Source organism: Homo sapiens, chromosome X, assembly GCF_000001405.40.
Source record: "Homo sapiens chromosome X, GRCh38.p14 Primary Assembly".
NCBI lineage: Eukaryota > Metazoa > Chordata > Mammalia > Primates > Hominidae > Homo > Homo sapiens.
The window spans coordinates 137,902,055-137,974,143 of record NC_000023.11 but is presented as its reverse complement, the minus strand read 5'-3'; the positions used below and the strand labels follow the sequence as shown (position 1 = coordinate 137,974,143).

At 39.7% G+C, this 72,089-nt stretch overlaps 2 annotated features.

Moving 5' to 3' along the window:
* Positions 28,166-28,822: an enhancer, noted in NCBI's record as "OCT4-NANOG hESC enhancer chrX:137027481-137028137 (GRCh37/hg19 assembly coordinates)". NCBI's record gives its function as "activates a minimal SCP1, AML or CMV promoter by ChIP-STARR-seq in naive H9 embryonic stem cells {active_cell/tissue: H9 hESC(naive)}" and the evidence as "EXISTENCE:reporter gene assay evidence [ECO:0000049][PMID:30033119]".
* Positions 43,111-43,707: an enhancer, noted in NCBI's record as "OCT4-NANOG hESC enhancer chrX:137012596-137013192 (GRCh37/hg19 assembly coordinates)". NCBI's record gives its function as "activates a minimal SCP1, AML or CMV promoter by ChIP-STARR-seq in primed H9 embryonic stem cells {active_cell/tissue: H9 hESC(primed)}" and the evidence as "EXISTENCE:reporter gene assay evidence [ECO:0000049][PMID:30033119]".

The following is a 72,089-nucleotide window of genomic DNA, read 5'->3' as shown; positions in this document are numbered from 1 at the left end:
TGTCTCTATCTCCTTCAGTTCTGCTCTGATATTGAGTTATTTCTTGTCTTCTGCTAGTTTTTGAATGTGTTTGCTCTTGCTTCTCTAGTTCTTTTAATTGTGATGTTATGGTTTTGATTTTAGATCTCTCCTGCTTTCTCTTGTGGGCATTTAGTGCTATAGATTTCCCTCTACAAACTGCTCTAAATGTCTCCCAGACATTCTGCTATGTTGTGTCTTTGTTCTTGTTGGTTTCAAAGAACATCTTTATTTCTGCCTTCATTTCTTTATATACCCAGTAGTCATTCAGGAGCAGGTTGTTCAGTTTCCATGTAGCTGTGCAGTTTTGAGAGAGTTTCTTAATCCTGAGTTCTAATTTGATTGCACTGTAAACTGAGAGACAGTTTGTTGTTATTTCTGTCCTTTTACATTTGCTGAAGAGTGCTTTACTTCCAATTATGTGGTCAATTTTAGAATAAGTGTGATGTAGTGCTGAGAAGAATGTATATTCTGTTGATTTGGGTTGGAGAGTTCTGTAGATGTCTATTAGGTCTGCTTGGTGCAGAGCTGAGTTCAAGTCCTGGATATCCTTGTTAATTTTCTGTCTCATTAATCTGTCTAATATGGACAGTGGGGTGTTAAAATATCCCATTATTATTGTGTGGGAAGCTGAGTCTCTTTGTAGGTCTCTAAGAACTTGCTTTATGAATCTGGGTGCTCCTGTATTGGGTGCATATATATTTAGGATAGTTAGCTCTTCTTGTTGAATTGATCCCTTTACCATTATGTAATAGCCTTCTTTGTCTCTTTTGATCTTTGTTGGTTTAAAGTCTGTTTTATCAGTGACCACGATTGCAACCCCTGCCTTTTTTTGTTTTCCATTTGCTTGGTAGATCTTCCTCCATCCCTTTATTTTGACCCTATGTGTGTCTTTGCACATGAGATGGGTTTCCTGAATACAGCACACTGATGGGTCATGATTCTTTATCCAATTTGCCAGTCTGTGTCCTTTAATTGGGGCATTTAGCCCATTTACATTTAAGGTTAATATTGTTGTGTGTGAATTTGATCCTGTCATTATGATGTTAGCTGGTTATTTCACCCGATAATTGATGCACTTTCTTCATAACGTCAATGGTCTTTACAATTTGGCATGTTTTTGCAGTGGCTGGTACTGGTTGTTCCTTTCCGTGTTTAGTGCTTCCTTCAGGAGCTCTTATAAGGCAGCCCTGGTGGTGACAAAATCTCTCAGCATATGCTTGTCTGTAAAGGATTTTATTTCTCCTTCACTTACAAAGCTTAGTTTGGCTGGATATGAAATTCTGGGTTGAAAATTCTTTTCTTTAAGAATGTTGAATATTGGCCCCCACTCTCTTCTGGCTTGTAAGGTTTCTGCTGAGAGATCTGCTGTTAGTCTGATGGGCTTCCCTTGGTGGGTAACCTGACCTTTCTCTCTGGCTGCCCTTAACACTTTTTCCCTCATTTCAACCTTGGTGAATCTGGCAATTATGTGTCTTGGGGTTGCTCTTCTCAAGGAGTATATTTGTGGTGTTATCTGTATTTTCTGAATTTGAATGTTGGCCTGCCTTGCTAGGTTGGGGAAGTTCTCCTGGATAATATCCTGAAGAGTATTTTCTAACTTGGTTCCATTCTCCCCGTCACTTTCAGATACACCAATCAGACGTAGATATGGTCTTTTCACATAGTCCCATATTTCTTGCATGCTTTGTTCATTTCTTTTCACTTTTTTTCTCTAATCTTGTCATCTCACTTTATTAATTTGATCTTCAATCACTGATACCCTTTCTTCCACTTGATCAAATTGGCTGTTGAAGCTTGTGTGTGCTTCATGAAGTTCTGGTACTGTGGTTTTCAGCTCCATCAGGTCATTTAAGGTCTTCTCTAAGCTGTTTATTCTAGTTAGCCTTTTGTCTAACCTTTTTTCAAGTTTTTAGCTTCCTTGCAATGGGTTAGAACACACTCCTTTAGTTTGGAGAAGTTTGTTATTACCGACCTTCTGGAGCCTACTTCTGTCAACTGTTCAAACTCATTCTCCATCCGGTTTTTTTCCCTTGCTGGCAAGGAGTTGTGTTCCTTTGGAGGAGAATAGGCATTCCAGTTTTTGGAATTTTCAGTCTTTCTGCTCTGGTTTCTCCCCATCTTTGTTGTTTTACTTACCTTTGGTCTTTGATGTTGGTGAACTATGGATGGAGTTTTGGTGTGGATTTTTTTTTTTGTTGATGTTGATGTTATTCCTTTCTTAGTTTTTCTTTCAACAGACAGGCCCCTCAGCTGCAGGTCTGTTGGAGTTTGCTGGAGGTCCACTCCAGACCCTGTTTGCCTGGGTATCGCCAGTGGAGGCTGCAGAACAGCAAATATTGCTGCCTGATCCTTCCTTTGGAAGCTTCATCCCAGAGGGGCACCTGCCTGTATGAGGTGTCTGTTGGCCCCTACTGCGAGGTGTCTCCCAGTCAGGCTACACAGGGGTCAGGTACTCAGTTGACGAGGCAGTCTGTCCATTATTGGAGCTCAAATGCCATGCTGGGAGAACGACTGCTCTCTTCAGAGCTGTCAGGCAGGGTCGTTTAAGTCTGCAGAAGCTGTCTGCTGCCTTTTGTTCAGCTATGCCCTGCCCCAGAGGTGGAATCTAGAGAGGCAGTAGGCCTTGGTGAACTGTGGTGGGCTCCGCCCAGTTCAAGCTTCCCTGCCACTTTGTTTACACTGTGAGCATAGAACCACCTACTCAAGCCTCAGCAATGGTGGATGCCCATCTGCCTGCCAAGCTTCAGCATCCCAGGTGGATCTCAGACTGCTGTGCTAGCAGCGAGCAAGGCTCCGTGGGAGTGGGACCTGCTGATCTAGGCATAGGAGGGAATCTCCTGGTCTGCCAGTTGTGAAGACTGTGGGAAAAGTGCAGTATTTGGGCAGAACCGTTCCTCCAGGTACAGTCACTCATGGCTTCCCTTGGCTAGGAAAGGGAAATCCCCTGACCCCTTGTGCTTCCCAGGTGAGGCAACACACCACCCTGCTTTGGCTTGCCCTCCATAAGCTGTACCCACTGTCCAAACCGTCCCAGTGAGATGGACCAGGTACCTCAGTTGGAAATGCAGAAATCACCCATCTTCTGCGTTGATTTCAGTGGGAGCTGTAGACCAGAGCTGTTCCTGTTCGGCCATCTTGGAATCAACTCCAGGAGTTTCTAAGTTCTTAGAAAATGTGCCTCTGTGGTCATATTGGTTTAATAAGCTAATAAATATGTCCAAATCTCTGTGACATTTTCTGGCTACAACATGAAGATGGGGAGGCTAGCTGAATGAAAAACCACAAGAAAAATCCGTGGGTGTGGAAGTTAGTATTTGAAAGAAAAAAAAAATTCTGGATTTTTGGCTATTAACCTACACTTGAAATGGAAAAATAAATATATAGTCCCCGGGCTTACTAATACATTTCCATTGTTTCAGAGAGGAACTTTACTATGACTCTCTCCCAACCAAACACCGGTTGTGTTTGTCTAGTTTTCCAAAGAGACTCGACTATCAACATTACTAAGAGGCATCTGAGGATATCATTTTTTCACAGTGTACAGCCAATTTATACTGGTATTGGGAGGAGTTAGAATAATCATGACGCCAATGCTTAGAGCACACCACCCCACCAATATTTCACTTTGGATGTCAGAAGGTTAGTTCCACAATAAATTCATACTTCTCTTCCCTCCTCAAACTCAGCTCACTCCATCATAAAAGTCTGAAAGATGTCTTCCTGTATATATTGTTGTTAACCCCTTTGAGGGCAGTTGTCTCATTCATTCCAGTGTCCTCTGCCTGTGTAGTGCCAGCTAGTGTGGTGCTTTTCATGTGATAACTGCTCATCATGATCATTGCTTCTGATGGTGCTACTGATTCCCATCAGTGCATGAACTTTGGGTCATGTTTTCTAATGTAGGTTGTTGGTTTCCTCCAAAACATATGTGTTCTCTTATGAGGAACTCTCCATTTGGCAAATGGCAAGCTGATGGGTTTGAGTTAGTTGTTTAATCTGCTGCCAGGAGAAATAACTTGTCTTCAGCCTTCAGTTCAAAAGATTACTCTCACATTCCAAAATACTTCAAGTCTAGAACCCACACTGGGTTCCCATTTATAAATGAAAAGAGAGAGTACAAATGGACAAAATACCTCTTTCCAGAACACTGATGATAGGGAGAAGGAAGAGGGAGGACAATTTAAAACTAAAGCATCCAGATACTAGACAAACTGATATTCACTGTCTTTCTAAACCTTATCAGGACTCCCTGAAACTAATGACTCTTCTTTTTAATCCATGTTTTCACCTTCTGTCTTCAAATGAGACCTCTGACAAGTTTTTAAGTGATACTTCTCTATCAGCATAATCTTAATAATTCTAACAGCACAGGATTGATCTGAATATGTAGAACTTTCAAATCAGTATATATACCCTCATCAACACTGAATGTGCTCTTAATGTAATATGTATACCATGGATTTCTTCTATACTCTATTCTGTATTACTATCACTCACACTGTCCCACATTTGAAATAAAGAATGATATTTTATATAATTGGTGCAATTTGACAGTAAAAATTACTAAGGATAGGAGATAATTAAATTGAATAATCTGATGTCTGAGTTCTATGCAAATCCATTTTTATTAAGCTACATATCTATTCCCACTTCTCTGCATTAAGTTCTTTACCTAAATCTCTCTTCTTTTTTTGTTAACTTCCAATTCTCTTTTGTCTAAGCATACAATGTCCCATATAGCCTTGAAATCAATTTAGCAGGCAGTCCTTTTGTACAATTTTATAATCTGCAACATTTGCATTTCTATACCTCCCTTTAATTCACAGAGAACAGCACATCTACTCCAGAGAAGACTGAAAATTGAAGCTGCAAAAATATTAAAATCTTCTCCAACTTGGAAAAATGATTTAAAACATCAGTTCATAAAAATATAAATGATCCATTTTTGTTGCTAGCTTCTAATGATTTCATTTTAAAAATATGTAGAAGGTCCTCATTATACCACAAAAGAATCAAGGGAGACAATTTTCCTTGCCAGCCCATGAATTTATGCACTTTGCCAGAGTTGGAAATTGCTGCTAATATAATCTTTCTCTGAGATTCCATCCCTGTATACTTTATTTGAGGTCTGCTGTCACCAACTCAAATCTAGATTGTTGTAGGAACCAATATAAGCACACACAAATCATCAAAAAGGGGGACTCTGATTGTTTTCCTGCCACAAGTCAAAGTTACTTTTCCTATTTAATATTTAGAACCAATACAACAATAAACATTTCAAAAACATCCTTTTAACAGGCTATCTTTTAAAAATCTTTAATAAGTTATTAGAGCAAAGAATATCTACAGAATAAATGCAAATTATCAGTAATAAATTTTAGAAAAGGATAGGAGGCACAAATAGTGGAAAAGAGTAAACGGTAGAAGTTTAGGATCAATATTAGTACTTTAATATTTTTGTAAGTGAGTATTGATGATATGAATCATTTATTAATTTGTTCCTGAAATTAATTACAGGGCCTACTATGTATCTTCTATAGATGTATAGAAATGAAAGACCCCAACCTCAAGGAGGTCAAGTGTGGAAAGCAGCTACATAAATAACCCAGTGCAATGAGTGCCATAATAAAGGGATGTGGGGATGGGTAGGATGGGAGCACAAAGATGGGGCACCAGATCCTGCCTTGGGAGTAGGGAGGACTCGGTCAAAGAAAGGGTGTCAGATATGAGGAAAGTACTTATGCAAATACTCAGAGATAATGAGAGCATACCATATATACAGACTTCCAAGGCATTCTTGAGTTAAATTCTGTCCCGAACTTTATAGTGTATCTAAGAATCACCAGGGAAACTGCTTTAAAAAAAAAAAAAAAAAAAAAGAGATCGTGATGCAGGTGGCCAGGACCACACTTTGAGAAAGTCAGCTGGAATAGGTTCATTCATGAACACACAGGATGACCAACTGTCCTGCTTTGCCTAGGATTGAGGAGCTTCCCAGGAGGCAGTATTTTCAGTTCTAAATCTGCGACAGTGCAGAGGAACCCTGGATGAGTGGTCACCCTAAGAATCTAAGAATAGCACAGCAGAATTCCATTTCAAAATGTCTCTTTTGAGAACTTAAAAAATAACTACCACTCAATGCAGCAATCCTATTACTGGGTATAATAATGGGTGCAGCACACCAGCATGGCACATGTATACATATGTAACTACCCTGCACATTGTGCACATGTACCCTAAAACTTAAAGTATAATAATAAAATAAAATAAAGAAAATAAATCATTCCATTGAAAGACTGATTGCAAAATGTGCAAAAAGAGAGACATGCACTTGTATGCTCACTGCAGCACTATTCACAATAGCAAAAATGTGGAATCAACCCAGGTGCCCATCAATGATAGACTGCATAAAGAAAATATAGTACATATACACCAAGGAATACTACAAAGCCATTGAAAAAGAATGAGATCAGCTGGGCACGGTGGCTCATGCCTGTGATCCCAGCACTTTGGGAGGCCAAGACGAAGAAATCATGAGGTCAGGAGTTCGAGACCAGCCTGGCCAACACGGTGAAACCCTGTCTCTACTAAAAATACAAAAATTAGCCTGGCATGGTGGTCCATGCCTGTAATCCCAGCTAGTCGGGAGGCTGAGGCAGGAGAATTGCTTGAACCCGAGAGGCAGAGGTTGCAGTGAGCCAAGATCATACCACTGCACTCCAGCCTAGATGACAGAGCAAGACTCTGTCAAAAAAAAAAAAAAAAAAGAGAGAGGATGAGATCATGTCCTTTGCAGCAACATGGATGCTGCTAGAGGCCATCATCCTAAGCGAATTAACACAGGAACAGAAAACCAAATACCGCATATTCTCACTTACAAGTGAAGGCTAAATATTAGGTATTTGCAGACATAAAGATCGTAACAACAGACACTAGGGACTACTTGAAGGGGTGGCAGTCAGGGAGTCAAGGGTTGAAAAACTAACTGTTGGGTACTATGATCACTACCTCGGTGATGGGATCATTCATAGCTCAAACTTCAGCATCACACACTATACCCATGTAACAAACCTATACATGTGCTCCCTGAATGTAAAATACAAGTTGAAATGATCAAAAATAAAAAAGTTTCTTTTCGAGAAGGTACACTGTGATTTCTTTTGATGAAGTTTTTAAATGTCATACTCATTCTGCTCAGAACTCTCCAGGGATAGTGATCAATTGCAAATATTTGAAAATGCAGGGTATCTGAAGATTTTGTTCTTGTATCAGAATGAAGAAGTGACGTATCGAAAACAGAAATCCCCTCTTCTGATTTCTCATCTGGAGCTTTATTGGCAGAGCATAATTCCACCACTGATCAAGGAACTTTCCTTTTTCTGGAAATAAACTGAGCCAAATTTCACCCAGCCTCCCAGATCTGGGAGGATGTGGTGGTAGAGGAAATGAATCTTTCTTACTGATTGGCCATTTACATCTGCAATCATCTGCTCATACTTATTTGCATGCACAATTAAACAACTTCACACAATTGTCAACAAAACTATGGGACTCAATCTACTTGAAATTTACATTACTAAACATACAGTCTTTTTAAAAATTTCAACTAAAAATATCACTTACTGATTTACATTGTTGTCATCAATAGAAAGCCTTACCTTGAATGAGTACTGTTATCACAGCCACCCAAGATAGTTATAAAAATATCAGGAAGTTCTTTAGTTAAAGATTACTACTATATGCAAAAGTTCTAGTATCTTCTAATATTAGAAATGTGAAGAAGGTATTGACTTCCATTGTTTGAGAAAGATTAATGATGAGGTTCCCTGAAGTTGGCTCAGGGAATCTTAGTCTCAATAGATTTTCAAGTTGAACAGTTCTCAAGGGTTAAATTGATATAATTTGGATCTGTGTCCCTGCCCAAATCTCCTGTTGTACTGTAATCCCCAATGTTGGAGGTGGGGCCTGGTGGGAGGTGACTGGATCATGGAGTTAAATTTCTTGTGAATGGTGTAGCACCATCCCCTTGGTGCTGCCCTCACAATAGTGAGTGAGTTCTCCTGAGATTTGGCTGTTTCAAAGTGTGTGGCACCTCTCCCCTCACTCTCCTCGCTCTGGTCATCTTTATGTGCCTGCTCCCCCTTTGCTTTCTGCCATAATTGTAAGCTTCCTGAGGACTCCCCAGAAAGAGATGCCACTATGCTAACTGTACACCCTGCAGAACCATGAGCCAATTAAACCTCTTTTTTAAAATACATTACCCAGTCTCAGCTATTTCTTTATTATTATTATTATTATTACTATTATACTTTAAGTTCTAGGGTACATGTGCACAACATGCAGGTTTGTTACACATGTATACATGGGCCATGTTGGTGTGCTGCACCCATTAACTAGTCATTTACATTAGGTATTTCTCTTAATGCTATCCCTCCCCACTCCCCTCACCCCACGACAGGCCCTGGTGTGTGATGTTCCCTGCTCTGTGTCCAAGTGTTCTCATTGTTCAATTCCCACCTATGAGTGAGAACATGTGGTGTTTGGTTTTCTGTCCTTGTGATGGTTTGCTCAGAATGAAGGTTTCCAGCTGCATCCATGTCCCTATAAAGCACATGAACTCATCCTTTTTTATGGCTGCATAGTATTCCATGGTGTATATGTGCCACATTTTCTTAATCCAGTCTATCATTGATGGACATTTGGGTTGGTTCTAAGTCTTTGCTATTGTGAATAGTGCCGCAATAAACATATGTGTGCATGTGTCTTTATAGTAGCATGATTTATAATCCTTTGGGCATATACCCAGTAATGGGATCTCTGGGTCAAATGGTATTTCTAGTTCTAGATCCTTGAGGAATTGCCACACTGTCTTCCACAATGGTTGAACTAGTTTACACTCCCATCAACAGTGTAAAAGCATTCCTATTTCTCCAAATCCTCTCCAGCACCTGTTTTTTCTTAACTTTTTAATGATCGCCATTCTAACTGGTGTGAGATAGTATCTCATTGTGGTTTGGATTTGCATTTCTCTGATGACCAGTGATGATGAGCATTTTTACATGTGTCTGTTGGCTGCATAAATGTCTTCTTTTGAAAAGCGTCTGTTCATATCCTTTGCCCACTTTTTGATGGAGTTGTTTGGTTTTTTTCTTGTAAATTTGTTTAAGTTCTTTGTAGATTCTGGATATTAGCCCTTTGTCAGATGGGTAGATTGCAAAAATTTTCACCCATTCTGTAGGTTGCCTGTTCACTCTGATGGTACTTTCTTTTGCTGCGCAGAAGCTCTTTAGTTTAATTAGATCCCATTTGTCTATTTTGGATTTTGTTGCCATTGCTTTTGGTGTTTTAGTCATAAAGTCCTTTCCCATGCCTGTGTCCTGAATGGTATTGCCTCGGTTTTCTTCTAGGGTTTTTATGGTTTTACATCTAAGATTTAAGTCTTTAATCTATCTTGAATTAATTTTTGTATAAGGTGGAAGGAAGGGATGCAGTTTCAGCTTTCTACATATAGCTAGCCAGTTTTCCCAGCACCATTTATTAAATAGGGAATCCTTTCCCCATTGCTTGTTTTTGTCAGGCTTGTCAAACATCAGATGGTTGTAGATATGTGGTATTATTTCTGAGGGCTCTGTTCTGTTCCATTGGTCTCTACCTCTGTTTTGTTACCAGTACTGTGCTGTTTTCTTTACTGTAGCCTTGTAGTATAGTTTGAAGTCAGGTAGCATGATGTCTCCAGCTTTGTTCTTTTGGCTTAGGATTGTCTTGGCCATGCGGGCTCTTTTTTGGTTCCATATGAACTTTAAAGTAGTTTTTTCCAATTCTGTGAAGAAAGTCATTGGTAGCTTGATGGGCATGGCATTGAATCTATAAATTACCTTGGGCAGTGTGGCCATTTTCACAATATTGATTCTTCCTATCCATGAGCATGGAATGTAATTCTATTTGTTTATATCCTCATTTATTTCTTTGAGCAGGGGTTTGTAGTTCTCCTTGAAGAGGTCCTTCACATCCCTTGTAAGTTGGATTCCTAGGTATTTTACTCTCTTTGAAACAATTATGAATAGGAGTTCACTCATGATTTGGCTCTCTGTTTGTCTGTCCTTGCTCTATAGGAATGCTTGTGATTTTTGCACATTGATTTTGTATCCTGAGACTTTGCTGAGGTTGCTTATCAGCTTAAGGAGATTTGGGGATGAGATGATGGGGTTTTCTAAATATACAGTCACGTCATCTGCAAACAAGGACAATTTGACTTCCTTTTTTCCTAATTGAACACCCTTTATTTCTTTCTCCTGCCTGATTGCCCTGGCCAGAACTTCCAATACTATGTTGAATAGAAGTGGTGAGAGAGGGCATCCTTGTCTTGTGCCAGTTTTCAAAGGGAATGTTTCCAGTTTTTGTCCATTCAGCATGATATTGGCTGTGGGTTTGTCATAAATAGCTCTTATTATTTTGAAATACGTCCCATTGATACCTAGTTTATTGAGAGTTTTTAGCATGAAGGGCTGTTGAATTTTGTCAAAGGCCTTTCCTGCATCTATTGAGATAATCATGTGGTTTTTGCCTTTGGTTCCGTTTATGTGATGGATTACGTTTATTGATTTGCGTATGTTGAACCAGCCTTGCATCCCAGGGATGAAGCCAACTTGATCGTGGTGGATAAGCTTTTTGATGTGCTGCTGGATTCAGTTTGCCAGTATTTTACTGAGGATTTTTGCATCGATGTTCATCAGGGATATTGGTCTAAAATTCTCCTTTTTTGTTGTGTCTCTGCCAGGCTTTGGTATCAGGATGACGCTGGCCTCATAAAATGAATTAGGGAGGATTCCCTCTTGTTCTATTGATTGGAATAGTTTCAGAAGGAATGGTACCAGCTCCTCTTTGTACATCTGGTAGAATTCAGTTGTGAATCTGTCTGATCCTCAACTTTTTTTTGTTGGTAGGCTATTAGTTATTGCCTCCATTTCAGAGTCTGTTATTGGTCTATTAAGAGATTCAACTTCTTCCTGGTTTAGTTTTGGGAGGGTGTGTGTGTCCAGGAATTTATCCATTTCTTCTAGATTTTCTAGTTTATTTGCATAAAGGTGTTTATAGTATTCTCTGATGGTAGCTTGCATTTCTGTGGGACTGGTGGTGATATCCCCTTTGTCATTTTTTATTGCGACTATTTGATTCTTCTCTCTTTTCTTCTTTATTAGTCTTGCTAGTGGTCTATCACTTTTGTTGATCTTTTCAAAAAACCAGCTCCTGGATTCATTGATTTTTTGAAGGGTTTTTTGTGTCTCTATCTCCTTCAGTTCTGCTCTTATCTTAGTTATTTCTTGCCTCCTGCTAGCTTTTGAATGTGTTTGCTCTTGCTTCTCTAGTTCTTTTAATTGTGATGTTAGGGTTTCGATTTTAGATCTTTCTTCCTTTCTCTTGTGGGCATTTAGTGCTATAAATTCCCCCTACACACTGCTTTAAATGTGTCCCAGAGATTCTGATATGTTCAATCTTTGTTCTCATTGGTTTCAAAGAACATCTTTATTTCTGCCTTCATTTCGTTATTTACCCAGTAGTCACTGAGGAGCAGGTTGCTCAGTTTCCATGTAGTTGTGTGTTTTTGAGTGAGTTTTTTAATCCTGAGTTCTAATTTGATTGCACTGTGGTCTAAGAGACAGTTTGTTGTGATTTCTGTTCTTTTACATTTGCTGAGGAGTGCTTTACTTCCAACTACGTGGTCAATTTTGGAAGAAGTGTGATGTGGTGCTGAGAAGAATGTATATTCTTTTGATTTGGGGTGGAGAGTTCTGTAGATGTCTATTAGGTCTGCTTGGTGCAGAGCTGAGTTCAAGTCCTAGATGTCCTTGTTAAACTTCTGTCTCATTGATCTAATATTGACAGTGGGTTGTTAAAGTCTCCCATTATTATTGTATGGGAGTCTAAATCTCTTTGTAGGTCTCTAAGGACTTGCCTTATGAATCTGGGTGCCCTGTATTGGGTACATATATATTTAGGATAGTTAGCTCTTCTTGTTGAATTGATGCCTTTACCATTATGTAATGGCCTTCTTTGTCTCTTTTGATATTTGTTAGTTTAAAGTCTGTTTTATCAGAGACTGGGATTGCAACCCCTGCATTTTTTTTTTTTTGTTTTCCATTTGCTTGGTAGATCTTCTTCCATCCCTTTATTTTGAGTCTATGTGTGTCTCTGCATGTGAGATGGGTCTCCTGAATACAGCACACTGATGTGTCTTGACTCTTTATCCAGTTGGCCAGTCTGTGTCTTTTAATTGGTGCATTTAGCCCATTTACATTTAAGATTAATATTGTTATGTGTGAATTTGATCCTGTCATTATGATTTTAGCTGGTTATTTTGTTCATTAGTTGATGCACTTTCTTCCTGACATTGATGGTCTTTACAATTTGGCATGTTTTCACACTGGCTGGTACCTGTTTTTCCTTTCCATGTTTAGTGCTTCCTTCAAGAGCTCTTGTAAGGCAGGCCTAGTGGTGACAAAATCTCTCAGCATTTGTTTGTCTGTAAAGGATTTTATTTCTCCTTTACTTACAAAGCTTAGTTTGGCTGGATATGAACTTCTGGGTTGAACATTCTTTCCTTTAAGAATGTTGAATATTGGCCCCCACTCTCTTCTGGCTTGTAGGGTTTCTGCCGAGAGATCTGCTGTTAGTCTGATGAGCTTCCCTTTGTGGGTAACCCAACCTTTCTCTCTGGCTGCCCTTAACATTTTTTCCTTCATTTCAACTTGGTGAATATGACAATTATGTGTCTTGGGGTTACTCTTCTCGAGGAGTATCTTTGTAGTGTTTTCTGTATTTCCTGAATTTGAATGTTGGTCTGCCTTGCTAGGTTGGGGAAGTTCTCCTGGATAATATCCTGAAGAGTGTTTTCCAACTTGGTTCCATTCTCCCTGTCACTTTCAAGTACACCAATCAGACGTAGATTTGGTCTTTTCACATAGTCCCATATTTCTTGTTGGCTTTGTTCATTTCTTTTTACTCTTTTTTCTCTAAACTTCTCTTCTCACTTCATTTCATTCATTCGATCTTCAATAACTGATACCCTTTCTTCCACTTGATCAAATCAGCTACTGAAACCTGTGCATGCATCATGTAGTTCTCGTGCCATGGTTTTCAGCTCCATCAGGTCATTTAAGGTCTTCTCTATGCTTTTTATTCTAGTTAGCCATTCGTCTACTCTTTTTTCAAGGTTTTTAGCTTCCTTGTGATGAGTTCGAAAATTCTCCTTTAGCTCAGAGAAGTTTGTTATTACCGACCTTCTGAAGCCTACTTTTGTCAACTCGTCAAAGTCATTCTCCATCTAGCTTTGTTCTGTTGCTGGCAAGGATCTGGGATTTTTTGGAGGAGAAGAGGCGCTCTGGTTTTTAGAATTTTCAGCTTTTCTGCTCTGGTTTCTCCCCATCTTTGTGGTTTTATCTACATTTGGTCTTTGATGATGGTGACCTACAGATGGGGTTTTGGTGTGGATGTCCTTTTTGTTGATGTTGATGCTATTCCTTTCTGTTTGATAGTTTTCCTTCTAACAGCCAGAACCCTCAGCTGCAGGTCTGTTGGAGTTTGCTGGAGGTCCACTCCAGACCCCGTTTGCCTGGGTATCACCAGGGGAGGTTGCAGAACAGCAAATATTGCCACCTGATCCTTCCACTGGAAGCTTCATCCCAGAGGGGCACCCGGCTGTATGAGATGTCAGTTGGCCCCTACTGGGAGGTGTCTCCCAGTTAGGCTACACAGGGGTCAGGGACCCACTTGAGGAGGCAGTCTGTCCGTTCTCAGAGCTCAAACTCCATGCTGGGAGAACCACTGCTCCTTCAGAGCTGTCAGACAGGGACGTTAAAATCTGCAGAAGTTTCTGCTGCCTTTTGTTCAGCTATGCCCTGCCCCAAGAGGTGAAGCCTACAGAGGCAGGCTGGCCTCATTGAGCTGTGGTGGGGTCCCTGCAGTTCGAGCTTCCCGGCCACTTTGTTTACCTACTCAAACCTTAGCAATGACAGATGCCCCTCCCCCAGCCCAGGCTGCTGCTTAGCAGTTCAGTATCAGACTGCTGCGTTAGCAATGAGCAAGGCTCTGTGGGCATGGGACCCACTGAGCCAGGCATGGGATATAATCTCCTGGTGTGCCATTTGCTAAGACCATTGGAAAAGTGCAGTATTAGGGCAGGAGTGTCCCAATTTTCCAGGAACCATCTTTCACAGCTTCTCTTGGCTAGGAAAAGGAAATCCCCTGACCCCTTGTGCTTCCCGGGTTAGGCAATGCCCCGCCCTGCTTCAGCTCACCCTCTGTGGGCTGCACCCACTCTCCAACCAGTCCCAGTGAGATGAACCAGGTACCTCAGTTGGAAATGCAGAGATCACCCGTCTTCTGCGTTGATCCCGCTGGGAGCTACAGACCAGAGCTGTTCCTATTTGGCCATCTTGGAATGATCCCTCAGCTATTTCTTTATAGCAGTGCAAGAATGGCTTAACTGGATAGTCATTAAATTCTTCTCTTTGGAGAAGAGTTGAGTAAGCTCTTACAGTATGTTTTCAGAGAGTTAAAAGCACAGCATGAAATGCCAGTGCTAAGTCAGGGAAATCAATACAGGTATAATTGGCTTAAATTAAGAAATATTCAAAAATTCACAGAATGATAACTAGTATGTATCTGGCGTCTAGTGTGTACCAGGTACCATGCAAGATGCTTTAGACACATTTAGACAGGTTAACTAAAGAGAGTTATTACAAAAACAAATAACCATTTTACATCATATTAGCATGTCACTGCTTAGAGACACCAATAATGCTGCCATTGACTTACATTTCCCTTACTTCATTCTAAGTGCCCTTCCAGAGATTCCTCCCAATGTCTTGGGCAACTTTTGGCTCATAATTAATTGTACACTTCCTCACAACATTCTTATATTAACTTCACTTTGACAGAAAGAAGTCCAGATTAAAAAAAAATAATAACCAATTAGGTAAATCCCTTCTCCCATTCCTTCATACAACATATAGTGATAAGGTACCTCATGTATGTATGTATGCCAGGATAGATTAGTTATCAATGTGATGATTGCTATGATAGCGTTATGGCCAAAGCATGTCACTTAGCACTAAATGTTTGCTGCCAATCTGGCTTATCTACATGGCATGTGACCAAACTTAAGAAGCAGTTTAAGCCAAATATGGAATATCTTGATGAACAGGACTGGACAACAACAGCTTTAGATAGAACTTCACAAGCAATGTGGAAAAGATTTATTATAATTAGGCGGATGTGGAGAAATCAGATGAAAGGAAGGCAAGTAAGGAGTCCACACTGAATCTTCTAATGAATGTAGTCATTTCAGCTTTTTTCACATATTCTCCAGGAAGACTGCTTTTTACTCCTTTTACCTTGATAATTTCTCCAGTTTTTCTACTTCCATATTTTATATGCAGACCAACATGCTGAATGCCTGAGTAATAAAGTCTACATTGATGCAGAATATAGAGGAGAAGAATTATGTCCTGGCTTTTGTACATTAATAGCGCCCTGTTCACAAAACCCAGGCCTATGCCAGCCTTTTAAACAATGGTTCTGTATTGTTTCCATTTACTCAAGGTGTGACTCAGAGTGATGGTTTCACCAGCCATTCCTCAGCAGGTATTCATGTGGTTTGGATTTGGGGAGCATATGGATTGCCCAGCACTGTCCCTGTTGAACATCAAATGTCAGCTTTTTTTGACAGATCATTTTTCTAATTGGTCAGGGTCACCTTGGATTCTGCTCTTGTCTCACAAGAAATTTTCAGCTTTTAATTTCCCCACCCTCCAGCTCCATTTCCCAATGTGGTGTCATCCACAAATTTAGTAGGAATGTATACATTTTTCTCATTCTAGACCTTGTAGGAAAAAAAATGAAAAGCTCTGGGACAAAACTATGTGATCTCTGGAACATGTTGTCCCAGGTTTCTCCCAAAGCATTGTTTAGTGCCCTTGGAGTACAACTCATGTAATGGTACAGTCCAGGCCTGATCTCCTTGGATCACCAATGGAAATGCCTTGCAGATCCACAAAACTGTAGTGAAGTCCAGATGTATCCTACATTGATTGCTCTCCTCTTTATTCAAGACCTGCAGTTCTGTCACAAAAGGAAATTAAATTGGTTTAACACGAGTTGCTCATCATAAAGACAGTGCCTTGGAATCTTATGTTAGCAAATGGCTTACTTGATTGTTTTTCTATCATTTTCATGTGCATTAATGTGAAAATGACTCAATATAAGGAAGAATTCCCTGTTACAGCTATCCAGAAATGGAGTGGGCTACTTTGAGGAGGTGGTAAAGGTGCCATCACTGAAAGTACACAAACGGAATGCTAAGAGAAGATTCCTGCGTGGGCTAAGACATTGAGTTGGGTGACTTCTAGGTTTACTTTCAATGCTAAGTTACTGAAATTCTGCAATTTTTTTGTATTTTCCAGTAATATTTTTTCCTTCATTGTTAAAAGATTGCTTTTTCAATTTGTTTTCAAAAGCATTCTCAGACTTCTACAAAACATCAACTAATTTTTCTTTTTTTCAACATTCCACACTGAAACAAGTACACTGTAGAATTAGAAATAAGTAGAAGTTACTGATTAACTAAAAAAATTTGATTGATCATTTATCTTCAGCTTTGAAGTAAAGTGAAGAAAAGGGAGCAATGGTTTTCCTTTCTTTAATCCTTCCAGACTGGGTAAATTAAAGGAGTGGGAGTTGACTCATAAATGCAGAGTTCTAGATGCTCACAAAACCTATATAAATAACTAGTGAAATCTCTGAGTTTCCACATACTGTCTTCTCAGAAGGACATGAGGCACTTTCTCATCCAAAGCCCTTCCCAGCACTGAGAATTCCTGACTTTAATCAATGAAATCTACTGGAACATACCAGGGAATATGAAAGGTAGCAAGTCACAAGCCTAATAAAAAGAAAGCCAAATTTGGTCAAGTTATTTTCTTCTCAGACCTATGAGCCCAAGATAAAATAGATCTGTACTCCCTTTCTTCCATATGACCGCCTTAGGAGAAACATAACACCCCTTGATACACTGACACAGCTGAACCCCCTGACTCTATTAATATAGGGTAAATTGCTACAGCTTCTAAACAGCTGAAAACTTCACAAGATTAGTGAAGCTGCACAATGGAATCATTGTTAATCCCCCTTTCTTCATGCACTGGAATACATTTAGAATTGATTCTTTGAAAATGAATGGAACAAAAGTGAAAAATATGAATGTTATGCTGTGTTTTCAATGTCTATGTCTTATGACAGAAAAAATATCTTGCCAAGGGAGCCCAAGATTTAAGGACTGTGCTTCTATCATGTGAGCTGGGAAGAGCAAGACTGTGTGTATTTGGATTACATATGTAAATAATTACTAATGCCTACATCATTACAAAATGCTTCATTTTATTACCTAAATAACCTAGTATCGAAAATAACCCTCACTTAACTTGTGGGTCAATTTGAAGAAGCAATAAATCTTATGAAATTTAGGCCAAATTCCAAGGTGAGTTTTGTGCCAGAATCAGCTAAGTGTTTGAGGGAAAACTGTAAGTGTAATGGTGACAAAGTACCTGCTCACCAAAATATATCTGGATCTCAGTGTTCTTGTCTAGGAGAGCCTCAAATGCACTTAAGCATAAAGGTGGGCTTGTGCATAATAATATTTGACCCAAGTGACATAATGAACTTTTCTGCATCTTCCACAAGGAAAATGGAAGTAGACATGAAAAACTAGAAGCCTGTCACCCAGAAAATGGAAGTAGACATGAAAAACTAGAAGGCTGTCACCCAGGAAACTCTGCTTAGCTGCCTGGAATCTTGCAAGTCTTGCCTTATTTGCTATTGAGGAATGAGAGAGCAAGAAACAGGGGAAAAGAACAATGAAAAAAACAATACGTAGAGAGAGCTCTGCTCCAGTTGTATTTTACAGGAAGATAAAGAGTTTGGAGAGAGAAATGGATATTTTATTTTCATATATCAGTTAAATAGTTTCTAAGCATTTTCCAGCACAAGTTATTCTTTTATCTTGATATGAGTTCTGCTCACCAAAGCAGACCCTGAAATGAGAATTCCAGGGCAATTAGTTTTGTGGAAAGTGATCCCAGTAAGCATTCATGGGAAAGTGGGCATCTGAGACAGCAAAGGGAAGAAAGTCAATAAAGTTTGAAGTATCAAACAAGTTACCACTGTGTGCAATTGCAGCTCGCTCCATCTGGAAAACTTTGGGAAACAGTGTAGAATACTCTTCAGAGTTATGCCAACCGAGGGACAAGAAGGTGCAGTATATATCCACTGACTCCCAATTTGTCATTGTTTGGGGGCAGTTTCCAAGGGTTTTCACTCTGTACCCCTTCTGGCTTGCCCTGCCAGCAGGCTGAGTCTCCTTCCTTGACAATAAAGAAAATAATCATACTTCCAACTTATAGAGATGAATCCTGAGTAGACATGGGCAGAGCACTGGCACTGATCCTGGCATAAGAATTGTCTTGGACACAGGCACATTAAAATAAAAGAAAACTACAGGCCAATATCTCTGGTGAATATTGATGCAAAAACCCTCAACAAAACAGTAGTAAACTGAATTCAACAATACATTAAAAAGATTATTCATCATAACCAAGTGGAATTTATCCCAGGGATGCAAGGGTGGTTTAACACATGCAAATCAATCAATGTGATAAATCATATAAAGAGAATGAAGGGTAGCAACCATATGTTCATTTCAATCAATGCTGAAAAAGCATTTGATAAAATTCAACATCCCTTCATGATAAAGACCCTCACAAAACTTTCTTTTAGGTATATACGCAGTGGTGGAATTGCTGGATTATATGGTAGCTCTATTTTATTTTTTTGAGGAACCTCCAAACTCTTCTCCATAGTGGTTGGACTAATTTACATTCCAAACAACAGTGCACAAGGATGTTGAGGGACATATCTCAACATAATAAAAGCCATATACTAAAGACCGACAGTTGGTATCATACTGAATGGGGAAAAACTGAAAGCCTTTCCTCTAATATCTGGAATGCAAAAAGAATGCCCATTTTTACCACTGTTATTCAACATAGCAATAGAAGTCCTAGCTAAAGCAATAAAACAAGAGAAAGAAATAAAGGGCTTCCAAATTGGAAAGGAAGAAGCCAAATCATGCTTGTTTGCAGATGATATGATTTTATATTTGGAGAACCTAAAGACTCTACCGAAAAAAACATTTAGAACGGATAAACAAATTCAGTAAAGCTGCAGGATACAAGATCAACATACAAAAATCAGTAGCATTTCTATATGCCAACAGTTAGCAATATGAAAAAGAAATTTTTTAAGTAAAGTAAATTTTTTAAGATAAGTAAAATTTATCCCTTTTATAATAGCCACAAATAAAATTAAATACCTAGGAATTAACTTAATCAAAGAAACGAAAGATCTCTACAATGAAAGCTATAAAACACTGATGAAAGAAATTGAAGAACACACAAAAATTTGAAAGATATTCCATGTTCATGGATTGCAAGATTTAATATTGTTAAAATATCCATACCACCCAAAGCAATCTATAGATGCAATGCAATCCCTATGAAAATGCCAATTTCACAGAAATAGAAAAAACAATCCTGAAATTTACATGAAACCACAAAAGTCCCAGAATAGCCAAGGCTATCATACACAAGAAGAATAAAACTGGAGGAATTACATTACTTGATTTCAAATTATACTACAGAGTGATTGTAACCAAAAAAGCATGTTACTGGCATAAAAACAGAGACTTAGACCAATGGAACGGAATAGAGAACACAGAAACAAATCCGCTCACCTACAGTGAACTCATTTTCGACAAAGGCGCCAATAAATGGTACTGGAAATACTTAATATCCATATGCAGCAGAATAAAACTAGACTCCTGTCTCTTGTCATATACAAAAATCAAATCAAAATAAAGAATTAAATCTAAGATCTCAAAATATAAAACTACTACAAAAAACACTGGGGAAGCTCTCCAGGACATCAGTCTGGGCAAAAATTTCTTGAGTAATACCCCACAAACACAGGCAACCAACGCAAAAATGGACAAATGGGATCATATCAAGTTAAAAAGTTTTAGCACAACAAAGGAAGCAATCAACAAAGTGAAGAGGCAATCCACAGAACAGAAGAAAATATTTGCAAACTACTCATCTGACAAAGGCTTAATAACCAGAATATATAAAGATCTCAAACAACTCTATAGGAAAGAAAACTAATAATCTGATTAAAAAGTAGGCAAAAGATTTGAATAGACATTTCTCAAAAGAAGACATACAAATTGCAAACAGGCATATGAATAGGTGTTCAACATCACTGATCATCAGAAAAATACAAATCAAAACTACAATGAGATATCATCTTACCCCAGTTAAAATGGCTTTTATCCAAATGTCAGGCAATAACAAATGCTGGAGAGGATGTGGAGGAAAGGGAACCCTCATACATTGTTGGTTGGAATGTAAATTAGTCCAACCATTATGGAGAAGAGTTTGGAGGTTCCTCAAAAAACTAAAAATAGAGCTACCACACAATCCAGCAATTCCACCAGTGGGTATACACCTAAAATGAAGAAATTCAGTATATTGAAGAGATATCTGCATTCTTATGCTTGTTGCAGCACTGTTCACAATAGCTAAGATTTGGAAGCAACCTAAATGTGCATCAACATATGAATGGATAAAGAAAACGTGGTACTTATACACAATGGAGTACTATTCAGCCAGAAAAAAGAATGAGATTCTATCACTTGCAACAACATGGATGGAACTAGGTGTCATTACGTTAAGTGAAATAAGCCAGGCACAGAAAGACAAACATCACATGTTCTGACGTATTTGGGGGATCTAAAAATCAAAAAAATTGAAACCATCAAGAAAGAGAATAGAAGGATGTCTACAAAGGCTGGGAAAGGTATTGCAGGGGAGATGAGGGGGAGGTGAAGATTATTAGTAGGTACAAAAAATAGTTAGAATAAATGAACAAGGCCTAGTATTTGATAGCACAACAGAGTGACTATAGTCAATAATAATTTAATTGCACATTTTAAAATAATTAAAGGAGTAGAATTCAATTGATTGTAACACAGAGAATAAATGATTGAGGGGATGAATACCCCATCTTTCATGATGTAATTTTTATGCATTGCATGCCTGTATCAAAACATCTCATGTACCTCATAAATATATACACCTACTATGTATCCAATAAAAGTAAAAACTAAAAATTTAAAAAGATTTTAAGACAGAATAACTTCATTAGTCAAAAAAAATGACGTTTTTCACAGAAATAGAAAAACAATCCTGAAATGTATACAGAACCACAAAAGACCCAGGATAGCCAAAGCTTTATTGAGCAAAAAGAATGAAACTGGAGAAATCACATTACCTCATTTTAAATTATACCATACAGCTATAGTAACAAAAACAACATGAGGCTGGCATAAAAACAGACATATAGGCCAACGGAACAGAATAGAGAACCCAGAACCAAATCCACACATCTACAGTGAACTCATTTTTTACAAAAGTGCCAAGAACATACATTGGAAAAAGTATAGTCTCTTCAATGAATTGTGCTGGGAAAACTGGATATCCATATGCATAAGAATGAACCCTGCCCCCATCTCTTGCCATATAAAAAACTCAAATCAAAATGGATTACAGAATTAAATTTAAGACCTCAAACTATGAAACTATTACAAGAAAACATTGGGGAAACTCTCCAGGACATTGGTCTGGGCAAAAATTTATTGGGTAATAGCCCACAAGCACAGGCAACCATAGCAAAAATTGACAAAACAGATCACATCAAGGTAAAAAGCATCTGCACAGCAAAGGATACAATCAACAAAGTGAAGAGACAACTGACAGAATGGAAGAAGATATTTGCAAACTACCCATCAGACAGGGGATTAATAACCAGAATATATTAGGAGCTCAAACAGCTCTATAGGAAATAAATCTAATAATCCAATTAAAAATGGATAAAAGAACTGAATAGGCATTTTTCAAAAGAAGACATACAAATGGCAAGCAGGGATACAAAAAAATGCTCCATCAAAAAGCTAATCTACCAAAATCAAGTAGGCTTTTTCTTTGGAATACAAGGTTGGTTCAACATATGCAAATTAATAAGTGGGATTCATCACATAAATAGAACTAAAGACTAAACCCACATGACTATCTCAGTAGATGGAGAAAAAGCTTTCAATAAAATTCAATATCCATTCATATTAAAAACCCTCAATAAACTAGGCGTTGAAGGAACATACCTCAAAATAACAAGAGCCATACATGACAAACCCACAGCAAACATCATACTGAATGGGCAAAAGCTGGAAGCATTCCCCTTGAAAACCAGCACAAGATAAGGATGCCCTCTCTTACCCCTCTTATTCAACATAGTGTTGGAAGTTCTGGCTAGGGCAATCAGGCCAGAGAAATAAATAAAGGGCATCCAAATAGGAAGAGAGGAAGTCAAAGTATTCTTGTTTGCAGATGACATAATCCTATATTTAGAAAACCCCATAGTCTCAGCCCAAAATCTTCTTCAAATGATAAAACACTTCAGCAAAGTCTCAGAATACAAAACCAATGTGCAAAAATCACTAGCATTCCTATACACCAACAATAGTTAAGCTGAGGGCAAAATCAGGAATGAACTCCCATTCACAATTACCACAAAAAGAGTAAAATACCTAGAAATACAACTAACTAGGGACATGAAAGATCTCTACAAGAACTACAAACCACTGTTCAAAGAAATCAGAGATATCATAAGCAAATGGAAAAACATTCCACGCTTATGGATACAAGTATCAATATCGTTAAAAGGGCCATACTGCCCAAAGCAATTTATAGATTCAACGCTATTGCTATCAAAATATCAATGACATTCTTCAAAAAACTATAATAAAACTACTTTAAAATTTCATATGGAACCAAGAAATATCCTGAATAGCCAAGGCAATCATAAGCAAACAGAACAAAGCTGGAGGCATCATGCTACTTAACTTCAAGCTATAGTACAGGGCTACTGTAACCAAAACAGCATGGTACTGGTACAAAAACAGTCACATAGACCAGTGAAACAGAATAGAGAACCCAGAAATAAGACTAAACACCTACAACTATCCGAACTTCAACAAACCTGACAAAATCAAGCAATGGGTAAAAGATTTCCTATTCAATAAATGGTGCTGGGATAACTGGCTAGCCATCTGCAGATTAAAACTGAACCCCTTCTTTATACCATAAACAAAAATTAACTCGAGATGGGTTAAAAACTTAAATGTAAAACCCAAAACTATGAAAACCCTGGAAGACAACCTACACAATACCATTCAGGACATAGGCACAGGAAAAGATTTCATGATGAAGATGCCAAAAGCAATTGCTACAAAAGCAAAAATTGATAAATGAAACCTAACTAAGCTAATAAGTTTCTGCACAGCAAAAGTTATCAACAGAGTAAACAGACAACCTACAGAATATGAGAAAATTTCTGCAAGCTCTGTATCCAACAAAGGTCTAATATCCAGCATCAATAAGGAACTTAAACAAATTTACAAGAAAAAAAAAACATAAAAAAGGGGGCAAAAAACATGAACAGACACTTTTCAAAAGAAGACATAAATGTGGCCAACAATCATATGAAAAAAAGCTCAACATCGCTGATTATTAGAGAAATGCAAATCAAAACCACAATGAGATACCATCTCACACCAGTCAGAATGGCTATTATGAAAAAGTCAAAAATTAACAGATGCTGACATGGTTGTAGAGAAAGAGGAATGCTTATACGTTGTTTGTGAGAGTGAAATTAGTTCAACCATTGTGGAAGACAATGTCGTGATTACTCAAAGACCTAAAGACAGAAATACCATTCGAAGGAATATGAATCATTCTATAATAAAGAGACATGTATACGTATGTTCATAGCAACACTATTCACAATAGCAAAGACACGAAATCAACCTAAATGCCCATGAATGATAGACTGGATAAAGAAAATGTGGCACATATACACCATGTAATACTATGCAGCCATAAAAAAGAATGAGCTCGTGTCCTTTGCAGCAACATGGATGGAGCTGGAGGCCATTATTATCCTTAGCAAACTAACACAGGAACAGAAAACCAAATACCACATGTTCTCACTTATAAGGAGAGCTAAATGATCAGAATACATGGACACATAGAGGGGAACAACACACACTGGGGCCTTTCAAAGGGTGGAGGTTGGGAGGAGGGAGAGGATCAGGAAAAACAACTAATGGGTACTAGGCTTAATGCCTGGGTGATTAAATAATCTGTACGACAAACCCTCATGACACAAGTTTACCTATGTAACAAACCTGCACATGCACCCCTGAACTTGAAATAAAATTTAAACAACGGTGCTCAACATAATTAATCATCAGAGAAATGCAAATCAATGCTACAATGAGATATAATCTCACCCTAGTTAAAATGGCTTATATCCAAAAGACTGGCAATAACAAATGCTAGCAATGATGTGAAGAAAAGGGAACCCTTGAACACTGTTGGTGGGAATGTAAATTAGTACAAACACTATGGAGAAGAGTTTGGAGCTTCCTCAAAACACTAATAATAGAGCTACCATACAATCTAGCAATCCTATTTCTGGGTATATACCCAAAATAAAGGATATCAGTATATTGAACTGATATCTGCACTCCTATATTTTTTGCAGCACTGTTTACAATAGCTAATATTTGGAAACAATCTAAGTGTCCATCCATCAATGGATGAATAAAGAAAATATGGTACACATACACAATGGTGTACTATTCAGCCATAAAAAAGAATGAGATTCTGTCATTTACAACATGGATGGGATTAGAGGTCATTATGTTAAGTGAAGCAGCCAGGCACAGAAAGACAGACATCGAATGTTTGCACTTATTTGTGGGATCTAAAAATCAAGACAATTGAAAACATGCAGACAGAGAGTAGAAGGATGGTTACCAGAGGCTGGGAAGGGTAGTTGGAGTTTGGGGTTGGGGGAATTGGGGATGGCTAATGAGTAAAAAATAAATAAATAAATAATACTTAGTACTTGATAGCACAGTAGGGTTACCAGAGTCAAAAATAATTTAATTGTGCATTTTAAAATAACAAAATAAGTAGAATTGATTGTAACACAAAGGATAAATTCTTGAGGGCATAGATACCCCCATTTTCCATGATGTGATTATTATGCCTTGCATGCCTGTATCAAAATATCTCCTGTACTCCACAAGTACACACACCTAGTGTGTACCCACAAAAATTAAAAATTAAAAAATTTTAAAAATTCATCTTGGGATTTGGCCTAAATTCTATAAGCCTGTCATTTTCTCAATTAGATAGATGGTACGTTAGATGGAGATTGAATATTTTTCATGATGTTGACATTAGTAAAAAATAAAATATGTACTCTGATTTATTAACTGATGTGTTTAAATAAACTGTAGGTATAATGCAATCACTCATTCATGATGTAATGTGCAGTTAGTCTGTGTCAGAATCTATGCTAGATCTCAGGTCTCATAATTCTTTGGTCAACAGCAAAGTCAATAACCCTGATGCAACTATTCTAGAACATAGCATTCTTCCTAGACAGTGACTGGCACCTTAAGGCCATTCTCCCATCTAAGAGTCATAACAGATCAACTTTTTATCTCAACCTAGCCAAGCCTCATCTTAACCCATCTACCCCTCTTCATTGTCTTCAACCTACCCTCACCTGTCCTCCAACAAAGGAAAACATAATTGATCCAGTACTTTAGGACCTCTCAAATTATTCTTTTCTGTGGCCTCTACCAATAAAATAATAGGTAACACATATTGAGCATCGAAGCACTGTTTACAGCACTCTATATGCACTCATTCAGTACTTATAATGACACTATAAGGCCAGTATGTCATTATTCTCATTTTATAGATGGGTAGCTGAGGCACAGAAAGGTTAGGTAACCAGCCCAATGTCATCCAGCTAATGGCAGAGCTGGGATTTCAAGCTGGAAAATCTGGCTCTAGGACATATGTCTTAACTTTAAACTGTTGGAAACACTGCTATTGTATTTCCAGCTTTCATGTTGATGGTGCTTTAATTTTAAACCTAAACTTTAGTATACATTATACACAAAACAAAGCAAAATACAGAAAAATCTTACTAATTATGCAGGGATTTGACTGAATCAATCAAAAGATTGAATTTGAAAGTATTGTTTTGTTCTGCTATGTAGAGAATAAGCTTAATTTCTTTAATTACACAAAATAAAATAAAACTAACTAATAAGTAGAAATCCTCAGACCTGCTTTAAGGACCAGATAAGAGTAATGTATGCCCACTTTCGCTTATATATCTATATTTATAGATTTTATTATACCCATGGGTGAAAAAGATTTCTCAGATGCCATGAGGACCCAAAGGTGGGTACAAGGTGAGCTGTCATGTGTCAGTAGGAGGGTTATGCTGAAGTAGTAGCCCCTGCTTTTTTTCTAAGCCTTACATTATGGAAAAAAATCCAAGCCTCTGCTTTTCAAGTCTTCCCTTAAAGCCTCGGAATCAGCTAGGCAAATAGCCAGCAGCATCCCTGACCAATCTAAACAGGGAGTACATTCCTATGTGATGTGCAAAGCTCAGCTTTCTCCATTTCCCCTATATTGGAAAGAGCTTTGATAACAAAGAGAAGTGGGTTCAAATCCTGGCTTCAACACTTAGTGGGTATGAGTCAGTTTTCTTTCTTTGGAATGGGGATAATTATAAGACCAGCCTCATAGGGTTGTCCTGAGAATTAAGTGACCCATTGTAGAGAAAGCATTCAAGGCAGTGCCTGGCACGTGGTATGTGCCCATTAAGTGGTAATGTTTAATGGTTGTCATTATGTAACTTTGATAGAGTGGTTCAGTGTTCAAGCTCTGATATCGGACTGTTTGGGATGCAATTATGGAACTACAGGTTGTGTTAGGCAACTTAACCTCACTGAGCCTATTTCCTCACCTGAAAAATAGGTTTTATAATAGTTTGGTTTAAATGAAAGAAGAAAACATTAGTGAATTGACTAATATAGTACCTGGTACCATAGAGGTGCCATTTTAAATGGGTTTTGTTTTTCTTTTTGTAATTTTAGTTTCTTCTCTTCTTTCACTTCGGCATAGCAATTACCTAGCCATCTAGCCTCACACTTTCCACTCCCAGTTCAATAAAGGGAATGCACAGCTCTGGGGCATTAGCAGGATTGATTTGGAAAAGATCTGGGAGTGTGAATGTCTTGTACCCATGGATGGATTTCTGAATTCTGCCATAGACAGATGATTTTGTATAGTGCTGAAAGCATAGATTCGGACCACACTAGGGAGTTCCACTACGAACAAATTACTTAACCTCTCTCTGCCTCAGATTCCTCAATTGTGAAATGTGGATACAAAACAATACCTACCTTGTAGGGTTGTTGTAAGGTAAAGCTTTAAATGAGTTAATAAATGTGAAGTGCTTAGTGCAACACTCAGCACACAGTATTAGCCATTGTTACTACTTTAGAACGGACTATAGAACTTGACTATTAGGGAATACAAGGCAGACATTGTGATTGGCCAATTCACCAGAAGCCAATGTAAACCTGGGTATGTTTCACACGTGGGTATCTCCTACCCAAAGGTGTTCTGTGGCTAAAGCAGACATAAATTAGATCCTGCAGAACTGCGAGAGTGGATACAGTTAAGGTAAATTACTGCTGTAAAAAAGAGATTGGATTTTGTGTCAAAAGATCCAAATATGAGTGCCAGTTATGTTGCCTACTAGTTGTGCAGCCTTGCAAAACTCACTTACCTTCACTGGATCTTAATTTATCCATCTAAAAAATGAACACAATAAACCCTCTGTTACAAGCTTTTGTGAAGACCAGAATAAGAATTTCAAGAAAAGTGCTTGGCAAATTGCTAAGTGCTATACAAATAAAATGCCTCTTTCTCATCACAGTTGTTGCTATTGTACTTGCTATTTTACAAATATGCATGTCTTCATTCTGTTCAATTGTAAAATGGGCTTTTACCTTGGGGCTTTGTAGGACCATCTGCTTGGGTCTGGAAGGTGAAGGACTTGGACATGAAGTGGTCAGAACTGATTGAAATTCCAAGGCCCCCGATTGAACTTGGTGCCAGTGTCTTAACAATCATACTCACACTTAAACTTCGGTGGTTGTAAATATAGGTAGGGTCACTAATCAACCAGGTGGCTACCCGCTGCCCAGAACGTGGGCAATTAAGTACAAGGGCCATTTTCATCCAGAGGGTTTGCTATTTCATAGCCAATTACCCGGGCAGCTTCACCCCACTTTGAACTTTGTGGGAAGTAAGGGCAGCATATGCATCTGCAGCCTCAATAGCTTCCCTGTAGCTCCTGCCATCAACCCTATTCATCTCTTTCTAAAGAAGCGTCAGCATCCACCTGCCTTTCAGTATTTAACTCCTTCATTTAGAAAGAAGCAGCAGGAAATTTGAGCCAAGAGCTATTTTTATCTTTATAATGGCAAAAGCAATTTTAACACTATATCCACATCGTAATCTGCATTTCTGCAATCTGCTATATTTTAAAATATCAAAATCAGGAATGAATGTGCTCTTCTCAGATAGTCACATGGCTCCCTAATGCAATTTCTCCCTAATTAGAATGGTGCTCAGTTAAGAGAAAGATATTTAATGTTCTTAGTCCCTAGAGCAAATGTAAATTTTATTGAGGACCAGTTGTGGCTGAGCTTTATCAAAGAAAATACAGCTTTAGGATATGAGTTTATTTGAAAAAAAGACTTTATTATTAAAATGCACCAATTAGGCCTATAGCATTAAAGAAGTCCTGAGGTGGAGGTTTATGCATGTATTTACACATCCAATGACATACAGCAACATACAAACCAGACTGCCTCCAGCCTACCACCTGAGGAGAGGATGGGGAGTGATGCAGGGTAAGGGTGTAAATAATACCTTTACATTCTCTCTTCCTATTGGTGGAATCTGAACTCCCTGATTATCGTCACCAACTCCTTCACTTTTCAGTTGCTTGTACTACTTCCCTGGAATCCTTCCCTACCTTCCCTTCTCTCCCCTATCACTACTCTCAGAGTAGCCTTGCCAGACCCACTGGAGATAAGACAACTTGAAGGAGATAGGGAGAGTCACATCACCCCTGCCTTCAAAGCCCAGTTGCAGCATCTCTTTCTTGACATCTTTCTTGCCTATTCCCTAGGCAGGAATTGATAATCCATACACAAACTTCTCGAACTTTACTGTGCATACAAGTTACTCAAGGTTCTTATTAAAATGCAGACTGTAATTGGGTAGACCTGAGCAGAGGGCCTAAGATTCTGTATTTCTATTGGGCTTCCAGCTGATAAAATTGCTGCAGGTGATCCGTGGACCATGTTTTTGTTTGTTTGGTTGGTTGGTTGGTTTTTGTTTTTGAGACAGGGTCTCTTTCTGTCACAGAGGCTGAAGTGCAGTGGTATGATCACAGCTCAATGCAGCCTCAACCTCCCAGGCTCAGGTGATCTTCCCACTTCAGCCTCCTGGGTAGCTGGGACTACAGGTGCATGCCACCACGCCCAGCTATTTTTTAATGTGTTTTTTGTAGACAAAGAGTCTGGTTATGTTGCCCAAGTTGGTCTCGAACTCCTGGGCTCAAGAGATCCACCTGCCTTAGCCTCCTAAAGTGCTGAAATTACAGGCATGAGCCACCCTACTTGGTGGCAGGGACCATATTTTTGAATACAAGTCTATACTACATAATTCAACAATTTGTTCTAATCCCTTTTTTTTTCTCTCCAGATAAGTTGTTGATTTTCTGAGGGCTGGGATTCTATCTTATATTTCTTATGTTGATCCTCAAAATGCTGAGCTCATAATTAGTGCCACTTAAATACTACTGGATCAAATGATTGATTCATAATTGTAACAGGGACTTTGGAGTCAGACAACCTGGGCTGAAATCTCAGTGCTGCTCCTTATAAGCTTTGGAACTTTAGGCAAGTAATTTATTATCTCTGAACCTCAATTTTCCTACCTGTAAAATAATAGGGTGACTATGACAATTGCATGAACTTTTTCTGTAAAGCACCTTGCACAGTGCTTGACACAAAGTAGGCTCCCAATAAATATTACTTCCGTGTCAAAGTAGGCTCCCAGTAAATATTACTTCTGTGTTGCCTTGGATTTTCTGAAAAAAGAATTTGGGATGATCAAATCATTTTATAAATGTCAGCTAAAATTTTTAAATGAGAAAAACATTTCAAAACTACATTCATTTCTGAAAATATCTGTTTAGATATTTTTCTTCTTCCCTAATGTTTTCTGAAATGTTCTTTAACTTACTTATGTTAAAGAAACTTAACTGAAACTTATCTTTCCTGCTTGCATTTCAAAATACAACTTTAGTGTAGTGAAAACATTCCTGAACTTTCTAATCAGAAAACCTAGGTTCCCAGTTATGTTGTTATTACCCAGGAGATATTGATTAAGAATCTTAACCTCTCTCAGCTTCAGCCTTCCTGTTTATAAAAGAGGAATGATTATAGCATCCACCTAGACAATCACTGGTATATAAACACTCTTTATAATCTATAAAGCACTATATTCATGTAAAGGGTTGATATTTGCTTCAACATGCTGTCATCTATGTATAGATGACTGTCTTTTTATTTTCTGTTCTAGAATCTTGGGTTTATAATAGTCTTTGTATTTATCCTCAGATACTTTTGGAAATTAAAGTTTCTCTGTAAGTATTCCTAAAGTCCTCTGCCTCTCTGCTATTTTCATTATAAAGAGAGGTAACATCAAGCACAGAAGATAAAGATAATTTGGTAAAATCATCCAGCAAGTTACAGGCAGGCTTATAATAAAACTTTTCTCTTGTTTTTGTTAGAATAAGACACATGGAAACATTTTATTTGAAACCAGAAGCCAGTTGTTCTTTGGCAAATTACATTAAATTAAAAAATACTATCTGAAAAACAAATGTCTGAGAATACTAATTTCAAAAACATGAAAGAAATCATTTTCATGGAGCAGCTCAATTCAACCATAGCACCTGAGATTGCAAGTCAAACTTTGTTATTAGTTTATTAGTTACTTCCTAGATACAATGGGGGTACAGGTATTGGATAAATACAGCCATTCCAAAAGGGAGAAATTGGCCAAAACAAAGGAGCTACAGGCCCCATGCAAGTCTGAAATCCAGCAGGGCAGTCAAATCTTAAAGCTTCAAAATGATCTCCTTTGACTCCTTGTCTCATATCCAGGTCATGCTGATGCAAAAGGTGGGTTCACATGGTCTTGGGCAGCTCTGCCCCTGTGGCTCAGCAGGGTACAGCCTCCCTCCCAGCTGCTTTCATGGGCTAGAGTTGAGTGTGACTTTTCCAGGCTCACGGTGCAAGCTGTCAGTGGATCTACCATTCTGGGGTCTGGAGGATAGTTGCCCTCTTCGCATAGCTACACTAGGCAGTGTCCAGTAGGGACTCTGTGCGGGGGCACCAACCCCACATTTCCTTTCCATACTGCCCTAGTAGAGGTTCTCCATGAGGGCCCCACCCCTGCAGCAAACTTCTACCTGGGCATCCAGGTGTTTCCATACATCCTCTGAAATCTAGGTGGAGATCCCAAATGCCAGTTCTTGACTTCTGTGCATTCACATCCTCAACACCACATGGAAGCTGCCAAGGTTTGGAGCTTGCACCCTCTGAAGCCATGGCCCAAGCTCCATGTTGGCCCCTTTCAGTCATGGCTGGAGTGGCTGAGAGGCAGGGCACCAAGTCCCTAGACTAAACACAGCATGGGGACCCTGAGCCTTGCCCATGAAACCATTTTTTTCTCCTAGACCTCCAGGCCTATGATGGGAGAGGCTGCCGTGAAGACCTCTGACATGCCCTGGAGACAGTTTCCCCATTGTCTTGGGGATTAACATTCAGTTCCTCGTTACTTATGCAAATTTATGCAGTTGGCTTGAATTTCTCCTCAGAAAATGGAACTTTCTTTTCTATCACATTCTCAAGCTGCAAATTTTCCAAACTTTTATTCTCTGCTTCCCTTATAAAATTGAATGCCTTTAACAGCACCCAAGTCACCTTTTGAATGCTTTGCTGCTTAGAAGTATCTACTGCCACATACCCTAAATCATCTCTCTCAATTTCAAAGTTCCACAAATCTCTAGGGCAGGGGCAAAATGCCACCAGTCTCTTTGCTAAAACATAACAAGAGAGTGACCTTTGCTCTAGTTCCCAACAAGTTTCTCATCTCCATCTGAGACCACCTCAGCCTGCATTTCATTGTCCATATCATTATCAGGATTTTGGTCAAAGGCATTCAACAAGTATCTAGGGAGTTCCAAACTTTCCCATATACCATGTACCTGAAGTTATGTTAATATGCTCCAGCAAAAATACCATTATCTAGATCAGCAGTTGTGATTGGGGATACTACCTAATTGAGTTTACCATAATCCACTTTAGCCCTCCAGTGTGTAGTTGGTTTCATACGAACCAGAATGGTAAATCAATGAGAATATGGTAAGGACTCACATTTCTGCATCCTTCAGAGTTTTAAGGGAGGCAATAATCTCTGTCATTCTTCCAGGAAGTAATTTTATTTTTGATTTACTGTCTTGACTGGGGATAAGAGAGAGAGGGAGTTATCCAGAGGTTTGCACTTAGCCTTCCCACTATGATAGCTTTTACCCCACAGAACAAAGACCTGATGTTGGGATTCTTCCAAGTATCATGTATAACCATTCTAATTATACATTTGTAGACTGGGGTAGTGACCCCAAGGTGAATCTATAGATATAGTGGACCTACTGTGAGCTAAACCTGAACCAGGACTCCACTTATTACCTGGTTTATATATGCTCCCACTCCAACAGAGAAGCCACAATGACACTTCTGGTGTCCTGTTAGCAATGTCAACTGATCCAAACAAACTTCAAAATACTTAAGTATTTCCTTTATCCCAGTGTATAGTTACTCAAGCAGATAATTTTAAGTCACTTCAGGGAGAGACTGGAGGAAACATTATAGGCTTTTCAGCTTGCTTTGGTGTTGGATATGAGAACAGGCTTAGGAATGGAAATTGGGCAAGAGATCATATATTTTATTGGGAAAGCTGCCCTTTCTGGTCATCCATCTTTGTTTTTTTTTTTTTTGTTTTGTTTTGTTTTTTTGGTTGTGTCAATTAGGCAAAAATCTTGTTGGGTTCCCATCTATCTTGCTCCTAGAATACTATGTTCTATTAACTATCTGCATAGTTCTCTGCAGGTCAGGACCCCTTGGCTGCCACTCTGACCTTGCTGTTCTCTACAATAATTGCGCCCACTTTGCTCCTGATAGTAAATCAATGACATCTGGCCTCAATTATTTCCAGATCCTGTCATCACCTTTGCCATCAAGTAGCCCAGTTTTATTACAGCATTTCCCAGTGTTATCCCTGATCTGTATAGGACAGCAAGTTTCTCAGTAATGGATGTGTCTGTCTTGCCAGCACATCATTCTTTATTGCTTTGGTTAAATAGAATGTCTTCTGAGCCTTTCTTCAGAAAATATTTGGCTGGCAGATTTTCCAGTCTTGCAGTGTGTTCCCTTTCCCTGGCATGACCAGTTCTGGAGAGTTCTGATTTATTCCTCCATCATCTTTCATGCAATTTCCAGCAGTTTTTACTTCACTTTTTGTGGATAATCATTTTCCAAAGATTCCAAGAGAAACCTTAGAAACATATTAGCCCTATCTTCCAGGGTCCTTGACCAAGTAAATCCTATATCATGGGAAAGTAATCCATATTAAGAAAACTCACATTTATCCAACTTTACATTTTGTTTTTTTGATCCATCACACACAGGATCCAGTCTTACATATACTGTTCTGGCTCCAATTAATCATGTTGACTAGATCCTGCAGCTACTTTGGTACATAGACCCTTTCCTCTCTTAAGAGGCCCAGCACTTCCCTAACTGGATAATGTTGTTACTTGATTTTAGTTTGGGGTCTCATGGCAAGGAAGTGAAGTGAGGATTCTGAGAGAGGATACATGTTTTCTGTGGTGGGGGGAGGGTATTTTTTTCTTCTGAGAAAGAGTCTTGCTCTGTTGCCCAGGCTGGAGTACAGTTGCACACTGTAGCTCACTGCAGCCTCAAACTCCAGGGCTAAAGTGATCCTCTCACCTCAGCCTCCCAAAGTGCTTACAAGAGTGAGCCACCATGCCCAGCCAGGATACTTTTTTTTTCCAAAGCAGAAATATCTAACATCTTCCAAACAGGATAGAGCACTAGATTTTAGCAAGGAGGAGGATTTTAACTTTTGCAGCCCTAGAGAGATCAGGAGAATCTTGGAAATCAAGATTTTAGAGTCCATTGACCCAGATGTACCTATCCCATGCCTCAGGTCCCATTCCTTCCCAATGAATACCCTGACCTTGGCAGAGCCGACTAACCATGGTTGAAAATTCAACCTTCTCTGGACTCTGAGATGCTTTATAATTAAGTCCTGGGCCTGATCACCAGCTTTTTCTGCCTTCCAGCTGAAAGAAATGAGTGCCTCTTTATATGTTGGCAAAGATATTTGCCATTCACACTCCATCTTAAATCAATTACTAGACCTCCTTATCCTTTCATTGTTTTTGTCCAAAGCATGAATAGCGTCTAGCAAAAGCCATTCAATCCCTAGTCCTTATAATTACTACCTCACCCAAATGCTGAAACATACAAGATGTTGTACTTACCAACGTGTTCTCTTTCTCTGGTATTCCATCCCAGTTCACTGCCAAAAGATGCATAAACAATTTCACTGCCTACAGAATGCCAAAAGCAGTTAGTATTCCACCTGCCCCCAGTGAAATGGTTCCCACTCCAAGCTGGCTGATGGATAATCCACCTCTAAAATGCCACTTTAGAGTTTTCTTTCTAGGTCTACTCCTAGAACCCAGTCTTAAGTCATATTCCTCAGTCAATACCCTCTAAAATGAATATCTGTATGAGGAGGTTTCTTCAGGAAGTCCTCTCAGAAATAAGATTTCTAAGATAATCAGGAAAGAATATTTAGATACAGAGACGTTTTGGACTACCATGCAGTTGCAGCAGAGGCTTCAGCCAGTTCCTTATGGGGTTTTGGAGTTGAGATAACCCTTCAAATTTGTCCTAAACTGATGCAAGGAAGCCAGGAGCTGTAGTCCTATGTCACAGTCACTAGATGTGGACTCCTCTTCAGAGAGAGGATACAACTCTGGGTGAGCTTTTTCTCTTCAGATGAGGCCAGATCCCAGAGAGGGACTCAGCGGTGAGTCATTAACAGCCAACACTCTCAGCAGTAGTGAAAATGATTCCTTCAGTACTGAATGGAGAATTTGGGTGACAGCACCCACTATAATCTCCCTCCTTTTTGGCTTTATTTTGATGGTAATGTGGAATTAAAACAAAGGAGTAGTAAATATGGTGCTTAACTGGAGGGGGTTTTCCCACAACAAATTATTCCCTGTTATGTCATGCCATGTCTGTCTTTAGGACTTGGCACTTATAGAGAAGGGAGCTCAGTCTCAGAAGAGGTAGAAAAGTGGGCACTGGGGAAAAGTTTCAGGGTTCTCCTTAGGGAACTTACCACTTTTTAGGGACCATTTAATTGATGGTAGGTGGAATACCAATAGCTTTTGGCATGCTGTCACAGTGAAATTATTAACATTATTATCAGTGGTTGTGTCAGTTTGTTCTTGCATTGCTATAAAGAAATACCTGAGGCTGGGTAATTTATAAAGAAAAGAGGTTTACTTGGCTTACAGTTTTGCAGTCTGTACAGGAAGCATGGTACCAGCAACTGCTCAGTTCCTGATGAGGCCTCAGGGAACTTACAATCGTGGCAGAAGGCAACAGGGATCCAGCATAACTAAAAGGGAGCCCAGTGCTGATAGCCAAGAAAACAGGGAAAAGGCCTTGAAGGCATTTCAGAGACCCTTGCAGTAGCCCCTCCCATCATTGTAGCAAGTGGTTGCTCCATAGCCTGTTTGAATTTTTTTCCTGAAAATGCTTTTTTCTTTCTCTTCCACATGGCTAGGCTGCAAATTTTCTAAACTTTTATGCTTTGCCTCCCTTTTAAATATAAGTTTCAATTTTAAGTCGTTTATTTGCTCTTGTCTCTGATTGTAGGTTGTTAGAAGCAGCCATGTCACTTCTTCAGTGCTTTGCTGCTTGGAAATTTCTTCTGCCAGATACCCTAGGTCATCCCTCTTAAGTTCAAACTTCCACTGATTCCCTAGGGCATGGACACAATACAGCAAAGTTCTTTGCTACAGCATAACATGGATAACGTTTACTCCATTTCTCAATAGCTTCCCCACTTCCATCTGAGTCCTTGTCAGCCTGGCTTTCTTCCTTCCTTCCTTCTTTCCTTCCTTCCTTCCTTTCCTTTTCTTTTTTTCTTTCTTACCAAGTCTCACTTTGTTGCCCAGGCTGGAGTGCAATGGCATGATCTTGGCTCACTGCCATCTCTGCCTCCTGGGTTCAAGCGATTCTCCTGCCTCAGCCTCCTGAGTAGCTGGGATTACAGGTGCATGCTACCATGCCTGGCCTAATTATTTGTATTTTTAGTAGAAATGGTGTTTCACCATGTTAGCCAGGCTGGTCTTGAACTCCTGACCTCAGGTGATCTGCCCGCCTTGGCCTCCCAAAGTGCTGGGATTACAGGCGTGAGCCACTGTGCCCAGCCCATATTTCTATCAGCATTTTGGTCACAACAATTTAACCAGTCTCTAAGAAGTTTTAAACTTTCCCCCATCATCCTGTCTTCTTCTGAGCCCTCCAAACTCTGCCCATTACCAAGCTCTAAAGCAGCTTCCACATCTTCAGGTATCTTTATAGCAATGTCCCCCTCCTTGTTTTCTGTGTCAGTCTGTTCTTGCATTGCTACAAAGAAATAACAGCCTGTTTAATTTATAAAGAAAAGAAGTTTAATTGGTTCATAGTTCTGCAGGCTTTATAGGAAGCATGGTGCTAGCATCTGCTTCTGATGAGGTCTCAGGAATCTTACAATCATGGCAGAAAGCAACAGGGAGCCAACATGTCACATGGTGAGAGCAAGAGGAAGAGAGAGAGTAGGGGATGAGGTGCCACACTCTTTTAAATAACCGGACCTTTTATTTTTTGATTATGGCCATTCTTGCAGGAGTAAGGTGGTATCACATTGTGGTTTTGATTTGCATTTCCCCGGTCATTAGTGATATTGAGCATTTTTTCATGTTTGTTGGCCATTTGTATATCTTCTTTTGAGAATTGTCTATTCGTGTACGTAGGTCACTTTTTGATGGGGTTGTTTTTTTCTTGCTCACTTGTTTGAGTTCCTTGTAGATTCTAGATATTAGTCCTTTGTCAGATATATAGATTGCAAAGATTTTCTCCCTACCTGTGGGTTGTTAGCACTGCTGATTGTTTCTTTTGCTGTGAAGAAGCTTTTTAGTTTAAGATTGTTTCTTTTGCTGTGAAGAAGCTTTTTAGTTTAATTAAGTCCCATCTATTTACCTTTGTTTTTGTTGCATTTGCTTTTGGGTTCTTGGTCATAAAGTCTTTGCCTAAGCCAATGTCTAGAAGGGTTCTTCCTATGTTATCTTGTAGAATCTTTATCATTTCAGGTATAAGGTTTAAGTCTTTGATCCATCTTGAGTTGATTTTTGTATAAGGTAAGAGATGAGGATCCAGTTTCATTATTCTACATGTGGTTTGCCAATTACCCCAGCACCATATGTTGAATAGACTGTCCTTTCCTCACTTTATGTTTTTGTCTGCTTTGTCAAAGATCAGTTGGCTGTAAGTATTTGGCTTTATTTCTGGGTTCTCTATTCTGTTCCATCGGTCTATGTGCTTATTTTTATACCAGTACCATGTTGTTTTGATGACTATGGCCTTATAGTATAGTTTGAAGTCAGGTAATGTGATGTCTCTCAATTTTTTCTTTTTGCTTAGTCTTGCTTTGCTATGCAGGCTCTTTTTTGGTTTCTTATGAATTTTTGGATGTTTTTTTCTAGTTCTGTGAAGAATGATGGTGGTATTTTGATGGAAATTGCATTGAATTTGAAAATTGCTTTTGGCAGTATGGTCATTTTCACAATATTGTTTCTACCCACCCCTGAGCATGGGATGTTTCCATTTGTTTGTGTCATCTATGATTTCTTTCAGCAGTGTTTTGTAGTTTTACTTGTAGAGGTCTTTCACATCCTTGGTTAGGTATATTCCTAAGTATTTTTGTGTTTTTTCTTTTTTTTTTTTTTTTTTTTGCAGCTATTGTGAAAGGGGTTGTGTTCTTGATTTGATTCTCTGCTTGGTCACTGTTGGTGTACAGCAGAGCTACTAATTTGTCTACATTAATTTTATATTCTGAAACTTTGCAGAATTCATTTATCAGTTCTAGGAACATTTTGGAGGAGTCTTTAGGGTTTTCTAGGTATACAATCATATGGCAGGTGTATTAGTCTGTTTTCATGCTGCTGATAAAGACATGCCCGAGACTGGGAACAAAAAGAGGTTTAATGGACTTACAATTCCACATGGCTGGGGAGACCTCACAATCATGGTGGAAGGAAAGGAGAAGCAAGTCACGTCTTACTTGGATGGTGGCAGGTAAAGAGAGCTTGTGCAGGATTTTGTGAGACTCACTCACTATCACGAGAACAGTGCGTGAAAGACCCAACTCCATAATTCAATCACCTCCCACTGGCTTCCTCCCATGAAACATGGGAATTGAGGAAGTTACAATTCAAGATGAGATTTGGGTGGTGGGGACACAGCCAAACCATATCGTTCTGTGCCCCCGCAGGCTCAACACCACATGGAAACTGCCAAGGGTTGGGGCTTGCACCCTCTGAAGCCATGGCCTGAGCTGTGCCTTGGCCCCTTTTAGTCATGGCTGGAGTGGCTGGGACACAGGGCACCAAGTCCCTAGACTGCACACAGCATGGGCAACCTGGGCCTGGCCCACGAAACCATTTTGTCCTCCTAGGCCTCAGGGCCTGCGATAGGAGGGGCTGCTGTGAAGACCTCTGACATGCTGTGGAGACATTTTCCCCATTGTCTTAGAGATTAACATTTGGCTCCTTGTTACTTATGCAAATTTCTGCAGCTGGGTTGAATTTCTCCTCAGAAAATGGGATTTTCTTTTCTATCACATTCTCAGGTTGCAAATTTTCCAAACTTTTGTGCTCTCCTTCCCTTATAAAACTGAATGCCTTTAACGGCACCCTAGTTACCTCTTGAATGCTTTACTGCTTAGAAATTTCTTCTGCCAAATACCCTAAATCATCACTCTCAAGTTCAAAGTTCCACAAATCTCTAGGGCAAGGGCAAAATACCACCAGTCTCTTTGCTAAAACATGACAAGGGCCACCTTTGCTCCAGTACCCAACAAGTTCTTCATCTCCATCTGAGACCACCTCAGCCTGGAGCTTATTGTTCATATCGCTATCAGCATTTTTGTCAAGGCCAATCAACAAGTGTCTAGGGAGTTCTAAACTTTCCCACATTTTCCTGTCTTCTGAGCCCTCCAAATTATTTGAACCTCTGCCTGCTACCCAGTTTCAAAGTCACTTCCACATTTTCAGATATCTTTTCAGCAGCACCCCACTCCTGGTACCAATTTACTGTATTAGTCCATTTTCATGCTGCTGATAAAGACATACATGAGACTGGGATGATAAAGAGGTTCAATGGACTTACAGTTCCATATGGCTGGGGAAGCCTCACAATCATGGTGGAAAAAGGAGCAAGTCACATCTTACATGGATGGTGGCAGGCAAAGAGAGAGTTTGCACAGAGAAACTCCCATTTCTAAAACCATCAGATCCCTTGAGACTCATTCACTATCATGGGAACAGTGAAGGAAAGACTCACCCCCATAACATGGGAATTGTGGGAGTTAAATTCAAGATGACATTTGAGTGGGGACACAGCCAAACCATGTCATTGGGGATGTGGTGAAAAGGGAACACTTGTACACTGCTGGTGGGAATGTAAACTCGCACAAACACTATGAAAAACAGTGTGGCGATTCCTTAAAGAACTAAAAGTAGAAGTACCATTTGATCCAGCAATCCCACTACCAGATATCTATCCAGAAGAAAAGAAGTCATTATGCGAAAATAATACTTAGACATGCAGTTGTTTTTTTTTTTTTTTCTTGAAATGGAGTCTCTTTCTGTCACCCAGGCTGGAATGCAGTGGCACAATCTCAGCTCACTGCAACCTCCACCTCCCGGGTTCAAGCGATTCTCCTGCCTCAGCTTCCCGAGTAGCTGGGATTATAGGCACACACCACTGCACCTGGCTAATTTTTGTATATTTAGTAGAGATGGGGTTTCACCATGTTGGCCAGGCTGGTCTTGAACTTCTGACCTAAGGTGACCACCCGCCTCCAAGACAGATGCCAGGCTGGTCTTGAACACCTGACCTCAGGTGATCCACCCACCTCAGCCTCCCAAAGTGCTTGGATTACAGGCATGAGCCACTGCACCCAGCCTACACATGCATTTTTATAGCAGCACAATTCACTATTGCAAAAATATGGAACCAGCCCAAATGCCCATCAATCAATGAGTGGATAAAGAAATTGTGGTATATACATAACATGGAATACTACTCAGTTACGAAAAGGAATTAAATAATGGCTTTTGCAATGGAACTGGGGACCATTATTCCAAGTGAAGTGACTCAGGAATGGAAAACCAAACACCATATGTTCTCACTCCTAAGTGGGAGCTAACTTATAAGGTGCAAAGGCATAAGAATGATACAATGGACTTTGGGAACTCGGCAGGAAAGGGTGGGGGGGAGGTGAGGGATAAAAGACTACAAATTGAGTACAGTGTATACTGCTTGGGTGATGGGTGCACCCAAATCTCAGAAATCACCACTAAGGAACATATTCATGTAACCCAACTCCACCTGTTCTCCAAAAACCTATGGAAATTAAAAATTAAAAAATAAAAATAAAGGCCGGGCATGGTGGCTCACACCTGTAATCCCAGCACTTTGGGAGGCTGAGGCAGGTGGATCAGCTGAGGTCAGGAGTTCAAGACCAGCCTGGTCAACATGGTGAAACCCTGTCTCTACTAAAAATACAAAATTAGCCAGGCATGGTAGCAGACACCTGTAATCCCAGCTACTCGGGAGGCTGAGGCAGGAGAATCACTTGAACCTGGCAGATGGAGGTTGCAGTGAGCTGAGATTGCATCATCGTGTTCCAACCCGGGCAAGAGTGAAACGTCATCTCAAAAATAAATAAATAAATAAAAAGGAACAATAAATAAATAAATAAGCAAGCAGAGCTCATGTGAATGAACTGAGCAAGACTTCACTCATCACCAAGTGGATGGAACTCAGACATTAATGAGGGGTTTGACCCCATGATCCAATAACTGCCACCAGGCCCCACCTCCAACATTGGGGATTACATTTTAACATGAGATTTGGAGGGAACAAAAATCCAAACTATATCAGTGGTGAACCACTGCAGTTTATCTTCTGGCTTTTTCTGCTATACTTTACCAAAACAGAAGGAAATTCTTACTTTGAAACAACATTTCCATATGCATTGTTCAGATTATTTATTAATCTAATTTTCTTTTTTAAACATCAATTCTATGCATAATTGTGCTTTCTACATAGCATCTATTTATTCATTCAACAATACTGACTGCATACATACTATATGTCATGAACTGTTCTAGGTGGCAGGGATACAGTAATTAACAAGGTAGACAGAATGTTTATATTCATGGAATGCACATTGTAGAAAATGGCTGGGGAGACAATAAATAAGAAGGAATAAATAAATAAGAAAATTTCAAATAGTTATAAGTAATGTAATGATAATAAAATAGTAACGCGATAACAAGTAATTGACTTTTACGATTTGTAAATTGGAGAGGAAATTTACCGTACATAGGGCAGTCAGGGTAAACTTTTCTGAGGAGGTGTTTCTTTTTTCTTTTTTTTTTTTTTTTTTTTTTTGAAACAGAGTCTCGCTCTGTCACCCAGGCTGGAGTGCTGTAGTGGCGCAATCTTGGCTCACTGCAAGCTCCACCTCCCGGGTTCATGCCATTCTCCTGCCTCAGCCTCCCGAGTAGCTGGAACCACAGGCGCCTGCCACCACGCCCGGCTAATTTTTTGTATTTTTAGTAGAGACGGGGTTTCACCCTGTTAGCCAGGATGGTCTCGATCTCCTGACCTTGTGATCCACCCGCCTCAGCCTCCCAAAGTGCTGGGAGGAGGTGTTTCTTGAGCTGCAACCTGTATGATGAGAAGGATATGGTTCATTTGAGCTGATATGAAAGTAAAGCGAGAAAATAAGCCTTGAGAAAATCTGAGGGCAGTGAGTTTCAGAACGACATAAAGAATAACTAGTACAAAGGCCCTGAGAAACCAAAAGAAGACCAACGGGGCTGGATGGAGTTTAGTGACAGAGGGGAAATCATACAAAATGGGATGAGAGACTAGGCATGGACAAATTACATTGGGCCCTGGAGGCCATAGTCAATAATTTATGTCTAAGAACAATGAGAAGGCAATAGCACATTTTGAGCCAAGGAATAACATAATCTACCTTATGTTTTAAAAGAACAATTCTGGATGCTATTTATAAAATGTATTATAAAGGGTCAAGAATAGAAACAGTAATGCCAGTTAGGAAATTATTTCAGTAATTCAGGGGAGGTGATGGTGGCTTTGACCAGGATTGTAGCTGCAGAGATAGTGTGAAGTTGTCAAACTCTGAATATATTTTGAAGGTAGAGCCGAAAGCATTTACTTACAGATTAGATGTAGGATGCAAGAGGAAAATGGGACTTGAATTAGCAACATTATAACTAGAGTCAAACTGTCTAGTAGTGAGTTGGACAATAAATGGGTCAGAGGAAGAGATTACTGAGGGCCAAATCAGGAAGGTTTCACAGTCTTCAAGGAAAAATCTGAGTGTGTTTATGTGTGTGTAAGAGTGTGTGTGTGTGTGTGTGTGTGTGAGACAGAATACAGAGATACAGGGATATAGAGAGCAATTCATCTTATTGAAGATGATCCTGTTGACAATTTACTTCTATAATTGGCCAAAGACAATATTTTCTGTTTTGATTGACTGAATTGAGGAGTTCTTTGCTTTGTCAAACTGCTCCTGGAGCTGACACTTCAACACAAACTAGGGCACACCTACTTGGTGACTTCTGAAGTAGCAATGATTGTTATAGTGTCTCAAGCTGTGCTTAATGGGGAGACGTGGCTGGGGTATCTGCATGCATTGTGCAGATGCAGGAGAAGAGAAAGAGCAAACCTATCTCCCCAGCTGTGGCTAGAAAGCCTGCCCATTAGAGGTCCTTTTGCACTTCACAGGCAGGAGTATATTCTACAAGCAAAGCCATCCCACAGGTGCAGAACTGGAGCACAATTGATTTCCTTTGTGGAACTAGCCACAGAGAAATCCTTCATGTATGCTCCCAGACTCGGTGGCAGTTTCAAGTTGATGTGAAGTGCAGATACATAGCATAGAAGTGTTACTGTTGGAACATTTTGGAATTTCAAAGCATCACCTGATGGGAGAAGGTGTAGAAAGCAAGCACTAACCCTCCTGCCAGAGAAAACAGGGGTTAAAGAAGGGAAGCAGTTTTTCACATGGTGGAAAGCAGAGTCACTTTTTTTTATTACACTGTATTGAAATTTTCCTCTTTAATGCCTCTATATTCCAGGAATTGATCTTTCTTGTTCCTCTTTAGCAGAGTGACTGCCACATAGTATATGCTGATGAGATATTGTGGCTGAATGAATGAAAAATTGAACCTAAATCAACCTTAGAGTCTCTGCCAACCGAGTCATATTGTCAATATTTGTTGCTAACAAATATGAAATTCCAGTTCCAATTCCTGTCTTTGTGCTTGGTACCTGTGATACAATCAGGCTATGTCTATGTAGTGCTGCTGGAGCAGTTGGTTTTGTGGAACTTTCCGGGAAATGGAAAGAAGTCAACAGTCTCAAATGATTGGTTTGAGTGGTATGTTTTCCTGCTCAGTTGCTGAATCTTTTGTCTGAATTGACAAAGTAAACAAATAAACAAAAACCAAATTAATCAAAAAGCACATTGATGTCGCTAGATGCAATTACATCCATGTCCTGACCTGTGGCCATCGGCATAAAACCTGAGACACTGAAGAGTGGGATAAAAGTTTGTATATACAACCATTCCTTTTCGTCACCTTAGGGTTTGAGGTGGGGTGGAGATGGCCAGATCAGTTGTTTGATGTCATGAATTGAAAATACTCAACTGATTGAGTCAATTTTTAGTATTTATATAATCAGGGCTCTTGTATAATCAGTGTCCACTTTTTCCGTAAAGTATCAGGCTCTTTGTCACTTCTCAAATACCCCCTTTTTAAAGACTGCAAATATTGGATACCTTAAGTCATCTCTGTTTGAAGATTTCCCCACCTAAACCTCTCCAGCCATTCTCTGCACCTCCCCCTACCTTGGCAGCTGCATGTCTTTCAAAGACTTCCTTTCCAATCAAGACTGAAATACATGTTCAATTTTTGAGTAACCAAATATGGGACTGTCTGTATCAGCAAGCGATATTTTTGCCAGTCAGTCCTGATTTGACGAATTGAAGGTTTCCATAGACTTCCCCAGGTGCCAACTGCTTAAGCTAAACAATGACACCAAATGAAACTGCCTATCAAACAAAGGCACATCAGGAGGAGAAACAAAATGACACTGATGTTATTAAGGCTGCCTCCGCTGAGGAGCTATAAGCAAGGCAGAGTCTTCATATTGCACAAGCCAGCTAAAACAAAGAAAGATAGAGCTAACACAAAGAAAAATAGGAGAAAACACACAAAGAGGACCTAAGATAATACCTATAGAAGAAAATTTAAATTGCAGATGGATTTGTCATTTCTCGTCCTTCATATATAGAAGGAGGCTATTTCTGTATATCTCCTGTTTGGCGTGTAATCTTTAGTAACAAACATGTAGTTTTAAGCACTATGTTAATAAACAAATAAAATGCATAATATTGTCAGGTCTAATAGAATGTTTCCATGAGTTAAAAGTTTAACTACCCCATGGTAGCATAACTATAAGTGAACTTATTTTCCAATGAGTGGAGAAAAAGTGATTTTATAACAACAACTTCCACATCCACTCCCTATTTATAACACAATTCTGTCCATCACCAGCAGCCTGATATTACAGAGAGCAAAAACACTTAACGGACTTGCTCTTATTACATGATGCATACCATCTAATGCTGGGGGAAAGAAAACTAAGACAGCAGTTGGAAAGCAATTTATTTTATTTATTCTCACCACTGCATTTTTTGGACCTGTAATGTATTCCACCCATCAGAAAGCTTTATCTCAGCTGGAAAACATGAATTCTTATTTTGGTATTCAAAATTCCAACTCTTTGTGAAATTCTAAGTGCCTTTAAAAAATTGAAATGCTCCCGGGTGACATGTATTATTATAGGTAAAATACATAGTTACATTCATATTTTAAAAGAGTGTACATTTAAAACTCACATCCTTAAAAAATAAACGATTAAAAAGCAAAATAAAACACACCTTGTCAAGAGCATAATTGAAAATGAGAACTTTCCTTCATTGGTTTGATTTCAGCTTGCTTATCAGGTTTTATGCTTACTGTGTATCAAAAAAAAATGTACTCTTGTGCCACATATCCAAAGAGAGAATGATATCACTACAAAATATTTAAACTGTTTTCTTTACTGCCAGCTATCATTGTATCAGGATGCTGCTGAGCTTCTTGGGAGTTGTAGTTTTCAGTTCTGGTTAACTAGTAGGTATAAGAATGCTTGCGTCAGTATTTACAAGAAGAGGATACATTTTGGAATTCTCACAAGTAAAGAAATGAAATAAAAGTATGAAGGAAAGGCCACTAAATGATCTATTTTCTACTGCTTGCATGTAGTATTTTTTATTCCTTTCATTTTTGATCATGTAACTGTGACAATATAGGGCAATTCAAAAATAATTGGACACTTGCATGAATATTTACTCAGTAACTAGGTGCTATATGAAATTGTAGAATGTACCTAATTATAGAGTTACCTTTACAAGTAGCTAACCATTGGAGAAGTTTTGGCTTCCTGTTCGTATATAACCTCGTTACTGAATAATAAATGTTTGAATGTTCTATTGTGTTTGACTACCCTATAATTATTTGTTGTGGAAAGTGTGCATGGATGTCTTTCAATTAAAATATATGCTGCAAAATAGCAAAAATCATTTTAAGTTCTCGTGAAAACTGTCCCAAGTCATCCATCAACAGAGATGTATTATTTTTATTTTAAATGCATAGTCTTCTTCCTTTTTTTTTTTTTTTTTTTGAGATGGATTCTCACTCTGTCACCCATGCTGGAGTGCAGTGGCGCCATCTCTGCTCACTGCAACCTCCGCCTCCTGGGTTCAAGTGATTCTCCTTCCTCAGCCTCCCGAGTAGCTGGGACTACAGGCACGCATCACCACGCCCAGCTAATTTTTGTATTTTTAGTAAAGACAGGGTTTCACCATATTGGTCAGGCCAGTCTTGAACTCCTGACCTCGTGATCCACCTGCCTTGACCTCCCAAAGTGCTGGGATTACAGGTGTGAGCCACTGCGCCCAGCCATAAATGCGAAGCTAGTCAAGCATGGTTGTAGTGGGAGACCATATTTTTAAAATAAATTTTGATCTCACTAAATCAGCTCCTGTACTATGGCAAGAAAGTGAGAAATAGATATATGTACTTGAAACCAGGAAGTGAAATTTGATATTTAAAGTCAATACATAGATAGACACATAAAAAACATACTTAGATACAGAGAGAGAGAGAGAAAGAGAGAAAATACACTCACTACCAGGGACTGGACACATAGACTGGATTAGATCCGGGTTGTTAAAGAGCCTCCAAAAACGACTCTGACTGGGTCTATACAAGCTTACCAAATTGTCCATTTTGACTAAATTGACCAATCAATTTAATGAAATAGCCACTTAACTCCCCCCACCTCAATTTGACAAAAACCACCTGTTAAGGAACTTGGAGACAGTCTTATTTTCCTGATCTTTCCAAACAACAATTCCCTCTACTGCTCTGCTCACCTGTCTCCTCCAAGCAACACTTTACTGGTTCAATTGTTTTCTCAATTGTGATTGGAGTTAGGAAATAACTATTTGTTCCCCAGGACACAAATTTTCCTGGGATTGAGGGAGTTACAGTAATCAACTGAGCTGATGGCTGCCCTGGGCAGAACCATTTAAAGGCTACCCAGGAGCAGGTTAAACTCCTGAGTGCTCTAAGAATCCTGCTTAAATCAAAAAATCCGTGAACTGCTGGTTTGGCATTCAGTTCACCATTTCATAGCCTGTACTTTGCTTCTCAGGTAGTGATCTGAAATACTTATTCAGCTACAATTTCTCTTGAGGCTAGCCAATAAACTGAGCAGGTCAGGCCAAATCACAATTCTTCAACGAACGGCCACCCGATGAAAAGACTCTGTTTACTATTTAGACTTAGATGCCCTGATTTCGAAATGTATAATGAGAAAGGAAACATAATTGTGCATTTTTAATTGAAATGTGTTCTTTCCATTTTAATTCTTATTATGGTTCTCTACAAGAGACAATAAATTTATTGTCTTCCAAGAGAACATGCAAGAAGGGTCTAGAAGGCTCACTTGCTTTTTTCCCTGGGCATGAGATACCCACCATCTTCCACAAGATGGCAGGCAGTTTTCATTTTACTGTTGGTGATCAACAGGAAATTGCTCCACTCTCAAATGACAGCAACCCCAGGTAGCTAGGGTGACATTTGCTTTACATTATGATACACACTAATTAATCATTAGTGATCCCAGAAGTAAGTCTGCTAAAAATTCTTTGCTATGGCTTTTCACAGCAGGGGCTTTCAATATTGATACTTTTACATGCACATATGTTCAGCCAGTATATGTTATAGCCATGGCTTTAAGCTTTCAGGTTATTTTAATTAATATTGCCTAAATTAATATTCACCTCTTATTTGGAAGGGGAAATGGTAAGGCTAGTGAAATAAATACAGAAAGAAAAAGCAGTGAACAAAACTCTGAAAAGCTAAAGGCAACTTTGCCAAGTTTTCAGCTTGAAGCACCTTTGTCTTCTGGCATTTGTTGTCATTGTCAACTTTTTCCCAGGCCCAGCTCAAAATCTCTGGGGCAAAAATCCTTTAAAGATTTGGGTTGGCAACACCACTGCACACTTAACTTGCATGCTATGGTCTCGAAACACATCGTCTCATGAAGGATTTACTCCCTCTCATCAACTAACAGGAAATGTTCACATTGCCTTTCAACATGAATTCAATTTCACAGCAAGAAGCCTCGTTATTATAAGCAATTCCACCAGGCATGAGCCACAACCCAAGCTACAGACGATGAGCACAGATGTTCTTCTTACTTAAGAAGAGCCTTTCAAAAAGGCTCATCAACCCACCTGAACAGCCACAGCCAGCCCAGTTTTCTCCACCACATGAAGCTAGACCAAGACAAAGATCACCTGCCTGGATGTACCACACCCAATTCCACTCTTAAGCAGTTTAAGTTCACACCTTAGTTCCAGTTATAACTGGTTAGTTCTCTACTTGGTTCAGCTCCACTCACCCCTAGGCCTTGGTAACACATCTCTTGTAAAGTTTCTATTACCCCTTCATTAAAATTTAGTTTTCTTCTGATAGGGACACTTCCTTCATAACCACTTTAGCAGTGTTTTTTGAACTTTAATGTGTAGATGTGTCACCTGCAAATCTTGATAAAATGCAGATTCTGATTCAGCGCGTCAGAGGTTTAACCTGAGATTCTGTATTTCTAATGAGCTCCCAGATGATACTGGGTGCTGTTGGTTTACAAGCTGCACTTGAGTTAGCAAAGCTCTAAAGTTCCTTCATTCATCCACACTCTATATATCCTGGGGTAAAAAGACTGGCAAGCGTTTCCAGACTCCCCATTCCAGACTCTTCTAGGCTTCTTTTCATCAATAACTCCTCCTCTTTTGAAGCCTTCATTATTTGACTGATAAACTTTTCAGAGTCATCTTCAGATCTCTCTCCCAGGCTTTCCACTGCATTCACTAAACATTCTGAAATCCAGATTACCATCTTCTTTCCACCAGATCCCCTTACCTCCTGAATAACTTCAACCTTCATGTAGATAACTCATTCATGACACTGGCCTTGATCCCCTTTATTCCAATGACCTTCATCTGTATTCTACCTTACCAATCATCTTAGTGGCCACATCATGACCTTATTGTCACCTGAAACTGTTCTTACTCTAAATTCTTAAACCTCAAAATTTCCCTCCCTTACTTCAGTCTGCAAGAGACTCCAAGCTCTCTTTTTCCTCAGTCCCACTAAACATATGCTCCCACCCCCATTGGACATCGGACCTTCCCGCCCTTGTATACCTCCCTATTCTTGCCACCAGATGCTTTCACCTCTATTTCTACCCATTCAGGAGACCATGGTTAATCACTTCTAAACTCAATAATAATACATTTTCTCTAATGTCATCTTTTTCTGAGACTACTGTGCTAAACTCAATCCTGGGTGCGCCCATAGTTATTGTTTTACTCCTCCCCATCTATAAAGATCTTAGTGAGCACACACACACAGACAACTCATCCTTCTGAGTGGCCCCACTATATACTCACATATCGACCTTCAGCTGGGCCTGCAACACTGCTGCTCAATGCTCTTATTTGTTTCCTGACAAATGCTTTTCTGACCCTTTCTATGCTTCTCAAACTGTCGTATTATAAAACATAAATGTCCTCAGTTCCCATTCCTTCCCACCACAAAGTCTTTCCATATCTTCATCCAATCTGTTTTCCTTTTCTCCTGTTATATCTTCATTTCAAAATTAATCCCAACAATTTTATTAGCCTTAGAGTATAAATCTCTGTTATGCTCTTCATTCTACCTTGATGCATCAATTTTCCATTTTCTTAAATTGTAACACTTTTCTTTCCCATTGGGTCCTTTCTCTCAGCCAACACATACTCTCATGTTTCCCTCACTAATCATCAGCCCTCAACCAAAAATGCTCTTCATAATGTTACTTCTTATTCACTCTAGGTACAATCTCAACCTTACTTTTTATTTTATAAACATTAAAAATAATTCCCTTATTCATTATTGCTACTTTGTAAATCATCCATTCTCTTATTAATTCCCTGTAAGTGTGTATCCTAATATAAAGTCAATGTCACACTTAGGAGCTGCCTTTGCAACTCCACCAAATAGCCTCTTAGTTTTCAATCTCAATAGCCTCATAGATGCCCTCAATGTATTTCACCCCTTGGCAACATTTGACACCGATGCTCAGTCTCTGACAGAAACATTTTCCTCCAATCACCCTGGTTCTCTCAGCCTTCCTATTTCACTTTTTATTTCTTCTGCTGATTAATCACTGTTATATCTCTATCAAATTCTTAATGTCAATGCTCCAACGAGTTTGCCCTTACCCTTCTCTCTGGATTTTACCCTTCTATCTCTTTCTTTCTGGGCTATCATTGGCATTCCCTTGATACCAGTTTTCTTCATAACGCTTATTATGTTCTAACTTATATTTTACTTATTTATTATGTTTATTGGTGTCTACCCCCTCCCTACTTCATCCCTGCAAGAATGTCAGCCCCATGAAAGCAGAGAATTTTGTCTGTACACTCACGTACATTAAGCATCTGGATTAATACTTGGAACATAGTAAGTGTTCAATAAATTTTGCGGAATAAAGGAACTATCAGCTATGAAATAATCAGTGCCATATCTAGATCTCTACACTTAATCCTTCTCTTGAATACACACATCCTTATGGTTATTTTACCAACACTTCAAACTTAATATGGCCCAAACCAAAGTCATTATATCTGCCTGTGCCAAACTTGCTCTTCCTGCAATTGTTCCTAGCTCAGAAGAAAGTTTGAAGTCATTTTGACTCCTTTATCTTTTTTCACCATGCAGAGCCAATCAGTCATCAAGCCCTGTGGATTTAAACATCTCCAATGGCTTGCATGCCTATGCCCCTTCAATTTTCATCCTCACATCCACAGCCACAGTCCCATTTCTCCTCTTGCCTGCAATCTTAAAATATCCTCCTAAAATTACTTTCCTCCTGCCACCAGTTTCTCACTATCATCTATCCTACACAATCTTACCTGACTTATTGTCCCCCAAAAAACAAGTCTGATAACATCACCTCTCTCTTGAAAAGTCTACAAATAATGTTCATTTTCTATAGGCCCAAATCTGAATTTCTTGGCCTGACCTTAAATTTCCTCTATCGTCTATCACCTTTGAATCTCTTTTTAGGCTTCATCTACATATTTTTTCACAGTCCCTATGCTCTAGACATTTCTAATCTGGATGCTTACATGCCCAATGAAGAGAAAAGATTCTAAGAGAACACAGATTAGAAGAATGGTGACTTGTTTAAACAAAATATGACAAGACTCACTGGATGAATGGAATGACTTAAAACTAACTTTGGCAAGGAATTGAGATCTGAAGAAGACAAGACAAAACTCTGATAAAACCCTACTTCTCTGCCCAATGGCCTAGATGGGGTTCTCAACGTGAGACCCATGGGCTATCTGCATCAGAATTTTCTAGGGGTGAACCATGGTATCTTTATTTACAACATACTTCCCAGGAGATTCACTCACATCTTCAAGGTTGAGAACAATTGACTTAGGGAGCAATATCCATATTTTTCATTTTTGAAGGGCATGAGAAAAAAATCTGTGTCCTCGTACCCCTAAGTAGATGGAAAAGACACTGGACTGGGAGTCAGAAAAGTTAGTTTCTTTTCTTAGCTTTGTTCCTTACTTGCCTATGTGCTTGGGCAAGTCACTTACCACCACATGCAAATGCAGAGACTGGTGGAAATGACCTCTCAGGACCCTTGTCATCATAGGAATTGTTGTTTCCATGGGCCTCATCAACTCACATCCTGGAATTTTATGCCACCACAGTGAATTTCATGCCATCACCCTGATCAACAACTATGAGTTAAGAAATGACTGAGAAAGTGACTCAAATATCCCTTTCTCAGGGACACCTTCATTGTTGACTATACCTAAAAGAACAAGCCCTTGGTCAATGCTTGTTATTCCCCTGGCCGAATTTATTTTTTGCCACTGCAGTTAACACTGACTTATTATGTGTTTCACTCCATTATCTTGCTTACTGTCTATCTTCCTCCACTGCACTGTGCACTGTATCATGGCAGGGGTTGTGCCTATTTTGTTTGTTCATGGCTATGTCATCTGAACCTTTAACAAAGCCTGGCATATAACAAATTATAGCTTCAAAGCCCTCCTCCTTTTCTTGGTTCTCACTCCTTATCTTGTCCCTTTAATCTGTCTCTCTCTTTCTTTCCCTACTCCCTCTCTCTCCTGGCTTTCTCTCCCTTTCTCTGTCCTGTACTCTGACCTTTTTATACCCCTTAAAGCTGTGACAAGGAAGATGGGATAAGGTGAACAGGTTGATAATAGAGGATAAGTCATGCCCATTTTCAGTCTCTCAGTTTATACAGTTAAATCCCAGATTAAGGAAAATTTTCTCCTTAGAACTTTGAGAGGTTCTTCTAGACCTGAGAAGATGTTTAGCAGAGTTTGATTGTTTATTAGGGATACGCTGACCTCTGAAGTTTAGGGGATAATGCTTATGATCTCTGTAAGGAGAGCACCACTAATCCACTTACATCATTAACAAGCAAGCAAACAACAGTAACAAAAAATCAATTCAAACAAAATAGCAGACAATGGTTCCAAGACATGGATTTCATTAAATTTTGGCATGAAGTTATGCAGACTACATTTTGCCTTTCTGCAAGAGGAACTCGAACTCATTCACAGGGTCTTCTGGAGGCAAAATTATGGAGCAGAGCATATTTGTCTCTGGCTCCTCCCTATGAGCATCTTTTTCATTCCTTTATCTCACAGTAACTCACTCAAGTATTCTATCCTCCAGCTCCCCACTCAGATGGCATGAATCATCTTGCCCTAGTGAGCAGAAGCCCTTCAGAGCCCAAGCTTCCACCCAGCTCAGTAGACCAGGGAACCTTGGCCACTATGCCAATAGGAATGATAAAACATATTTTTGTCAACTGGGGCTTTCTAAAAGGAAGATAATGCTCCCTCCTTTGCTAATAGCCTATTGGTGTGTTGGTGATGTTAAGGATAGAGATTTTGAACATGAGAATGGAAAAAGAAATGTCTTAGAGTAAATCCGTTTTTCATATCCTCTAATGCGGCTATTGAAGCAGCTGCCCACTCTTACATGAATAAGATGGAAACATCTCTACAAGTCTTGGAGTCAAATTTAGTACACAAAAACTGTGATGCCATTTAGCCAGAAAGATACATTCAGCAAACTTGTGTGAGCCAGTAGAAGAGTGCTAGGTCATAAGAGGATGCTCAGTAAATATGTGCTAAATGAAAACACAAAGCTAGGTCTTATGGAAGGCTGAACCTTTTATGCAAATATTAACTGGTACAGTGAGCATAAAATAAGTGTTAAGGATTTGGTTTCAAACTATAGAAAGGGCAAAGGGAAAGAAACAGCCTCCAAAGTAGAGATTTATATTTTCATTTAAAACAAACTAAACACTATCCTTTTTTCTCTGTTGGAACACAAGATTATCCTTTCCTCTCTGTTGGACGACAAGCAAGTTTCAGGTGTCTCATGATCTGACCAAAGCTATATTTGAGGCTTAGTGTAACCAGTGAGCAACTTGGCCTCTCTGCCTCCCAGGAGATGCTCCTTTTAAGAACTTGGCAGCAAGAAATTGCCTTTAAAGGGAAAACCTTGTGGCCAGTTTTTACTCTGTCAATTGAGGATTTAGCCTTTGACTCTTTGTTTAACTTCTGTTTTGGACAGGACTGTGGACCAGGACACTAAAAGATGGAGAGGGCAAACTTATAACCCTGTATTCACAAAGATTGATGAAGAAAAGATCCAATATGAATCTTAAGGATACTTGAAAGTTCTGGTCCCTCTGTTTCCCTCTCTCCTACCCAATCAGGCTAGTTGCAAGTCAATTTAACAATTAAGTATGAAGTGACAACTTGGTGTCAGGCACTTTGTTAAATGCTGTTCTTGCCATTGATCTGTCCATCCATCCATCCAACAAATATTAACTGAGTACCTACTATATCAATGCAATATGTTAGGTGCTAGATAACGTAAGCATGGTCTCTAGGTTTCATGTACATTACAATCAAATGGGGGGACAATTTTTCTGCTGAAAAAATTTGATTAAATATCATCAAAATAACAATATTATATGTTGAGGATTTACTATGTAACTTGCACAGATCCAGATACCATGTATGTGTTATCTATTTTAATTCTCACAGCAACCTAGCAGGTGGGTCTTACTATCCTCATTTTACAGATAAAGAAAATGAGGCTCAGAGAGGTAAAGTAACTTGTTCAAGATCACAGAGATATTAACTTGCATTTAAACACATGGCTAAATGATTCCAAAGCGTATGCTCTTTCCAAAACATCCTATTGTCTCTAGAGAGGCAGCTAAAAGAGCAATCAGAATTTTTTTTATCTAAACAAGCCAGATCTCTTTTCCTTCATGTTGACTTTTGCTCAGAGACTTCTGTTGATGATATGAAATGTCTGGGCACATACATATTTACCCCAAAGAACATTTTCTATGAACTTTCAAGAAAATCAATTGTGGAATTATATACTCTGCCTTGTTGAATGACTTATAATTGTGTGTTTTACCTTTTATAACCATTCTCGATGGCAATCAAGATGGCACAAAAAAGATACATAGTGTCTTTATTGAATCATGAGCCTGTGACAATCCATTGAGTCAAAAGGGAAGAGGTCTATGGGCCACTGCCATGAGCTTTTGATCACAAAAGTTGAAGGCTCCAAGTACTGACATCACTGAGCCCGAGAGTCTTACTCATTTATGGATGGTTTGTACTCCAGGCATAGTATGAGACCAAGACAGCACCTCTCTAAGCAGAATTTTGTGAGCACAACACTACTCACCCAATGGTGCTGGGCTCCAGAGAAAATCCCTTCCACACATACATACAGGGTTCTCCCACCTGTCTCTTTCCCCTAGCCTGGAAGGTTCTTTATCTGTGTGTTTACTTGTAAATATCTGATCCTCCCATTGAAACCCAACTAAAATTATACATTCTCCACAATGGCCTCTCCAACAATTTCAGTCAGAATCAACCTCTATCTTCTTTCCTCAAAAACCTATACAGATCTTTGTCAGATAAAGGTTTTTTTTTTTTTTCTAAACAGAATTTTGTTCAATGGGTATTTTTTCATCTATGAGATTGTGAACTCCTAGCAGTCAGGGACTTTCTCTTGATCTTCTCTCTATCCCCACAGCATCCAATACGGTATGTATGAAATGTTTTACTAAATATTAAGTGCTTATTGAATACACTCAGCTGATTAATCAAAAATTTAATCCCATTGTTTCTAGACCACAATCCCCCCAGCTCACACCCCACTGGGGCCCTGGCACTGGAAAGGTGAGGAGGCAGAATAATAATGAAAACAACTTTAGCTTTGAAGATAAACCACCCTGAGCTCAAATTTAACAATGTAACTTCAAAAAAGAAAAAAACAATGTAACTTCTTACAAGTGTAAATCTAGGCAAATCATTTTGCTCTCTGAAACTCAGTTTTCCTTGTATATACAATTGGGATAACAACTCTCACAAAATTGTTGAAGGAGATAATATGAGACAGGTGTATGTATACACACACATGTACATGTGCACACACATACCACACATTAGACACACAAAAACCTTAGTTTCTCTTTTTCTTTTAGCATAGACACAGGCCCAATGTAAAAAACAAACAAACAAACAAACATTAATCCATGCTATTGTAGAAGCTAAGAGAAAACTTCCCTTCTGCCCTCTGAAGGTTTACTGAAAATAAACCAATGATAGGCAGATTAATAGGAGAAAAGGCATACAAAGTTTAGTTAACATTGCAGGGGAATGATTACCCAATACCCCAATGAGGTCCAGATGCTTATAGACCCTGCTTCATAGGATAAGGGAGATGGGAGTGTAGGAGTAAATGATTTTTAGGGGGAAATGAATGGACCTGGGAGGCAGACATTATCTTATGAGTGATTCTATTTGGAAATCGAATAGGACTGGAGAACAAACAATGGTTTGGGACAAAGTTTGAAGTTCATTGTGCTCTAGGTGTGGTGTTTAATTTTCAGTCTTTTCCTCTGTGATATAAATTTTAATCTTCTCTATTTAACAAAATTTCAGGGAAGGGATCTAAGGCAATTCCTCTTTGGGGATCTGGTTACTAGGTAGAAAAAGGTACTTCAGAGAACAGCCTCATCCTATGCTTTCAGAGAGACAGAGGCTTGAGGGACAGGAATGGGGGAAGGTCAGAGAGACCTTGAGGCAGCTTCTTTAGTTCAACATGTCAAAATACCATATTTTCGGGTGTAGTTTTCTGAGCTCCAACACTATCACGGGTTGTCAATCGACAAGCCGTCAAATGAACTCACATTTACTAAGCCAAGAAAATTTCAATATTGGCCAAGCTCTGTGCTACATTTTATAGGGGAGATGAAGGAATAGAAGAAAAAGGCTCTGCATTCAGAGAGCTTGCAAACTATAGATAGAGGCAAGAAAACCATGAGAGACACACATTAAGAATCCCAGAAGACATATAGTAATTGCCAGAGGTATTCAGAAGAGAAATAGGTCTAAATGGACTGACAAAATTGGGGAAAGCTTCAATGCCCTTTGAAGAAGAGGTTGAGACACAATGGAAAGAATAGAAAGTGGTCATTCCAGTCAGGAAAAATGACATGCATGCAAATGTTGGGGTGGGAGCATGCTCAGCACAGTGGAGGAGAGCCAGGCACTCAGTCTGGATCCCTCTGAGATCAGGTATTGGGGGTTGGGTGAGTGTTGGATGGTGGAGGGCCTTGAGTGCCCAGTTAAAATTAACATTACTAGTCATTGGCAAAGAGCAGTCCGTGGGGTCCCCTTACTGGAAACTGATTTCCAATTTAGGAGACATCTCTGCTGAGGCCATGCTTTTCATATATATAAAGTGCCCACTAAAAAGAAGCAGTCAGGACTACTGAACTGAAGGAAGGAAGGAGGTCAGTTATCCTGCATTAGCTTCTGGAGTTGGGGAGTCTTTGGGCCCTTTGTGTCTGACAGCAGTGATAGACTGCCCTTCCCCCACCAGAGCTGCCCTCACTGCATGCTGGGGCCTGACTCCCCCACAATTCCAACAAAGCTACCCCAGAGAATCCAGTGAAAGTAGGCATCACCCAGTTCCAGGCTGCGCATCTCACACTGCACCCACAGAACTGAAGTCTACCACAAGTGCCCCAGAATGGTTTGCTGGCCATGGCTCTAGGGTAAGGCCTCCTGCTCCTTCATGCGCCTGGGATGGGGGGCGGGAGTCACACTGATTGGCTTCCAGCTGGTTTTGCTGAGCTCTAACAATAATAAAGATGGGACTCTTTACCAGTGAGGTCATTAATTGAAGAGTAGGAGGGGGACAAGCTCTGCACCCTGCTCTGGATTCCCCCCATCCCCCCACTGCCCTGCCTGCCACCACCTGCTGGGTAGGAAAGTTTTCTTGGCAGGAAAGAGGAATGGTGAATGGGGAGAGGCCAGGTGGTGGGGTGGTTTGCTCTGGGAGGCTGGATGGAATGACGACAGCATTGTGAGCTTCTGGTTCTGTGTGGGTGAACAGAACAGTAGCGAGGAGCCCTTATCAGGTGAACTCAAGTGCTTATCAGCTCATTTCACCAACTGCTGCCTCTCCTCCCCCATGCGCCTCCAGGCTGTTTATTTTCTGTTAGAAAAGGGGGATCTGCATGTCAGCTCATTTGCATTCTTTGGTCCCAAACAAAACCATATTAAAGTGCATTGAAGAGCCGGGCTAACTGGACAGGCTGCTTGCCTTGGGGAAGAAAAAGTCCTTACGATGAAAAGGAGACAATGTAGTATTCTATTTTCATGCCAAGTACAATGCCTGCATCGGGGGGAAAAACTCTCCCATTCGTTCTGATCAGCAAGCCTGAATGTGATAATTACTTAGCATCTTCTTCAACAGCCTTCAGATATATTATTTTGTTTTTCATTATTTTTTACCAACTTGTTTTAAGACCTGTAAATGTAGCTGGGGAATAAAAGAAAGGGAAGGAGGGAGCAGCAACTTCAGCAGTGGCCTGGTGATCTCTCCAGAAGTGTGGATGCAGTTCCTTTTCTTACTTGGGAAACAGATGGTGTTTTATGCTTAACACAATCAGCACCGCCTCTCTATCTGTGCCCCTAACCTTCCCCACCTGTGTGAAACCTAATCAGCGCCTAATGAACATACTTGGAGCTGTCTGGATGGAATTAGTCCCAGTAGGAGCCGGCCTTCAGGTACCCAGCACTCTCTTAAAGCTGTGTAGCTGCAAAAGACAAGAAATCTTTACATCAGGGCTAATTAAATAAAGGTCTGCCTCTGCAAAATACATGTTGTCTCTCCCCACCCCCTCAGAAAGTAGGCAACACTCAGGGTATTACATTGTTTAGCTTCTCCCAACAACTATGGACAAAGGTTTGTATTTTGAATTTCATCCAAAAACATGAGACATCAAATTCCTTTTCAGTCATTCCCACTTGGGTGTGGGCCTCCTTTGTGCAAATGGATGCACACTAATGACCACAACATTTAGGACAAACTTGCCCCCTTCCCATTGACAAATCTATAATCGGGTCCCAAGGGAACAAAGAGAGGCATTAGTCAAAGTGCTAGCTTAAACACACAGACACATATACACACAGACACACACACACACACACACACACACACACACACACAAACTGTGGCATTATCAAATTATTTTTGACATATTTGGAATTTTATGAAGCACTACAACAAGCTAGAGGCTTCTGGGTAATGTGTGAATCACTAGGAAGAAACCCACCATTTTCTGGTCAAAAGCTGTGCCTTTTGATGACATAACAAGGTCAATAGGTCATGGTAGCTCCATTACCTCACCTTGAGTTGAACCCTTCTGATGACATACCAAAGTATAAATCATCATGGATTAGCCAGAATACCCCTCCCCTCACCCTACCCACATCTCTTTAAAGTTTGTAAGGAATGAGAACCCACAGACTCTGTCCTTACTCTCTTCATCTCCCTGTGGATTTCACTGAAGGGTCATGCTAGTGCTCCTCACCTCTCCCCCTTGGGATTAGAAGGAGTCTTATGCCTGTCCTAGTTTCATGGAACTAGAAACAATATGAATCCTAGATTGGCTTAGCTCAGTTAGGTCCAAGCAAGCCCCCTGGCTCATTTCCTTGTCCTAGCCTGGACTTCCATCAATCTGTAAACCAGAGGTAAGCAAACTATAGATAGCCCTTGGACCAAATCCTCTTTTTTTTTTTTTTTGTGAATAAAGTTTTATTAGCATGCAGTCATCCCTATTTGTTTATGTACAGCTTATAACTGCTTTCCCACTACAATAGTGGAGTTGAATAGTTCTGACAGAAATCATATGGCTCATATGGCTTAAAATATTTAGTTATTTAGCCTTTTACAGGAAAAGTTTGCTGGCCTGTGTTCTAAGGCTTTGCATTGCAGAGTTCTAATTGGGCCACACTATTCTTTCTTTGGAGCTAGCTGTGAGAGACAGGACTAGCTGGATTTCCTAGGCCGACTAAGAATCCCGAAGCCTAGCTGGGAAGGTGACTGCATCCACCTTTAAACAACGGGCTTGCAACTTAGCTCACACCCGACCAATCAGAGAGCTCACTAAAATGCTAATTAGGCAAAAACAGGAGGTAAAGAAATAGCCAATCATCTATTGCCTGAGAGCACAGTGGGAGGGAAAAGGATCGGGATATAAACCCAGGCATTCGAGCCGGCAACGGCAACCCCCTTTGGGTCCCCTCCCTTTGTATGGGAGCTCTGTTTTCACTCTGTTTCACTCTATTAAATCTTGCAACTGCACTCTTCTGGTCCTTGTTTGTTACGGCTCGAGCTGAGCTTTCGCTCGCAGTCCACCACTGCTGTTTGCCGCCGTCGCAGACCCGCCGCTGACTTCCATCCCTCCAGATCCGGCAGGGTGTCCGCTGTGCTCCTGATCCAGCAAGGCGCCCATTGCCACTCCTGATCGAGCTAAAGGCTTGCCATTGTTCCTGCACGGCTAAGTGCCTGGGTTCATCCTAATCGAGCTGAACACTAGTCACTGGGTTCCACGGTTCTCTTCCGTGACCCACCGCTTCTAATAGAGCTATTAACACTCACTGCATGGCCCAAGATTCCATTCCTTGGAATCTGTGAGGCCAAGAACCCTAGGTCAGAGAACACGAGGTTTGCCACCATCTTGGAAGTGGCCCGCCACCATCTTGGAAGTGGCTCGCCACCATCTTGGGAGCTCTGTGAGCAAGGACCCCTGCTGTAACAGTTGTATTCATATTTCGAAGGTCTAGTGGTTTCCTGTCTTTAGCTAAACTTGTCTCAGCATGTATTTACCATCAATTCACCATAGGTGGGTACATACAAATGAGGCAGTGGCTGTTTCCCATCTTCCTTACCCAGAAATCCCAGAGGGGACTTCAGCTTATGTTTTGTGCCATTACTCATCCTGCCCTTGTTTTAGAAAAGGTGAGATAGGAGAATCAGAATGCCTCCCTCTCAGATCTGAAAGGCACACCAAAAAACATGAATCACTTCTAGTACAAAGTGCAGGTGATGAAGATGCTTCAGAGGACACAAAACAAATAATATCAAAGGTAGGAGTCCTGTGAGAGAACCTGACACAAAATACACCACTTTGTGTTGGATCTAAAACATCCTCAGAAGCCTCAATATTCCTTTTGGCCACAGCCTTAGCTAACAGAGCTTTAAAGAGAATACCCTGAAAACTGTCCTCAATATCTGTTTATGTCTGTTCCTCAACTGTGGAAAGAAAGGGAAAACACTGTATTACATTTCTAAATATGATCAAACTCTGGGAAAGAACTTGCCATAACTAAAAGTCATTTGGAAATATATTTAAGTATGTTAGCAACAGAATGAGCTGTGTTTCCAAGTCAGGAAGAATTTGTACCCTGCATGGAAGTCTTTGGCTACTTGATAACTTTATTTTTCTAAAACATGACTGGAAATATTTCTTAATATGGAAAGAATTATTTTAAAAAATAAATCAGAAAATAGCATTAATGATAACTACTCTACTTTCTACTTAATGTTAAAAGCAGTAATAGTGAAAACGTTTAGGAATTTATGAGGTGCCAGACACTATTCCAAGGGCATTGTATTTATCATCTCATCATCTCACAACTCTTTGAGATTCTTTTTACCATTTTAATTTTTCACGTTGGTTTTGAATTTAATTTTTTATTTATTCCCATAGTACAGCTGAAAAGGACTGAAGTTAGAGTCAAGTAACTTGCCCAAGTTTTCAACAACTAACAAGTGGTCGAGATGGAATGAAAATATCATTCACCCTGACCCTCCCACCAAATCAGGAGCCATGATGCCTTGAGCGCTCTTGCTAGTAATAGAGATGAATTTGCCTGAACCATCCATATTCTCAGATCTGTTCCTCTAGTGTCTAACACCAAATGTTATAAGACATTCCTAAAATAAAGAAAAGCGGAGCCATTTTTGCTGGGATCCAGCTTATGGGCTTTTATAAGAACTATCCTGAGCAGAGGCAGAGGAGAGGGCTGCCTGCATATAATGAGCATCTGAGGGATGCCTATCATTGGAAGAGTTCCTCACCCCCACTCTGGCAGACCTTTCTTTAATATTATTCCTCTGGCCTAAAGTATTGTTTCTCCAAAGCATGTTCTGTAAAACATATTAGCCTTCCACTTAGCAAAGAGAGCTGAAGGCAAAGGAGGGAAAGCAATTAGAAGGCTGTTGCTGTGGTCCAGGAGGGATACACCGAGGACCTAAATGGTGGCAGAGGTAACAGAGAGGAGGGGCCAGAATCGAGATATTATGAAAACAGGCAGGACATTGTGACTGTACTGGGCGAGGATGGGCTAGCTACTATAACAAGCAAATTCTGAAGTGCATAATGGCTCAAACTTCTTTGAAGGAGAAGTTTGTTTCTGGCTCACATAACAGCACTGAACACCTGGAGAAACAGGCAGATCAGCCATCCTCCATGGAGGGTATCAGGCTGACAAGTGGCTCTGCAATCTGCAACATGTGAGTTTCCATGTTGTTCTGGGAGCTATCCCCACTCCAGCAAGCAGAACACCTTCTTCTCTGAAGCCACATACCCTTCTGCTAAGAACTCTGTTCAACAGCCATTGTCTCTTCATGTACCACTCTCTAATCTGGTTTCCCACAGTACTCTGGGCACATCTAATTCATAGCAGTTATTATTACTACACTGAAATTGTACATTTCTCTGTCATTCCACTAGAAGGTAAGTTCTTTCACAGTGAACACCATGTCTTGCATTCATCTCTACATAGCTAGTGCCTAGCTTTGTGTGCTAGGTATACAATAAATGCTTGGTAAATGTCAGTTGAAAAAAAATGAGTGAGTGAATGAATGAATGCATGTGTATCTCTTTACGAGCTCTTAAAGCTACACAATACTCATGGCTTCATTATTTTCTCAATATAAAAATATTGGCCTTTCTAGGATCTACATTTATGTTTTATAAACTAGCCCACCACATAAGTCAATTCACAATAAACTGAATTCACAATAAATTGGAAATGAGAGTAATTTTCTACCGATGGCCTTTCCCATCTTCCTGACTACTCAGAATCAAAACTGAAAGGTTTTGACCAATAGAAATACGGATGGGTCCACCAAGCAATCCTGTAGAGGGATTGTAAAGTAAAACCTCCCCTGGATTTGGTTATTATAGCAAGAATAATTGAATAGTTTAAAACATGTCTGCCTTGTGACTTGGCCAGCATTTATATTATAACAATGGAAACTCACAAATGTGTCTAGGGAGTCATTTATGCACTGGAGTGCCATATAAGAAACCCAATTGCATATAATGAAGTGTATAATGCACATAAACTTTTAATGAAGAGTAAAAGCATTGCCAGGCCTCTCTAGGAGCAACCCTTGGCTCATACTCTCCCCTGAGATCCCCTACTGAAGGAAAGGGTTAACCCAGCTGTTCCACTGCTGCAGAAATCAGAGGACCTAGGCCAGCTGCAGATGACACAAAGGTAAGAGATGAGTGAACAAGGCATGGGGCTGAATTGCAGTGGATGGGGTGGGCTCATCTACTGGCCATCATCCAGCCTGATGCCTCCCAGCAAGTAAACCAGGTCAGCAATTGCACGCTTCAGGGTGAGCTTGTTATGTCTCAATCGAGTGACAGTGTAGTATTGTGCTTAGGTGTTTGGGTTATTGAGTGAGGCACATCATGATTTGAATCCTAGCCCTCCCAGCTGTGTCACCTTGGACAAGTCACTTAGTTTCTCTGAATCTCAGTCTGTAAAATGAGAACAACAATAGTGCCTACCTCCCATGGTGATTATGAGGATTCAAGGAGATAATGCAAATGGAAGCCCCCAGGCTATACCAAGAGCTCAAGAAATGATAGCTGATGTCATTTTCATTGTTAGAATCCACCCTCTCCCAGGGGAAAGGCTGTAATCCACATACTACTTCTGCTGCTTCCCACTAAATGTATGTTTGGTCTCCAAGGAGACTATGCAGCACAAAAAACACTCCAAGAAAACGCATACCCATTATTGTTAGTTGGGAGTTAAGCCCCAAATCCTGTGAGCTGGGCTTTAGGACATGAAAATCTGAGAACCCCTCTTCCCTCTTTAGCTTTGAGGGCAGGGCAGAGGTGTGCCTGAGAAGCCTCCTTTATGTTTACTGTATCAGCTAGATTTTGCTATGTAACAAACCACCCCAAAATGTAATGGCTAAAAACAGTAACTAAGTAGCTCACTATTCTGTGGGTCAGTGATTTGGACTGGGTTCAGCTGGGTGGTTCTTTTGCTGGTCTTGGCTAGGCTAATCCATGCGTCTGTTATTAACTGCAGTCAATAGCCATGTCTGATGGTTGGCTGGGTGTCAGCTCAAATAACAAAGGGAACTGGTTCATGCATCTCTAATTATCTACACAGCTAGCCTGGGTTTCTTCACATGGCTGCCTGGGATTCTAAGAGCAGCAAGAAAGTAAGCTCCAACACCCAAGTGTTTTTCAAAACTCTACTTGTGTCATGTTTGTTAATGTCCCATTGGCCAAAGCAAGTCACAGGGCTAATTTCAGGAGTGAAGAAATAGAGTCTATCTTTGATGGGAAGATCTGAAATGGCATGGATTACATTTGCTATTGCATGGATTGCGTGCAATTGCAAGGGCAGGGATGCATAAAGGAGAAGAATTCATGGTCATTTTTTAATATGGACCTCACTGCCCCTCCCCACTTCATTTTTCACCATTATCCCCTTCACTCACTCCACTCCGTACACACAGCATATATGTTCCCATCTTATGACTTTGTACATAGTGTTCCCTCTGCCTAAAAACACTTCCCTCAGATATCCACATGAATGCTTCATCAAAGGTCAGACCCAAGGTGAAGGGGGAATGAGGAGAAAAGCCCAGTCTTTCACAGCTGATTGGTTACAAATTGTATTTTGTACCCCCTGACTAAGGTGTGCTCCCAGAGCTGAGTCTCTCTCTTTGGTGTGCTTTATTGAGTTTCTTGAATATCTCCAGTGGGAATGTACAACTGCAACTACCATTTCATGGATGAAGTCCATCTCTGGCTGGCCTCTTTTTTAAGCAGCTTTATTGAGATATAATTCACATACTATAAAATTTGCCCACTTAAAGTGTACAATACAATGGTTTTTAGTATATTCACAGATGTGGGCAACAATCACCACAATCCATTTTAGAACATTTTCATCATCTGAAAAGAAATACTGAATCCTTTAGCCGTTACAAGACTATTCCCCCACTCCACCTCAGCCCCAAGAAACCAATAATCTACTTTCTGTCTCTGTAAATTTCCCTATTCTGGACTTTCATAGGAATGGAATTATATAATATGTGAGTTTTTTTAAACTCATGTCTTTTGCTTGGCGTAATGTTTTCAAGATTTATCCATGTTGTAGCATTTATCAGTATGTCATTACTTTTTATGGCTAAATGATATTCTATTATATAGATATATCACATTTTAATAATTTATCAGTTAATGGACATTTTGGTTGTTTTCACATTTTGGCTATTACAAATAATGTATGCCTACAAATGTACAAGTTTTCTGTTAACAAATATTTTCAAATCTCTCAGGTAGATATCTTGGGGTAAAATTGCTGAGTTATATGGTACCACTGTGTTAAATTTTGGGAGAAGCTGCCAGACTGTTTTCCAAAGCCATTGCACAATTTTACATGCCCACAAGTGGGGCATGAAAGTTCAATTTTTCCACATTGTCATCAATTATCTTTTTATTGATCTTTTTTATTCTAGCCATCCTAGTGGATATAAAGTAATGTCTCCTTGTAGTTTTGATTTGCATTTCCCTGATAATTAATGACGTTGAGCATCATTTTATGTGCTTATTTGTCATTTTTATATCTTCCCTGGGGAAATGTCTATTCAGATTGTTTTCCCATTTTCAAATTAGGCTGTCTTTTTTTATTGAGTTGTAAGTGTACTTTATACTTTTTAGATACAAGGCCCTTATTAAATAAATAAATTGCAAATATTTTCTCCCATTCTGTGGATTGTCTTTTACTTTCTTGTTAGTGTCCTTTGAAGCACAAAAGTTTTAAATTTTGATGAAGTTAAATTCATTTATGTTTTCTTTTTGCATGTATGCTTTTGGTATCATATCTAATAATTCATTGCCAAATCCAACATAATGAAGATTTAACCCTATGTTTTCTTCTAAGGGTTTTATTGTAGTTTTCACTCTTGCATTTTGGCCTTTGATACATTTTTGGTTCATTTTTGTATTTGGTGTGAGGCAAGGGTTCAATTTCATTCTTTTGCATGTAGTTATTCAGTTGTCTCAACGCCATTTGTTGAATAGACTACTCTTTCCTCATTGAATGGTCTTGGGATCCTTGTCAAAAATCAGTTAACCATATATGTATGGTGTATTAGTTCATTCTCATGCTGCTATAAGGCTATACCCAAGACCAGGTAATTTTTAAAGGAAAGAGGTTTAATTGACTCACAGTTCTACATGGCTGGGAAGGCCTCAGGGAACTTAAAATCATGGTGGAAGGGGAAGCAAACATGTCCTTCTTCATAAGGTGGCAGGAGAGAGAAGTGCAAAGTGGGGAAAAGCCCCTTATAAAACCATCAGATCTCATGAGAACTCACTCACTATCATGAGAAGAGCATGGAGGGACCACCTCCATGATCTAATCACCTCCCATGAGGGCTCTCCCCCAACACATGCGGATTATAATTTGGATTACAATTCAACATGAGATTTGGGTGGGGCACAGAGCCAAACCATATTATTCTGTCCCTGGACCCTCCCAAATTTCATCTTTCTCACATATCAAAACACAGTTATGCCTTCCCAACAGTTCCCCATAGTCTTAACTCATTTCAGCATTAACCCAAAAGTCCAAGTCCAAAGTCTCATCTAAGAAAAGGCAAGTCCCTTCTGCCTATGAGCCTGTAAAATCAAAAGCAAGTTAGTTCCTTCCTAGGTACAATGGGGGTACAGGCATTGGGTAAGTACACCTGTTCCAAATAGGAGAAGAATGGCCACAACAAAGGGGTGACAGGCCTCATGCAAGTCCAAAATCCAATAGGGCAGTCATTAAACCTTAAAGTTCCAAAAAGATCTCCTTTGACTCCATGTCTCACATCCAGGTCATGCTGATGCAAGAGGTGTACTCCCATGGCCTTGGGCAGCTCTGCCTCTGTGGCTTTGCAGGGTACAGGCCCCATCCTGGCTTTTTTCAGAGGCTGGCATTGAGTGTCTATGGCTTTTCCCAGCACATGATGCAAACTGTAGGTGGATCTACCATTCTGGGGTCTGGAGGATGGTGGCCCTCTTCTCATAGCTCCACTAGGCAGAACCCCAGTGGGTACTCTCTGTGGCGGCTCCAACCCCAAATTTTCTTTCTGTACTGCCCTAGCAGAGGTTCTCCATGAGGGCTCCAACCCATAGCAAACTTCTGCCTAGACATCCAGGCATTTCCATACATCCTCTGAAATCTAGGCAGAGGTTCCCCAATCTCAATTCTTGACTTCTGTGCACCCACAGGCCCAACACCATGTGTTAGCCACCAAGGCTTGGGGCTTGCACCTCTGAAGCAATGGCCTGAGCTCTAGCTTGGCCCCTTTTAGCCACGGCTAGAGCTGAAGCAGCTGGGACACAGGGCACCATGTCCCAAGGCTGCATAGAGCAGGGGGGCCCTGGGCCCATCCCAGGAAACCATTTTTCCCTCCTAGGCCTCCAGTCCTGTGATGGGAGGGGCTACCATGAAGGTCTGTGACATGCCCTAGAGATATTTTCCCCATTTTCTTGGTGATTAACATTTGGGTCCTTGTTATTTTTCAAATTTCTGCAGCCAGCTTGAATTTCTCCCCAGAAAATGGGTTTTTCTTTTCTTTTCTTTTTTTTTTTTTTTTTTTTGAGATGGAGTCTCGCCCTGTCCCCCAGGCTGGAGTGCAGTGGCGTGATCTTGGCTCACTGCAACCTCTGCTCCTGGGTTCATGCCATTCTCCTGCCTCAGCCTCCTGAGTAGCTGGGACTACAGGTGCCCACCACCATGCCCAGCTAATTTTTTTTGTATTTTTAGTAGAGACAGGGTTTCACCATGTTAGCCAGGATGGTCTCGATCTCCTGACCTCGTGATCTGCCTGCCTCAGCCTCCCAAAGTGCTGAGATTACAGGCGTGAGCCACCACGCCCGGCCCAGGTTTTTCTTTTCTACTGCATCTTTAGGCTGCAATTTTTCCAAACTTTTATGCTCTGCTTCCTTTTGAATGCTTTGTTGCTTAGAAATGTCTTCTGCCAGATACCTTAAATAATCTCTCTTAAGATCAAAATTCCACAGATCTCTAGGGCGAGGGCAAAATGATGCCAGTCTCTCTGCATAGCAAGAGTGACCTTTACTCCAGTTCCCAACAAGGTCCTCATCTCCATCTGAGACTACCTCAACCTGGACATTATTGTCCATATCACTATCAGCATGTTGGTCAAAGCTATTCAACAAGTCTCTAGGAAGTTCCAAACTTTCCCACATTTTTCTGTCTTCTTCTGAGCCCTTCAAACTGTTCCAACCTCTGGCTGTTACCCAGTTCTAAGGTTGCTTGCACATTTTTGGGTATCTTTATAGCAGCACCCCACTTCTGCAATACCAATTTACTGTATTATTCTGTTCTCATGCTGCTATAAGGACATACCCAAGGATGGGTAATTTATAAAGGAAAAAGATTTGACTCACAGATTTGCATGGCTGGGGATACCTCAGGAAACTTCAATCATGGTGGAAGGGAAAGCCAACACATCCTTTTTCTCAAGGTGGCAGGAGAGAGAAGTGCAGAGTGAAGGTATAAAACCATCAAATCTCATGAGAACTCACTCACTATTATAAGAACCCCCCACAATCTAATCACCCCCCACAATGTCCCTTCCCCAACACGTGGGGATTACAATTTGGATTACAATTCAAGATGAGATTTGGGTGGGACACAGAGACAGACCATATCATACGAGTTTGTTTCTGGCTTTTCAAGTGTCTGCAAAGGGTGATGAAATGGTAATCAATACTGGAAGATAGAAGACAATAGAGAAATGCATTCAAAAGTCTGCATAAAAACCATTTTCAAATTTTAATTTTATATGAAACTAAATTATCAAGCAAGTATATGGTAAAAATAGTTTTAGATGTGCAAGTGCAGTATTTATCTTCCATAAAAACTTTCATACTCAAGAAGCTTCTGAAGGATATATTCTATGAAATGAGGGTGCAAACCAAGAAAATAGAAGACACAGGATCCAGGGAAAAAAAACAACCAAATAATACTTGAAGGTAAGTCCCAAGATGTCAGCTATGAAGTAAGCAGTCAGTCCAGATTGGAGCAAAAGATTGGAAGGTTTCAGGGGGACTGCTTCCAGGGAAAAATAAAAATGATAAATTATTATTTTCATTTTCCATGCAACAAATATCTACGGAGAATATATTATGCTTTGGAGCCTGTTAGAGGCACTCAGGCTATAGTTATGAACAAAATTAAGTTTCTGACTTCTTGAAATTTACCTTCTACTGAAACTTAAAGTTTATGTCATCTGACAAGGTATAGAAAATTGTTATAAATCTCTTTACAGAACTTTTGAACTATGTTAGAAGACTTCATCACATGTAAACAAAACTGCCGGGGTCGGTGGCTCATGCCTGTAATCCCAGCACTTTGGGAGGCTGAGGCAGGCGGAACACGAGGTCAGGAGATTGAGACCATCCTGGCTAACACGGTGAAACCTCGTCTCTACTAAAAATACAAAAAAATTAGCCAGGCATGGTGGCGGGCGCCTGTAGTCACAGCTACTCTGGAGGCTGAGGCAGGAGAATGGCGTGAACCCAGGTGGCGGAGCTTGCAGTGAGCCGAAATAGCACCACTGCACTCCAGCCTGGGCGACAGAGCTAGACTCCGTCTCAAAAAAAAAAGAAAAAAGTAACACAAAAGTTAGTTAATAAGTAACTCTAGGAATAAAAGCAAATTGAAAAAGAAAGTAAAAGTATTCATAGTTCACTAATTGGCTCAACATTGAATTATACTGCATAAACACAGTAGTAAATGTATAATACATATTTCCATAAAAAAGTAAGACATACTGGAAGGATGTGGGATGCAATAGAGAAGAGTATGTATGTGAGCTAAACTCCAGATTTGACATAATAATACTCAATAGACAATGTCTAAACTTGATCCAATAACCGTGTGTGTGTGTGTGTGTGTGTGTGTGTGTGTGTGTTTTGAACATTTTGGAAAATAGACATAAATATCAGAGGAAAGAGTTACAGATTTGAAAGAGTTTGCCACTAGGGAATGAAGTTGATCAGGGTAGGTCAAGGAACTGTTTTTTATTAAAGGACTTTTAGCATTTTGGACTTAAAAAAACTTACTGTACAGATTTTTTAAAAATACATATATTTTTAAAAATAGTGGAATATATCTATTTATTAGGGTTTCTTCCTAGAGCTATGCAGGGGTTATTATGAGTGTTGATTTTGCCAAAGGTTAGATTTCACTACAACTTAAATGTGCTTTTGGACTTTCCTGTGTTAGACTTTATCCATTTTTAGTTGATTCACCATCTTTGTACAGCCATCAGTGCTTTTGCAATCATTCGAATGTGTTATTGCATTTTGTTCTATTATTTTATAAAAATGACTGTAACTAGAAATGAGTCTCATAAACATAACCTAATTGTGACAAAGATCATGCCCAAAGTAACAAATATTTAACTTCCTTGTGATATTTATTAGGCTTACATTGACCAACTGCAGGTTCACTTGATGAATTTAAAATTCAATTTAGAAATATGTGGAAAATTCTAGCCATATTAAACATTGAAGATTATGTGTGAAAAGCAAAATATAATTATCAAATAAGTATATTTTAGCTTTCCAAGAACAGAACCACACTTAAAGCATCCAAATCAATTGTTTCACTTCTGCATATTGGACTGTCACCTAAATTTTCAGGAAGACATTATGTAAGAAAATTTGTGGCTGAAAATAGAGGCAACTGTGTGATAGGTGGAAACTGAGAGTTAGAAGCAGGATTAAAACCCTAGTCTTATCTCAGGCCCCTAAAAATCTAGACGTATTTCAGCTTTCCTACCAATTACCATATTTCAAAATGGATAAATTAATGAAGAAACAAGAAACCTAGAGACTTCCCAAACTAAATATAATTCAACAGCAGATATATTGTATCCCTCATTAACAAATGTATATCTATGTAATACTGGCAAAAACAGGATATTTCAAAAGTGATGCACCATAGGAATCTCACAATTGGACTTAAGTCATTTATTTACCTTCTTTCCAAGTAAAGACCAACTACCAAAGTTACCTAAAATGAGAGGATAGTGGTGGTTTTAGTGAGTGGTTGCTAAGTACTTCATATTGGTCATTTGCCACTTTGCACATGCACATGCATGCATGTGTACATACACACAATGTGGAAAAGCCTATCATTAAAAATGTAACTACTAAGAGAATATTTTTCACTTTTGTGAACTCAAGACCAACCTCATTTTTTATGACTTCCCACCTATAATTTCTTTGTAAATGTAGCTTTTTGAGCAGAGGTTCTCGTAGACTAGAAAGAGATCTGGCTATCACATCAATCAGAGATTCTGAACCTGGTGTGTGTTTTGAGGCAGTGGTGTATGTATGTGTATGCATTTCTCTGAAGCAATCCATAACATTCATCAGGTTCTCAGGGGTGTCCCTGACTCAGGAAGCATAACATTTGGGGAAATTGAGGCCCAAGGCGGGAAAGTAATTTGCTCAGACACATAGTGGCTGAACTGGAAGTAAAACTCACTTTGCCTAACTTCTTTCCAATGCATCCTGGAGCCTAGCCCCAAATCCATAAGCTTTCATCATGCTTTGTGGCATGGCACACACCCAAAGGGAGTTCAATTATTTACTGATGAGAATGAGGGGCATAACGTTTTAATATAACCCAATAGTAGGAATTCAGTGGTGCATGACTTTCTTCCATTAAGGCAATTTCTTTTCCAAGATTGGCAGGGGTCTCCCTCAACCATTACTATAAACAGTTCCCCTTGTGAGAGATGTAAAACATTCTTGAATGCTGATGTGCACTTACGTATCAGATCTTTTCAAACAGGAATAGAATCATAGGTCCCCATCCTCTTTCAAATCTTCTACCTCAATTTAAATCCTGGCTACATAATTACTTCTCAAC